The sequence below is a fragment of the Salmo salar genome, chromosome 02 (assembly GCF_965601325.2).
Source record: "Salmo salar chromosome 02, fSalSal1, whole genome shotgun sequence".
Lineage (NCBI taxonomy): Eukaryota > Metazoa > Chordata > Actinopteri > Salmoniformes > Salmonidae > Salmo > Salmo salar.
In genome coordinates this window covers 76,824,881-76,885,828 of record NC_138292.1, presented here as the reverse complement: position 1 = coordinate 76,885,828, position 60,948 = coordinate 76,824,881, and the positions used below count along the sequence as shown (strand labels likewise).

The window sequence follows — 60,948 nt, the reverse complement described above, 5'->3', positions numbered from 1 at the left end:
GAAGCGTAAGTTCCAAACAAAAGAAAAGAACGTTGCCTGTCCCTGATTCAGAGCTACTGTGGGGGTTGATATTGTTATAATCTGGGTGACCGGTGTACCATATGGATAGTTACTGAATATGATGGAAATAGTTCAATTGACTTTCTGGTGGTTTTTAATCCTCTGTGATGGTTAATGTGTGATTAGTGGTAGGCTACTCCCATGACTGAGACAACTGTCTACAGGAAATGTGTCATAAACAGTTCATTCATTCATAGACAGTTAGTTATTGTGTATAGACAGTTCATTCATTCATTCATAGACAGTTACTGTATAGTTAGTTATTGTGTATAGACAGTTCATTCATTCATTCATTCATAGACAGTTACTGTATAGTTAGTTATTGTGTATAGACAATTAATTCATAGACAGTTATTGACTATTTTATTTAACTAGGCAAGTCAGTTAAGAATAAATTCTTATTTACAATGACGGCCTACTGGGGAACAGTGGGTTAACTGCCTTGTTCAGGGACAGAACAACAGATTTGTTTTACCTTGTCAGCTCGGGGATTAGATCCAGGAACCTTTCGGTTACTAGTCCAACGCTCTAACCACTAGACTACCTGCCGCCCCAAAATTGACTATAGACAGTTATTGTGTATAGACAGTTATTGTGTAAAGACAGTTATTGTCTATACACAGCTTTTGTGTATAGACAGTTATTGTGTAAAGACAGTTATTGTGTATAGACAGTTATTGTGTGTAGACAGTTATTGTCTATAGACAGTTATTGTCTATAGACAGTTATTGTGTATAGACAGTTATTGTGTATAGACCGTTATTGTGTATAGACAGTTATTGTCTATAGACAGTTATTGTCTATAGACAGTTATTGTGTAAAGACAGTTATTGTGTATAGACAGTTAGTGCATCGACAGTTATTGTGTAAAGACAGTTATTGTCTATAGACAGTTATTGTGTATAGATCGTTATTGTGTATAGACCGTTATTGTGTATAGACAGTTATTGTCTATAGACAGTTATTGTCTATAGACAGTTATTGTCTATAGACAGTTATTGTGTATAGACAGTTGTGTTTTGACAGTTATTGGGTATAGACAGTTAGTGTATCGACAGTTATTGTCTATACACAGTTATTGTGTATAGACAGTTATTGTGTAAAGACAGTTATTGTGTATAGACAGTTAGTGCATCGACAGTTATTGTGTAAAGACAGTTATTGTGTATAGAGAGTTATTGTGTGTAGACAGTTATTGTCTATAGACCGTTATTGTGTATAGACAGTTCTTGTGTATAGACAGTTATTGTGTTTTGACAGTTATTGGGTATAGACAGTTAGTGTATCGACAGTTATTGTCTATAAACAGTTATTGTGTATAGACAGTTATTGTGTAGATAGTTATTGTCTATAGACAGTTATTGTGTATAGACAGTTATTGTCTATAAACAGTTATTGTGTATAGACAGTTATTGTCTATAAACAGTTATTGTGTATAGACAGTTATTGTCTATAGACAGTTATTGTGTAGACCGTTATTGTCTATAGACAGTTGTTGTGTATAGACAGTTATTGTCTATAACAGATTACCGACCATTTTGAATCCCACCGCACCTTCTCCGCTATGCAATCTGGTTTCAGAGCTAGTCATGGGTGCACCTCAGCCACGCTCAAGGTCCTAAACGATATCTTAACCGCCATCGATAAGAAACAATACTGTGCAGCCATATTCATTGACCTGGCCAAGGCTTTCGACTCTGTCAATCACCCCCAAAGCCAATTCCTCCTTCAGCCGCCTCTCCTTCCAGTTCTCTGCTGCCAATGACTGGAACGAACTACAAAAATCTCTAAAACTGGAAACACTTATATCCCTCACTAGCTTTAAGCACCAGCTGTCAGAGCAGCTCACAGATTACTGCACCTGTACATAGCCCATCTATAATTTAGCCCAAACAACTACCTCTTCCCCTACTGTATTTATTTATTTTGCTCCTTTGCACCCCATTATTTCTATTTCTACTTTGCACTTTCTTCCACTGCAAATCTACCATTCCAGTGTTTTACTTGCTATATTGTATTTACTTCGCCACCATGGCCTTTTTTGCCTTTACCTCCCTTATCTCACTTCATTTGCTCACTTTCTATATAGACTTATTTTTCTACTATATTATTGACTGTATGTTTGTTTTACTCCATGTGTAACTCTGTGTTGTTGTATGTGTCAAACTGCTTGCTTTATCTTGGCCAGGTCGCAATTGTAAATGAGAACTTGTTCTCAACTTGCCTACCTGGTTAAATAAAGGTGAAATAAAAAAATAAAAAAATAAACAATTTCTATAGACAGTTGTTGTCTATAGACAGTTATTGTGTGTAGACAGTTATTGTCTATAGACAGTTATTGTGTGTAGACAGTTATTGTGTGTAGACAGTTATTGTGTGTAGACAGTTATTGTGTATAGACAGTTATTGTGTATAGAGTTATTGTGTATAGACAGTTATTGTGTATAGACAGTTATTGTGTATAGACAGTTGTTGTGTATAGACAGTTATTGTGTATACACAGTTATTGTCTATAGAGAGTTATTGTGTATAGACAGTTATTGTGTATAGACAGTTGTTGTGTATAGACAGTTATTGTGTAGACAGTTGTCTATAGACAGTTATTGTGTATAGACAGTTATTGTGTGTAGACAGTTATTGTGTATAGACAGTTATTGTGTATAGACAGTTATTGTGTATAGACAGTTATTGTGTAGGCCCGTATATACCACAGTATTGTAATAGTTCACATTATAGTATTCATTGGCAGTCAGTTAAATGACTCTGCGTTTAGACAAGGCAGAATATATCCTGTTAAGTTCCAAACACAAAGTGAAAACAGTCTTCCAACTTCTGGGTCAGGTGTAGTGAAGTAGTGGTGAAGGAGATGTGAACTGGACCAGGACATGACTAGGGTAACATGATAGGTGGGACCAATCCCAAACAGACTCCTAGACTCTACGCACCTGTGGAGATCTGAGAGGATTTGATTGTAATAAGTAATATGGTGAAACATCCACGTAGCAAGGTGGAGGGCAAGATGGTGCTATTACCAGATTGTTTACAGTCAAATCCTCTTAGATCTTTACAAGGGAGTAGGGCTTAGGAGTCGATTTGGCACTGGGCCGTGAACTCATGGCTCTGAAGGTTATTCTCTCCATGATAAAGTTCCTGGCAAAGAGTAGCGAAGTTCCTGGATACGGGCCCTGGCAACAGGGTAAATGATACGTGGGATGCTTCGGACGACCCAACTCTGACGTCAACCCATTGAAATTAAAATTTAAGGTAAAGGTTAGGTTAAGTTTAGGGAATGGTTAGGGGTAAAGATCAGGGTTTGGGTTTAGGGTCAAGGAGGTTGTCGCAAGTATCCCATTTAGCATATACCGTGGCAACATCTCTGATCCAGCCACCACTCTGGTACAGGGGAATGTCATGGAGTACTAAACCAAATAAAATCACAACTTTAACGTCTCACAGAATGGACAAACAGGATATAAATGACATTTTGACGTGTGTGTCTGTAGTACTTGGGGGGGGGGGGGGGGGCATGTTGGAGATATAAAGCAAATCAGAAACATCATGGATGTTACATGAAATGGACCCAGCTTTTAGGGGAGACTGAACATAACCCTGAAAAATCATACTGACAACGGAAAGACAGAAACCAACTGTAGACCTTAAAAAACGTTGCTGGAAGTTATCTTTACAGAGAAAGTTTGAAGATGAACCAATGTAAGTTGTTGACTAACTGTGTCTGTACATGTTCAGGTTGACTTCCCCACGGAATCTCCGGGATGGATATCACTATGTTGACTAACTGTTTGACAATGTTCACGATGACTTCCCCTCGGAATCTCCGGGATGGATATAACTATGTTGACTAACTGGGATGGATATCACTATGTTGACTAACTGGGATGGATATCACTATGTTGACTAACTGGGATGGATATCACTATGTTGACTAACTGAGATGGATATCACTATGTTGACTAACTGGGATGGATATCACTATGTTGACTAACTGTGATTTTTTATCCTCAATCCATTTTAATGTGTTTTTTATCATCACTACATTTTAATGTGTGTTTTGTTATAGTCTATCTTCATAGGCAATTATATATGCATTTTACGTGTGTCATATACAATTCATTCATTCAGTCATAGATAGTTATTGTGTGTAGTTATAGTGCAATACTTTTGACCAGGACCCATAATGACTTTCCTTATATACAGTGAGGGGAAAAAGTATTTGATCCCCTGCTGATTTTGTACGTTTGCCCACTGACAAAGAAATGATCAGTCTATAATTTTAATGGTAGGTTTATTTGAACAGTGAGAAACAGAATAACAAAAAAATCCTGAAAAACGCATGTCAAAAATGTTATAAAATGATTAGCATTTTAATGAGGGAAATAAGTATTTGACCCCTCTGCAAAACATGACTTAGTACTTGGTGGCAAAGCCCTTGTTGGCAATCACAGAGGTCAGACGTTTCTTGTAGTTGGCCACCAGGTTTACACACATCTCAGGAGGGATTTTGTCCCACTCCTCTTTTCAGATCTTCTCCAAGTCACTAAGGTTTCGAGGCTGACGTTTGGCAACTCGAACATTCAGCTCCCTCCACAGATTTTCTATGGGATTAAGGTCTGGAGACTGGCTAGGCCAGTCCAGGACCTTAATGTGCTTCTTCTTGACCCACTCCTTTGTTGCCTTGGCCGTGTGTTTTGGGAAGGAGGTTCTCTGGCTGAAGGAAGGAGGTTCTCACCCAAGATTTGACGGTACATGGCCCCGTCCATTGTCCCTTTGATGCGGTGAAGTTGCCCTGTCCCCTTAGCAGAAAAACACCCCCAAAGCATAATGTTTCCACCTCCATGTTTGACGGTGGGGATGGTGTTCTTGGGGTCATAGGCAGCGTTGCTCCTCCTCCAAACACAGCAAGTTGAGTTGATGCCAAAGAGCTCCATTTTGGTCTCATCTGACCACAACACTTCTGTTTCTCACTAAATAAACCTACCATTAAAATTATAGACTGATCATTTCTTTGTCAGTGGGCAAATGTACAAAATCAGCAGGGGATCAAATACTTTTTTCCCCTCACTGTAGTGCACTACTTTTGACCAGGACCCATAATGAAATTCCCTATATAGTGCACTACTTTGACCAGGACCCATAATGATATTCCCTATATAGTGCACTACTTTTGACCAGGGTAATAGAATGAAAGTGTATTACCTAGTAATTATCTTGTTGTTCTTCTTCTCCTCCACTTACCTCCTTTTTCCTCCATCTCTCCCCTCTCTGTTCCTCCATCCCCCTCTTTCCCCTCCCCTTCATCTCCCCTCCCCTCACCTTCATCTCCCCTCCCCTTCCTCCCCTCTTCTACGTCTATCCCCTCCCCCCTCACCTTCCTCCCCTCTTCTACATCTCCCCTCACCTTTCTCCCCTCTTCTACGTCTCTCCCCTCATCTTCCTCCCCTCTTCTACATCTCCCCTCTCCCTCCTCCCCTCTTCTACATCTCTCCTCTTCTTCTACATCTCTCCTCTTCTTCCTCCTCTCTTCTACGTCTGCTTCTTCCCTCTCTCTCCTATCCCTCTCCCCCTCTCCACTCCCCTGTCTCACACCCTCCCCCTCTCCATTTCACCCCCCCTCTCCTCCCCTGCTGTCCTCGTCTCATCCCCTCTCTCCTCTCCCTCTCCACTCCGTCCCCTCCCCCCTCTCTGCTCCCCTCCTCTCTCCCCTCTCCACCAGAAATAATGCTACTTGGCTACTTCTGTCTGCGTCTCTGAGATCCATAGGGGTTGTCCTCAGCTCTGTACCCTGGTCATGGAGCCTGGAGGCTGGGTTAGGATTGTACCTCACTGTGGGAGGATGGAGGTTCCCCTATGTGGCTCTACGCATCGCCAAGAGAGACCTAATGTTAGAACGGAGGAATGGATGGTCTGGTTTGATTGGAGGTGGGTGTGGAAGCAGCTCTCATCAACTTCAACCTGCGCCGTGATTCGCTGCTTCACTGTGTGGGTGTGCCCAGAGCGAATGGGGTGGTGTTTGTGGTGGAGCTAGCAGAAGGTAAGAAGGGAGGAGAGGGTGAGGAAGGAGAGGAGAAGCAATCTAATTGTTCAATTTTGAGAGCAGCTTCTGTCCGTCGAGTCTACTTTGGATACTATTGACCAATGTCCTTCTCTTCCTCCTCCAGCTCGCCCTCCCTCTCTCAATCCTCGCTCCCTCCCTCCCTCAACCATGTGTGTATTACAGCATTTTTTCCACTATAATAACCTCAACAATGTGTGTATTACAACATTACCTCCACTATAATACACTCAACCATGTGTGTATTACTACATTACCTCCACTATAATATACTCAACCATGTGTGTATTACTACATTACCTCCACTATAATATACTCAACCATGTGTATATTACAGCATTACCTCCACTATAATACACTAAACAATGTGTGTATTACAACATTACCTCCACTATAATACACTCAACCATGTGTTTATTACTACATTACCTCCACTATAATATACTCAACCATGTGTGTATTACAACATTACCTCCACTATAATACACTCAACCATGTGTATATTACTACATTACCTCCACTATAATATACTCAACCATGTGTGTATTACTACATTGCCTCCCCTATAATATACTCAACCATGTGTATATTACAATATTACCTCCACTATAATACACTCAACCATGTGTATATTACTACATTACCTCCACTATAATATACTCAACCATGTGTGTATTACTACATTACCTCCACTATAATACACTCAACCATGTGTATATTACTACATTACCTCCACTATAATATACTCAACCATGTGTGTATTACTACATTGCCTCCCCTATAATATACTCAACCATGTGTATATTACAATATTACCTCCACTATAATACACTCAACCATGTGTATATTACTACATTACCTCCACTATAATATACTCAACCATGTGTGTATTACTACATTACCTCCACTATAATACACTCAACCATGTGTGTAGTACTACATTACCTCCACTATAATACACTGTGTATTACAACATTACGCAGAAATGCTTGTAAGAGATCTCAAATATAGTGTGTTAGGTGATCTAGTCAATGACAGCAGATCTAGGGGATCTAGTCTGTGGAGGTAGGAAATCTAGTCTGTGAAGGTAGGGGATCTAGTCTGTGGAGGTAGGAGATCTAGTCTATGGAGGTAGGGGATCTAGTCTGTGGAGGAAGGAGATCTAGTCTATGGAGATAGGGGATCTAGTCTGTGGAGGTAGGGGACCTAGTCTGTGAAGGTAGGGGATCTAGTCTGAAGGTAGGGGATCTAGTCTGTGGAAGTAGGAGATCTAGTCTGGAGGTAGGGGATCTAGTCTGTGGAGGTAGGGGATCTAGTTTGTGGAGGTAGGGGGATCTAGTTTGTGGAGGTAGGAGATCTAGTCTGTGGAGGTAGGGGATCTAGTCTGTGTTGGGTGATCTCTTGTGTGTTGGATGATCTGGGCTGGGCTGCAGGGCAACTTGATCTCTGTGTTGTTGGTTGTGGATCTCTCAGTGGATCTCTCAGTGGATCATTCAGTGGATCCTGTCCTCCTGACCTGGACTAGCGGCCTATCCTTTGTGATGTGGTAGCTTCCATTGGATCTGGTGTTGGTAATCTGCTTCTGAACAGCGGATCCAGTGTGTGGGATCTTGCCCTTTCCCTTTCCGGTGGATTTAGTCTTTGGGATCCGGCCCATCATTTGAGCGGATCCGGTGTTTGACGTTTTGTCAGGGGATCTTGTCTCGTGGTTCTGGTCAGTGGTTGAGATCTTGGGAGATCCGGTCATTGAGATCTGGGCTTCGACAGGGGATCCGGTTTCTGTCAGCTTGCTGTCGTCAGTGGATCTAATCTTGGTATCCTCTCCCTCATTGGATGATCCGTCGTGTGGGATCTGGTCTCCATCGTCATCCTCAGGGATAGGATCTAGCTTTACCTCCACATACACTCTCTGGGGTAACACCACTAGCCAGCACTTAGAACAGCTGCTCTCGAAGTACGGATACAGCGTCTCTGTGAAGCGGTGCGTGAAGGTGAACAGGAGTTTGTCCCTCATCGCGTCCCAGAATTCCACCTGACCCTCCTCCCAGTCCAGAAACATCTAAAGATAACATAAAACGTCATTGTCCATTAGGCACTAAATGGAAATTGGTTATTGTATGTCCCCTTCAGGCAAGGAGAAGATGGATTATCTGTAACAAATTATAAATGAAGAAAAAAGGAAAGCTGTTGTTGGCGCTCTTTCTTACAAGGTAAAACTACAGAAACAGAAGACTAAGTTAGACACACAGGGTCAACAGTTAATGAACCTCTCTAGGGTATGTGGGACGAAATCGTCCCACCTACTCAACAGCCAGTGGAATCCCGTGGCGCGTTATTCAAATACCTTAGAAATGCTATTACTTCAATTTCTCAAACATATGACTATTTTACACCATTTTAAAGACAAGACTCTCGTTAATCTAACCACACTGTCCGATTTCAAAAAGGCTTTACAATGAAAACAAAACATTAGATTATGTCAGCAGAGTACCCAGCCAGAAATAATCAGACACCCATTTTTCAAGCTAGCATATAATGTCACATAAACCCAAACCACAGCTAAATGCAGCACTAACCTTTGATGATCTTCATTAGATGACACTTCTAGGACATTATGTTATACAATACATGCATGTTTTGTTCAATCAAGTTCATATTTATATCAAAAACCAGCTTTTTACATTAGCATGTGACGTTCAGAACTAGCATACCCACCGCAAACTTCCGGTGAATTTACTAAATTACTCACGATAAACGTTCACAAAAAACATAATTATTTTAAGAATTATAAATACAGAACTCCTTTATGCAATCGCTATGTCCGATTTTAAAATAGCTTTTCGGCAAAAGCACATTTTGCAATATTCTGAGTAGATAGCCCAGCCATCATGGGCTAGCTAATTTGACACCCACCAAGTTTGGCCCTCACCAAACTCCGATTTACTATTAGAAAAATTGGATTACCTTTGCTGTTCTTCGTCAGAATGCACTCCCAGGACTTCTACTTCAATAACAAATGTTGGTTTGGTTCAAAATAATCCATAGTTATGTTCAAATATCCTCTGTTTTGTTCGTGCGTTCAAGACACTATCCGAAGGGTGACGCGCTTCGTGACAAAAAAATTCTAAATATTCCATTACCGTACTTTGAAGCATGTCAACCGCTGTTTAAAATCAATTTTTATGCGATTTTTCTTGTAAAAAAGCGATAATATTCCGACCGGGAAACCCTGTTTACGTTCAAAGACGAAAAAATAAAAACATGGTGTCGCCTCGTGCACGCGCCTCAGTCTCATTGTTCTCTGATCGACCATTATCCAAATGCGCTACTGTTTTTCAGCTAGGGCCTGCAAAGACATCATTCAGCGTTTTGCCGCCTTCTGAGAGCCTATGGGAGCCGTAGGAAGTGTCACGTTACAGCAGAGATCCTCAGTTTTCAATAAAGAGAGTGTAGAAGCCCAAGAAATGGTCAGAGTGGGCGCTTCCTGTAAGGAATCTTCTCAGGTTTTTGCCTGCCATATGAGTTCTGTTATACTCACAGACAGGGGCGGAAATCCCTGGGGGGACTGCGGGGACACGACCCCCCCATCCTGGGAAAAATATGATTTGTCCCCCCCAATATATCACTGAAACATAACTATGTAATTTAAATAATATTAAAAATACACAATGAAAGCAATTGTGCTGATTATAGACACTTAATAGCGCGTTTTTAAGTTTCAAAAGATTGCAACCCCCCCACCCTTTTCCTCACAATGGTTTGATCCACTGGCAAGGTAACAGAGGGGTCGTAGCCACTGTCTGAAAGGCACTCAATGAACGTAACTGACGTGAGGTTAATCCAGTCAATCGCGCACACACACTAGCTGAATATGCAGAGCTAGCGCGCAAATATTAACTATTAAGCTAGCTAGTACCTATTCCATTTATGTGGCCTCGTCAAAGATGGAATCTTTGCTATCGTCAATTTATTCCGAGATCAGCATGCAGATGATGTAAGTTAGTGCTTCAAAGTCCCTGTGATAAGGTTAGCGATAAACTGAAGTCCAAACTGAACAGAACTACACTCTCTTCTACCATTGTCTTAAATATATTTAATGGTCTCGTTGCAAAAGCTAAATTGTCGCAAGGGAACTTTTATTTATTTATTTTATTTAACCCGGGTAGCAAAGATTATAGCAAACACCACTGAAACTGAATTGGTGCTCGCTAGCTTTGCAAATTCAGCTATTGTTGGAAGCCAGCCAATATGAAAGAAACTATTAAAATTACAAAAGGTTGCAGCATATGTTGTGTGAACTCATACAGCTGTCAACTCTTGTCATTTTAATCCGTTTCAAATTTGCTAGCTACCTTTTAGATCGAAGCCCAAATAGAATGATAAAAGATAAGATGATAGAAGCCCATCTCCTACTGTAAATAACCTACACACTGTGTGTGTGTGTAGCCAGCCAGCCAGGTAGAAAAATGGCAGAAAAATAAAAGACGGACATCAGAGTATTTTTCAGTACACCAAAACGCAAAGTAAGAACCCTAGTAGCCTAATATCTCAAAGACTAGTTGATAAAATGTTCATAAGAAAGAAATGAAATTCTAATGGAAATGTTTCACAATGATGTCATTAGGCAGAGCAGGCAACAGATGGCACACAGACAGCAGAGTTGGGGACAGATATGCAGGGACAGACTGGCAGAGACAGGGAGTCTCAGGTAAGTTTGTTGAGTCTTTGTTTGGCAACATTATGAAAGGTTCTCCATTTTTTTTACTTGTAAAATAGGAACATAATTGGAAAATGCCATGGATACCCCCAGTCTCAACTTAAACTGGTGACTGAACTAAGATTTGTTAAAGGCAATGGTATTGCTGTTGTGAGTAGTTGTGTAGTTTTGGGTACCGGTAGTTAGGAGTACGGCAAACACCTTATTTCTTTGGTTCCTTAATATACATTTACCATATTACAATGTAGGCTATGTGTTACAGCACTACTTTTGGTGTCCCCCTCAGGAATTGCTCTTGAGAAAATGTCATGTAATTGTCCCCCCCAAAGTTGATATCAGATTTTCGCCCCTGCTCACAGACACCATTCAAACAGTTTTAGAAACTTTAGGGTGTTTTCTATCCAAAGCCAATAATTATATGCATATTCTAGTTTCTGGGCAGTAGTAATAACCAGATTAAATCGGGTACGTTTTTTATCCGGCCGTGCAAATACTGCCCCCTACCCTAGAGCGGTTAACTAAATCTATTTTATTCTATTCTAATACTTATGGGTGTGCCTCCCCCTCTCTCAAGTACACCCTCTTATCTAACTATTGCCCCACCTTGATCCTGTGAAAGGGGTGGGACCAGTCCAGAGGGAGGGTGGTACAGGGTGTGGTCATGGCACGGTACGTCCCATTCCGTAGGCTGAGGGTCCATAGCCCCTCCTCCGGACACGCCTCAAACTCCTCCCTCCTACGCACCGATTGGCTGGCCACACCAACTGTCCAGTTGCTGCTCTCTCCAACCTTGAAGCAGGATATATTTGTTATTATTATACTCATGTATACTTAAAATTATATTTTGAATTGTACCGACAAAGTAACATTCCTGAAATACAGATATATATAATATTCCTCCAATACCATCAATAAAGAACCTCCATCAGTGTGTGTGTTTATGGGCCCTGGTCAAAAGCACCAAGAACCTCCATCAGTGTGTGTGTTTATGGGCCCTGGTCAAAAGCACCAAGAACCTCCATCAGTGTGTGTGTTTATGGGCCCTGGTCAAAAGCACCAAGAACCTCCATCAGTGTGTGTGTTTATGGGCCCTGGTCAAAAGCACCAAGAACCTCCATCAGTGTGTGTGTTTATGGGCCCTGGTCAAAAGCACCAAGAAACTCCATCAGTGTGTGTGTTTATGGGCCCTGGTCAAAAGCACCAAGAACCTCCATCAGTGTGTGTGTTTATGGGCCCTTGTCAAAAGCACCAAGAACCTCCATCAGTGTGTGTGTTTATGGGCCCTGGTCAAAAGCACCAAGAACCTCCATCAGTGTGTGTTTATGGGCCCTTGTCAAAAGCACCAAGAACCTCCATCAGTGTGTGTTTATGGGCCCTTGTCAAAAGCACCAAGAACCTCCATCAGTGTGTGTGTATGGGCCCTGGTCAAAAGCACCAAGAACCTCCATCAGTGTGTGTGTTTATGGGCCCTGGTCAAAAGCACCAAATAGTGAACAGTGTGCCATTTGGAACCCATCCTCAGTCAGTGAGTACCCCACCTCCACTGTCCAGCAGTGGGTGCCGGCGCTGAATCCTTCCCAGCCCAGAGTGCAGTTGATCGGGTCAAATCTCTCCGGGTTAGCGGGCTGGATCTGGATCCTCTCCTTTCCCAGCTGGACAGAGGTTAGCCCAGGGGAGAGGACCAGAGATGGGCAGGACGTGGTCGGGTCCAGGGTTACTGGAGCTGGAAGGGAGGGGTTGTGGGACAGGGAAAGTGAGAGGGGGAGATAGGACACACACCACTCCGTCCCTCCCCCCAGACTCACTGTAAGGGGTTATGTGCAGCATGTCGTTCCAGACGGTGTAGCGGAGGTTGGTCAGGTGTTTAGACACGTCTATCAGAGGACCACACACCTCCTCTGGCTCCCCATGACTCTGCCACGTCCTACACACACACACACACACACACTCTCTATTCTGTTACAGGGCTCTGTGTGTGTTTGTGTATGATTTGTTCCCTAAAAGAAAACAAAAAGAGAAGCACAGAGCGAGCGAGAGAGAGAGAGAGAGATAGTCTGCATACCTCTTTACTGTCTCCTGGTAATTCTGGAAGACAAAGCAATGTCTTATCACATTTATGCCAATGCACAGTATGCCATCACACACACACACACACACACACACACACACACACACACACACACACACACACACCACCCCCCCTGCAGAAAGGCGATGTCATCCCTGTCTTCCTTCATCTCTTCCTCGATCTCTCGGATGGTTTTAGCCAGCAGCTCCATCTCTTTTCCCATTCTCTCTCTCTTCTCCTTCATCACTCTATTCCTCTCCTCCTCTTCCTCCCTCAGCCTTGCTAGCCTGGCCCCCTCCTCCTCTCTCAGGAACTGGTGCAGCTTCTCAAACTCCTCCTTTATCTGTCTCTCTGTCTGCTGGGCATGGCTCTGGGGGAGGGACGGAGGAACGTAGGGGGGAGGCAGGGTGCACAGATGTGATAACTTTGTGACAGCTGATTTGTGACAACTCATGTAAAAGGGGCTTTATAAATACAGCGATTGTTTAGTTGTGATTGATTCATTGACAGACCGACAATGCAAGTCGTACCTGGTTGTGTTGGGAGGCGTGTTCAAAGATCCGCGTAACCTTCTCAAACCTCCTGCTCTTCCCTAGCAGCTTCCCCAGTGAAGTGTTCAGCTCCCCCTGGTGGGCAGTAGGAAGAATGACAACCAGCGTATCACAATACAATAGATGTATACTTTTTTTTTTTTCATAGCGACTAGTGTTGAACATTTGCTAGTAATAGTTCAGTGCAATGCATCGGACGATTGTTGTTCGATGTGTCAATGTGTTTGTCCCCATCCAAATAAACCAAATAAAAAAAATACAAAGGCGATTGACTATGATAAACACTTTATCTACCTCCCCAATGCAAAATAGTTTCAAAAAATGTCAACATATATTTTGTGGAAAAGAGATGTTTGTATGTTTCTTAACGACGCAGCATACTCAGGGGAGAACGATTCCCTCATTGAAGCCACGGAAAGTCAAGGCCGACCGCGGTACTGCAGACGTTGTTAGCAGAAAACAGGATCCCTCATTATATGAATGAGGAAATGGCAAACTCTCACCAGAGATGTTCGATCTGGTTCAAGTCCGGGCTCTGGCCGGGCCATTCAAGGACATTCAGACTTGTCCCGAAGCCACTCCTGCGTTGCCTTGGCTGTGTGCTTAGTGTCGTTGTCCTGTTGGAAGGTGAACCTTCGCTGCAGTCAGGTCCTGAGTGCTATGGAGCAGGTTTTCATCAAGAATCTCTCTGTACTGTGCTCTGTCATTTTTTCCTCGATCCTGACGAGTCCCAGTCCCTGCCGCTGAAAAATATCCCCACAGCATGATGCTGCCACCTCCATGCTTCACCATAGGGATGGTGTCAGGTTTCCTCCAGATGTGACGCTTGACATTCAGGCCAAAGAGTTCAATCTTGGTTTCATCAGACCAGAGAATATTGTGTCTCATGGTCTGAGTATTTAGGTGCCTCAATTTTGAGTCTCATAGCAAAAGGTCTCAATACTTATGTAAATAAGGTATCTTTTTTTATACATTTGCAAACATTTCTAAAAACCTGTTTTCGCTTTGTCATTATGGGGCATTGTGTGTTGATTGCTGAGAATTTGTATTTATTTAATGCCTTTTTGAATAAGGCTGTAACATAACAAAATATGTAAAAAGTCAAGGGGTCTGAATACGTTCCGAATGCGCTGTATATGACAGACACGTCTTGCCATTTATGAATGTGTTATTCAATGTGTTTCTATGGGATATAGTAGTAAAGGACAAATTCAATTATATACCTACAGGGGTCCTAAAACTCTAAATCAAATAGCTAAATGATCCATGGTATGACCAGCTTAACACCATTGCATTTGTTAGTTTAGTAGAACCCCAGGGCCCCGGTGGGTGGAGATTTCACTTAAGGACCAATGGAATGTTCTAAAATGTACAAACTCCACCCATCCAGGGCACCGGGCCATGCAAAATGAACTCGCCACTGTCAAGCTCTGCTTACCGGCTATGGAGTGGCTGCCCAGAGGTGGGACTCTGGAGAATTTAAATAAATGTGCCGTCCATCAAATTGTGTGGTACTTCACTTGCATGATCATTGAGAAGCAAAATAACAGTTGTAGCCTGGGTTACGCAGATTGTTTTTCCCCAATGCAAAACTCAGGTGGGGAGTTACATGCAGCCAGGGGCGCAACTTTCACTAGGGACGGAGGGGGGGGGACATGTCCCCCTCACATTGAGAAATTGCATTTTTGTCTCCCTCCAGTTTTATCATTGGAATGTGATACAAAAAAACGTTGACGTGTGGTTTGGGACCATGCGGACACCTCCAAGCAGTCGGGTAGGCTGTTTGGAGAGTTTATATGACAAAAAAGCAAACCAAAAAAAGTTGTCAATTCCACTTCTAAAACAAAAGGTTTCGCTGCATACAGCGATCTCGGCAGCATTTTCCATACAAGCAAGACACAGACAGGCAGTCTAAATAGTAATTTAATGTTCTGTTTTCAGCATCATTACAAACACAGGGAACAGACAAGCAGTCAAAATAGTAGTGTTCTTTTTCAGCATCTCAGGCTAAGATATGGCAGCATAACTATAAAGATTACGTCATCACAAATGTAAACGTGTGGTTAAAACGCAGATTGTTTTTCCCCAATACAATGCCCTGCTTCTGCAATATCCTTACTTACAACAGCCAGAGAAGGTTGTAGCCTTCTGCTACTGTAATATCCTTAGTTACAACAGCCAGAGAAGGTTGTAGCCTTGTGCTACTGTAATATCCTTAGTTACAACAGCCAGAGAAGGTTGTAGCCTTGTGCTACTGTAATATCCTTAGTTACAACAGCCAGAGAAGGTTGTAGTCTTGTGCTACTGTAATATCCTTAGTTACAACAGCCAGAGAAGGTTGTAGCCTTGTGCTACTGTAATATCCTTAGTTACAACAGCCAGAGAAGGTTGTAGCCTTGTGCTACTGTAATATCCTTAGTTACAACAGCCAGAGAAGGTTGTAGCCTTGTGCTACTGTAATATCCTTAGTTACAACAGCCAGAGAAGGTTGTAGCCTTGTGCTACTGTAATATCCTTAGTTACAACAGCCAGAGGTTGTAGCCTTCATCCTTTATTACGATCCATGATCTTGACTGTCTTACCGATGACAGTCCATATTGGCTGTCTTACTGATGACAGTCTATACTGGATGCCCAACTGATGACAGTCTATATTGGCTGCCCAACTGATGACAGTCTATATTGGCTGCCCAACTGATGACAGTTGGAGCACGTCTCTTTGCTGATGCCGCGTTGCCCAGTGAAGGTTCTACTGCAGCCAAAGGCTCATTAGTATAACTGAGAAATTGCCCAAAAATCGTACAAATATATATTAACAGGCCCATGGGCCGCAGGCCATGTCACCTTTTTCATTTTTGTATTTTAATATATAAAAAAAATGTGTGTCAATTTTGACCACCCCACCCAGTAAAAAATGGTCCAGCCCATCTGGCATTTGCCAGATGGCCAATTCTCCCCTGGCTTCTATCCTGTACAGTGGGGGGAAAAAGTATTTGATCCCCTGCTGATTTTGTACGTTTGCCCACTGACAAAGAAAGGATCAGTCTATAATTTTAATGGAAGGTTTATTTGAACAGTGAGAGACAGAACAACAAAAATATCCAGACAAACGCATGTCAGAAATGTTATAAATTGATTTGCATTTTAATGAGGGAAATAAGTATTTGACCCCCTCTCAATCAGAAAGATTTCTGGCTCCCAGGTGTCTTTTATACAGGTAACGAGCTGAGATTAGGAGCACACTCTTAAAGGGAGTGCTCCTAACCGCAGCTTGTTACCTGTAAAAAAGACACCTGTCCACAGAAGCAATCAATCAATCAGATTCCAAACTCTCCACCATGGACAAGACCAAAGAGCTCTCCAAGGATGTCAGGGACAAGATTGTAGACCTACACAAGGCTGGAATGGGCTACAAGACCATCACAAAGCAGCTTGGTGACAAGGTGACAACATTTGGTGCGATTATTCGCAAATGGAAGAAACACAAAAGAACTGTCAATATCCCTCGGCCTGGGGCTCCATGCAAGATCTCACCTCGTGGAGTTGCAATGATCATGAGAACGGTGAGGAATCAGCCCAGAACTACACGGGAGGATCTTGTCAATGATATCAAGGCAGCTGGGACCATAGTCACCAAGAAAACAATTGGTAACACACTACGCCGTGAAGGACTGAAATCCTGCAGCGCCCGCAAGGTCCCCCCTGCTCAAGAATACATATACATGCCCGTCTGAAGTTTGCCAATGAACATCTGAATGACTCAGAGGACAACTGGTGAGTGTTGTGGTCAGTGGAGACCAAAATGGAGCTCTTTGACATCAACTCAACTCGCCATGTTTGGAGGAGGAGCAATGCTGCCTATGACCCCAAGAAGACCATCCCCACCATCAAACATGGAGGTGGAAACATTATGCTTTGGGGGTGTTTTTCTGCTAAGGGGACATGACAACTTCACCGCATCAAAGGGACGATGGACGGGTCCATGTACTGTCAAATCTTGGGTGAGAACCTCCTTCCCTCAGCCAGGGCATTGAAAATGGGTCGTGGATGGGTATTCCAGCATGACAATGACCCAAAACACATGGCCAAGGCAACAAAGGAGTGGCTCAAGAAGAAGCACATTAAGGTCCTGGAGTGGCCTAGCCAGTCTCCAGACCTTAATCCCATAGAAAATCTGTGGAGGGAGCTGAAGGTTCGAGTTGCCAAACGTCAGCCTCGAAACCTTAATGACTTGGAGAAGATCTGCAAAGAGGAGTGGGACAAAATCCCTCCTGAGATGTGTGCAAACCTGGTGGCCAACTACAAGAAACGTCTGACCTCTGTGATTGCCAACAAGGGTTTTGCCACCAAGTACTAAGTCATGTTTTGCAGAGGGGTCAAATACTTATTTCCCTCATTAAAATGCAAATCATTTTATAACATTTTTGACATGCATTTTTCTGTTTTATTTTGTTATTCTGTCTCTCACTGTTCAAATAAACCTACTATTAAAATTATAGACTGATAATTTCTTTGTAAGTGGGCAAACGTACAAAATCAGCAGGGGATCAAATACTTTCCCCCCCCACTGTATGTGTTATTTCATACTCTTTCAGGTTCCCTAACTGACTAAAAGTCTTTCTGCACTGGGAGCCTTCTCTTCCTGTGTGTGTATCGTCTCATGCTTTTTTAGGTTCCCTAACCGGGTAAATGTCTTTTCACACAGAGAGCAGTGGTAGGTCTTTTTTTCTGTGTGTGTTCTCTCGTGATATTTAAACCCCCCTAACTGGGTAAAAGTCTTTCCACACAGGGAGCATTCGTACGGCTTTTCTCCTGTGTGTGTCCTCTCGTGTGTTTTCAGGTTCCATAACCAGGTAAAACCCTTTCCACACTGAGAACATTGGAAAGGCTTCTCTCCAGAGTGTATTCTCTCATGCTCTTTCAGATGCGATGACTGGTTAAATTTCTTTTCACAATGGGAGCATTGGAAAGGTTTTTCTCCTGTGTGAGTCCTCTCGTGCTCTTTCAGCTTTGATAACCATTTAAAACTCTTTCCGCACTGGGAACAGTGGTTTGTCTTCTCTCCCTGTGTGTGTATTCTCTCATTCTTTTTCAGGTTCCCTAACTGGGTAAATGTTTTTCCATTCTGAGAGCAGTGGTAGGTATTTTTTTGTCTGTGTGTCCGCTCATGATATTGAAAGCCCCCTAACTGGGTAAAAGTCTTTCCACAAATGGCACATTGGTAAGGCTTTTCTCCAGTGTGTGTTCTCTCGTGCTCTTTCAGCTTTGATAACCAGGTAAAACTCTTTCCGCAGTGGGAGCAGTGGTGTGGTCTCACTGGTTTGGGTGTCTCTGGGTCTGGTTCCCCTGAGGGACTCTTCCCACTGTCAGAGGGAAAGTCTGGCCTCTCTCCTGCCAAAGACAAACAGAGTATTTAGTTAAACTGAAATGAAACCTCCACATGATTAAACTGTCTTCCTATGAGGTTTAATCCAGACTAGATCCCAAACGGTACATTTGGATCCTGGATGGTGATTGGTTGATCGCTGTTAGTTATTCACAATAATCAACAGGTAATGCCTGTTAAAGGGATATTTCGGAATTTTCACAATATCTACTTCCCCAGAGTCAGATGAACTCATGGATACCATTTGTATGTCTATGCATGCAGTTTGACGGAAGTTTCTAAGTAGCCGTAGCGCAATTGCTAACTAGCGTTAGCATAATCACTGGAAGTCTATAGTATCTGCTAGCATGCTAGCATAAACTAACTAACTTCCTTCATACTTGACAGAGAGACATAAAAATGGTATTCACAAGTTCATCTGCCTCTAGGGAGTAGATAAAGGGCCTCGTTGCTAAAATCCTGATGCATCGCTTTAATAGTTCTATTTGAATTATCCCTACGCATCCACTGTCCCACAGCCCAGCCTGGCAATTCATAAACTAATCTCCATTTTTACCCCATGCTTCTTGCCTAACATTTGGTATGAAACAGAGGGGAATTGTATAAACCTTGCCATCTGTAAGACCCAATCAAATCTCCGATGTGCAGAACGGAATCACGGATTACAGACATTAAAACAGAATTCAGCAACATTAGAAAATGTATTGATCATAGTAGGAAATCAACTAAATGTATTGAACTAACTAGAAAATGTATTGATTTGCACAAGATTATGATAAGACATGAACTTAATTGATCCGTACATCGATCAAAATGCCTAAGTGAATGGTATTTTCATTCATTATACTGCTCAATGTCCCACTACTAACACAGTCTACTGCACAATACCCCGGCCCAGGTTGGAAATATCAGTTTTTAATTAGTTGACTATCTTCTATTATATTCTGCAATATATTCTTGCAAAATTCTGTTTCTATCTCATTTAATTTTATAGTATTGTTGCACTGTCAAGAGATAAACCTGTAAGGAAGCATCTTATTGCCGGTGTAGGCCGTCATTGTAAATAAGAATTTGTTCTTAACTGACTTGCCTAGTTAAATAAAAAGGTTAAATAAAAAATAAATGGCACTGTTTACCCCACGTTCATCATGTTTATATAACAAATAAACAAAGGTGAACTTGATGCGACTGTGTTAGCTTTAGTTGGCTAGCTAGCAAGGGAAAAGAAGATTAGACTGCCAGCATAGAAATCATTTCTGTTTAGAATGGACAACCAGTGTGCTTGACTAGAAACTATGCTTACAGAAGCTTTTTCTCCTCTCAACCTCAGAAATAGAACTAAAGACTGGCTGATGCCTGCTCTATATCTGTTAGACAGTGGTATCAGAAATAGAACTAAAGACTGGCTGATGCCTGCTCTATATCTGTTAGACAGTGGTATCAGAAATAGAGCTAACGACTGGTTGATGCCTGCTCTATATCTGTTAGACAGTGGTATCAGAAATAGAGCTAACGACTGGTTGATGCCTGCTCTATATCTGTTAGACAGTGGTATCAGAAATAGAACTAAAGACTGGCTGATGCCTGCTCTATATCTGTTAGACAGTGGTATCAGAAATAGAGCTAACGACTGGTTGATGCCTGCTCTATATCTGTTAGACAGTGGTATCAGAAATAGAGCTAACGACTGGTTGATGCCTGCTCTATATCTGTTAGACAGTGGTATCAGAAATAGAGCTAACGACTGGTTGATGCCTGCTCTATATCTGTTAGACAGTGGTATCAGAAAGACCATGTATTAGTTGATATTTTAGTTTGTGTTATTGAATAGAAATGTTCTTATGCCTTATTGCTTAAATTCAATAACCTGTTGTTTAATTTTTAACATTTAATCCATATCAAAATAATCCTTCCTTTTCCTGATTCGGTCCTCTTCATAATTTGGCAATAAAATACAACCTCTTGTAATAATAGACATGATATAGTATCTTGGAGATTTCAAATCAGATCGGACCATTACCTGATAACTAAAAAACGAATAACACCATTGAGATTTTAAAAACAAATTCATTAAATAATGTTTAAAAACATATACAATAATTTTGCTCTCATGGGCAAACTGCAGAGTTTGTGTTAAAGTGTGTACACCGCGGATAAAGATGAACAATAATGACTGTCTACAATAAATCATTAAAATACTGAGAGAAATTTGGGAAATTATATTATTTTATACTATTACAGTTGCTCAGAGAAAGAGATTTTGTTTAACAAGTAATAACACATTCTCAAAAAGGAAGGGGTCAAAATTATAGGCATCTCAGTTTTCAATTCCTGAAATAGACACCTCTGTTCTCAATACCACTGGTCATCTGACCAAAGCACCAGTTCCAATCCAAGTGCCAAAGCTGGTTAGAAAACTCCAGGCGTTTACATGTATGGGATGACATGAAAATAGAGCCGTTTGGCCACGTACGCCAGTGGTGGGTTTGGCGTCGAAATTAGAGCAGAAAATATCCCCATAGCTACTGTAAAATATGGTGGTGGATATTTTATGTTATGGGGCTATTTTGCTTCCACTGGGGCCCTTGTTAAGGTCAACGGCATCATATCCTGGTACTTCACATATTACCAGGACATTTTAGCCAAAAACCTTGTTGCCTCTGCCAGGAGGCTGACACTTGGCTGCAAGTGGATCTTCCAGCAAGACAATAACCCCAAGCACACATCAAAATCTGTAAATAAATGTATAATTGGCCTCAAAATCTCAAATGTTGTTTCAATCCATCTCAATGACTTGAAATGTATTGAAAACCTGTGGTTTGGATTGATAAGGACAGCCCATAAGAGACAAAAAGATTTCACAGGTCTGGAAGGATTCTGTATGGAGGAATTAGTCAAAGATCTGGAAGGATTCTGTATGGAGGAATTAGTCAAAGATCTGGAAGGATTCTGTATGGAGGAATTAGTCAAAGATCTGGAAGGATTCTGTATGGAGGAATTAGTCAAAGATCTGGAAGGATTCTGTATGGAGGAATTAGTCAAAGATCCGGAAGGATTCTTTATGGAGGAATTAGTCAAAGATCTGGAAGGATTCTGTATGGAGGAATTAGTTAAAGATCTGGAAGGATTCTGTATGGAGGAATTAGTCAAAGATCCGGAAGGATTCTTTATGGAGGAATTAGTCAAAGATCTGGAAGGATTCTGTATGGAGGAATTAGTTAAAGATCTGGAAGGATTCTGTATGGAGGAATTAGTTAAAGATCTGGAAGGATTCTGTATGGAGGAATTAGTTAAAGATCTGGAAGGATTCTGTATGGAGGAATTAGTTAAAGATCTGGAAGGATTCTGTATGGAGGAATTAGTCAAAGATTTGGAAGGATTCTGTATGGAGGAATTAGTCAAAGATCTGGAAGGATTCTGTATGGAGGAATTAGTTAAAGATCTGGAAGGATTCTGTATGGAGGAATTAGTCAAAGATCCGGAAGGATTCTGTATGGAGGAATTAGTCAAAGATCTGGAAGGATTCTGTATGGAGGAATTAGTCAAAGATCTGGAAGGATTCTGTATGGAGGAATTAGTCAAAGATCTGGAAGGATTCTTTATGGAGGAATTAGTCAAAGATCCGGAAGGATTCTTTATGGAGGAATTAGTCAAAGATCTGGAAGGATTCTGTATGGAGGAATTAGTCAAAGATCTGGAAGGATTCTGTATGGAGGAATTAGTTAAAGATCTGGAAGGATTCTGTATGGAGGAATTAGTCAAAGATCCGGAAGGATTCTGTATGGAGGAATTAGTCAAAGATCTGGAAGGATTCTGTATGGAGGAATTAGTCAAAGATCCCTCAAAACAACACTTTTTAGAAACACATTTTAGAAAAAGGCTCAGTGCCGTTATTCTCACAATGTGAGGTATTGAAAGGTAATGAAAACAGAGATGTCCATAATTCTGACCCCTAACTTTTTACGAATAAAATGAAAATCAAATTGTATTTGTCACATGCACCGAATACAACAGTGAAATGCTTACCTACAAGCCCTTAACCAACAATGCAGTTTTAAGAAAATACCTACAACAAAAAAAGTATGAGATAAGAATAACAAATAATTAAAGAGCAGCAGCAGTAAATAACAATAGTGGAGCTATAAACAGGGGGCACTGGTACAGAGTCAATGTGCGGTGGCACCGGTACAGAGTCAATGTGCGGTGGCACCGGTACAGAGTCAATGTGCGGGGGCACCGGTACAGAGTCAATGTGCGGTGGCACCGGTACAGAGTCAATGTGCGGTGGCACCGGTACAGAGTCAATGTGCGGTGGCACCGGTACAGAGTCAATGTGCGGTGGCACCGGTACAGAGTCAATGTGCGGGGGCACCGGTACAGAGTCAATGTGCGGGGGCACCGGTACAGAGTCAATGTGCGGGGGCACCGGTGTCGAGGTAATATGTACATGTAGGTAGAGTTATTAAAGTGACTATGCATAGATAATAACAGAGAGTAGCAGCAGTGTAGAAGAGGGGGTGGGGGGGCTGGGCAGCCATTTGATTAGCTGTTCAGGAGTCTTATGGCTTGGGGGTAGAAGCTGTTTAGGAGCCTCTTGGACCTCGACTTGGCGCTCCGGTACATACTACCTTTGAGAATATCTTTCTCTGAGCAATTGTATAGAATTCCTCCATTTTGTGAGCGTACACTATAGGCTAGCTCAGTATTTGAATAATGTATTGTTTTCTTCATCAACCGTCAAGGACTTGATCATGACTCTCAGTTCCATTATATTACACAGAATTCCATTCTTTTACTTTTAGATGTGTGTGTATTATTGTTGTTGTGAATTGTTAGATACTACTGCACTGTTGGAGCTAGAAACACAAGCTTTTCACTACACCCGCAATAACATCTGCTAAATGTGTGACCAATAAAATTTGATTTGATAAGAGTCATTGGATGAAGGCGTCTTCTGTACGGGGGAGTTTTGTTAAGAGGCCAGATGCTCGGTCTGAACATTAACATGCATCGTTTGTGGTACGGTTTTGGAAGCATAAGGACCTTAATTTTCATATCAGCAAGAAATTATATAAAAAATGAAAAAAGGTTACAGTGAGGGTGAGGGTTCCCACACGGCCATCGCCATGTTACAGAGGGTGTTTACAGAAAACAGCCGGAAAACAGAGTGGCCTACCTGTGCTAATTAGCTATCTGTGTCTCCTAACACCTGTGTGTAAACAGAAGACAGAGTGGACTACCTGTGCTAATTAGCTATCTGTGTCTCCTAACACCTGTGTGTAAACAGAAGACAGAGGATTCCTCATTGTATCTGTGCCATTATAGTGTCTGTGACAGCCTTATGGGCAGCGCCATTGAGGCTATCTCCATTTTGAAGTAGTCCATTTTCTTCTTCACGATTGGCTGATCCCACCTGATGACCCGGTTGGACGTGACTCCAACTGGGTCACCAGGAGGTTTCAGCCAATGAAGTTGGAAGTCCCACCCAGTTGACTACATTGAAATGATGGAAGCCTTCAATGGCTCTGCCCATACTAATAGTCTTTTGGCCACTAAAGACCTCTATCATTCACTGTGGTTAAAACAGTGTACAGTAGTGGAGGCTGGTGGAAGGAGCTATAGGAGGACGGGCTCATTGTAATGGCTGGAATGGATCCGAAGGTGGTTTCTATATGTTTAATACCGTTCCATTTATTCCATTACAGCCATTACAATGAGCCTGTCCTCCTATAGATCCTCCCACCAGCCTCCTCTGGTGTACAGTAAGTGTATATTTATCATTTGGTTAATTATCTTGATGTGATATGAAAGTAGAGGGATTTATGTTTCTAGAACTGTACCGCAATTGAGAACCGATTCACGTTTAGATTGAGTTTTTGGCTGTCAGAGCCAATTCGCCTCTAAACAGAACATTAAAGGTTATTTTAGCTCATTATCATCACCCCACTAGTTACTTACCGGCGTTCATCAGATCTCCAGTTTTGTCTTCCTCATTTTCCAATGTGACAGTAACCTCCCCCTGCTCCTTCACTCCAAAAACGACATCCCCCTCTTTCACTCTGAACGCTTCTGTATCTCCTTTCACTGTGACGTCCTCCTCTTCCTCCTCTTCTTTCACGACAATATTAAGCCACAGACCCTCTTTCTCCGTCCAGCAGACCTGTTCTTTGGCAGTGGGGGAGTAGTTTAGTGAGCTCATGGTCGGGGATGTTAGCTAGCTAGTTAGTTAGCATAAACAACTAGCCTAGTGCTAACTTAACCAGCCAGCTAGATGACTAACAACGTAAATATGCAATTAAACGGGGTAACTAGTAGATACGACAGACGTGTGTTTCAAACACAGCAACTTCCCATTCACCGAAACCGTCTAAAGAGCTACAATGTTCCGGCTATGTTGGCTAGCAAGCTACGGGGCTGGCTGACAAGCTCCTTCTACTTCTTCGGGGTTTATCTGCGGGTGGCAGTCAAAGTGTAATGATGCATTACCGCCACCTACTGTACTGGAGTGTGGGCCAGAGACCGGGAGAACTGAAATCCTGTCGGCCTTTTAAAAAATTATATAAAGATTGGAGACTGTATATAATTATGTTCTACTTGGTACTCTCTTTAAACAGTGGTTTAGTGACAGTTTTTTTGTTGTTGCCAGTGCACAAAAAATAATAAATAAATGGTGTCATAATTTCTTACACACATTGACTTGAAGAAATGTTTGTATTTTTATACCCTCAAACACCAAATTTGGCCTACCTACTTTCAAAATATGCCATCATCGCTGTCAATCGTGAATGATATTCTCTATGATCTGTGATTAAAAAGAAAGGAAAAATCCCCCAAAAATGCTTCTATGTGACATCACAGCGTGGGATTAAAAGTAAGAAAAACTGTGATTTTCAAAACCTAAAACGAGGTTTGGAAAATGTTTCAACTTTTGATGATGTCATCAATAGAGATGTTTTACTTAATTTTTTCTTCTGCAAAACGTAGAAATGTGCTGTTTTCACATATGTAGACACTGGTATTGTGCTAGAAGGAGATTTGATTTGATTTGATTTTTTTAGGTAATGAAAATGAAGTTGTAAAGTGATCGAATTGCAAAAAAATAATAATTTACTGAAGATATAGAACTTTCAACATACAGAAAGTGTCACAGTGGGATGTGTTTTGCTTCACACATTTTGAAAGTTCTTGACAACTTGATTGATGACCTGCAAAACATTTTGGGACTGTTCCAACAGTCCCAAAATAGGCCCCCACACTGGCCCATTTTAAGGGCCCACACACTGGCCCATTTTAAAGGGCCCCCACACAGGCCCATTTTAAGGGCCCCCACACTGGCCCATTTTAAGGACCCCCACAATGGCCCATTTTAAGGGCCACCACACTGGCCCATTTTTTCCCTTGAGGCCTTTTTTGTGAATCCCCCATTATTACCCAGATAATAATATTGCTAAAAAAGAAACAAGTTACACTAGCCCACTGGGCTAAAAGTGAACAAGCCCATCTGTCATTTGCCTGAAATGCCAGATAGCCAGTGTGCTTGTGTGTGTGTGTGTGTGTGTGTGTGTGTGTGTGTGTGTGTGTGTGTGTGTGTGTGTGTGTGTGTGTGTGTGTGTGTGTGTGTGTGTGTGTGTGTGTGTGTGTGTGTGTGTGTGTGTGTGTGTGTGTGTGTGTGTGTGGCCTCATAGACTAGGTCATATTTCTCTACGTGTCAGTTAAGTGTCAAAGCACATGGAGACAGGAACCGAAATAACACTTCATGATCTTAGTGGCATAACTCTTTTGTTGCTGAGAATTTTCCTGCACCACATAAAATGCAGATGAGCTTCATGATTTACATCAATTCACTGAAAACCTGCAGTAACACACGGTTAAATTAACAGTATCACACTTCATGTAGCCTCATATTAGCCAGCTAATAGACTAACCACCGATCAAGCAACATTATGGACTGAACGTTCAAATCCTGTTGCTGCAGGATTCTTTTGCTGCGACAATGCTGGTCAAATTACGATGCTACATCTGTATGTATGTGGCATGGCAACGACAACAGAGTGGATTACGAAACATACAGTGCAAACCACACACACTATCTTATGTAACTGCACAGATATGCCACATAAAAGTATCTGCTAAATGGCAGAAACTCGATGAACAGATATTTAAATGCGAAGTTACATAAATTAGGGGTGTAGGTAGCTTGTAGACCTGTCTGTCTGTCTGTCTGTCTGTCTGTCTGTCTGTCTGTCTGTCTGTCTGTCTGTCTGTCTGTCTGTCTGTCTGTCTGTCTGTCTGTCTGTATGTATGTATGTATGTATATATGTGTGCTTGTCTGTCTGTCTACCAGTCTGTCTGTGTGCTTGTCTGTCTGCCGTCTGTCTGCGTGCCTGCCTGCCTGTCCGTCTGTCTGTCTCTTACCTTACAGTCAGGTACAGCCTCCGTTATGGGGTAGACTCTGTGCCCCTCGTGGGTCTCAGTCAGTCCACACTGACTGCACACTGGCTCCAGGTCATCCACACAGAACAAGGTAAACTTCTCTCCATGCTCCCGGCACAGCTCTGGATCTCCAGGGGGAAGGACGAAGCCCTCTGCCCCAGGGAGAAGGGCCTTGAGCGGGGTGGAACCCCCTGAGAGGGACCCTAATGCTCCAGCTTCTAGTCTGAGAGCCTCCATGGTTTATTTTTCTGAGCAAGAGTGCAAGTTGGAGAGAGGAACGAAAAGGGGAGGAGAGAAAGAGAGAGGGAGGGAGGGAGGGAGGGAGGGAGGGAGGGAGGGAGGGAGGGAGGGAGGGAAAGAGAGTGTGAGAGAGAGAGAGAGAGAGAGAGAGTGAAAGAGGGAGACAGTTGTGAGAGAGAGCGGGAGGGAGAGGGAGAAGAGGGAGGGAGAGACTGAAGGAGGGAGGGGATATTGGTATTTTGTGTTCATGTGTGTTTGTGTGTGTGTGTATGCATGTGTTTGTGTGTGTATGGGTGCGTATGTGTGTGTGAGTGGGTGCGTATGTGTGTGTTTGTATGTGTGTTTGAGTGTGTGTGTCTATCAGTACCTGTGTGTAACTCCATGAACTGAATGCTAGATGTATGTATGTAACTCCATGAACTGAATGCTAGATGTATGTGTGCCATAGAGGTTAACTTTAGTATCTGAACTCTTTCAAGTTCTTTGAGCTTTTTCTTTAGCCTACATGTGCAAGATGGGCGGGGTTTACCTATTTTGGGACTATTTTTATTGGTCCTTAGCTCCTGGCAATCACAGATGAAGTAGTGTTGAATCCAGCGTAGGTCAAATTACAAACCCCACCCCTCTCTCTCTCTCTCTCTCTCTCTCTCTCTCTCTCTCTCTCTCTATTCAATTCAAGGGGCTTTATTGGCATGGGAAACGTGTTAACTTTGCCAAAGCATGTGAGGTAGATCTCTCTCTCTCTCTCTCTCTCTCTCTCTCTCTCTCTCTCTCTCTCTCTCTCTTATATATATATATATATATATATATATTTCCCCTACTCTCTCTCACCAGACACACCAAGCCTAGGGCCCCAATCCTTACCACGTCTGTGGTTGGTATCTACGGTTCAAATCCTACTTTAAGCAGGGAACATGGAAGCTGAACCTCACATGCACACATAACTGGAGACTCAGACTGACACTAATACTTGATTTAATGCTTCATTAAATGCTTCTTCAGGTTACGAGCGAACATACCTGGGTTCAAATAGTATCCGCTTTCTTTCAAATACTTTATCTGGGCTTGATTGAGCTTGCCTGGCAGCAATGGAACTCATAGGCAAGTCTCAAAAGTCTAGAACCCTGCCCATCTGGCACTCCTGGCAGGCTAAAGCAACCGGTCAAAGTATTGGAAGGAAAAAGAAATACTATTTGAACCCAGGTATGGTCGCTTGTAACCTGAACATTCCCTTAAATCAAGCATGAGTGTCAGCCTGAGTCTCCAGTTATGTGTGCATGTGAGGTACGGCTTCCATGTGCACTGCTTAAATTAGGATTCAACCCACAGGTACCAACCAAGGACGTGACTTCATTGCAACAAAAAGTCTGTGTCTCAAATGGCAACCTATTCCCTACGTAGTGCACTACAGCGTATATGGATGTATCTGAATTATTGTTGATGATGAACAATGTTATGCATTCCAAATTAATGGCATTGTTGCGTTCTGGGTTTATTTAGTAAATTAGCTTTTATGATTATATGTCTCAAATGGAACACTATTCACTACGTAGTGCACTACAGCGTATATGGCTGTATCTAATGTAAGTCTCAAATGGCAGCCTATTCCCTACGTAGTGCACTACAGCGTATATGGATGTATCTACAGTAAGTGCATTATTATACCATATACTTGCCCCTGTATAAAGATACAATTATCACAAAATATAATAATGATGTCATGTACTAATGATGTAATGTACTGTACTGTAATAATGATGTCATGTACTAATGATGTACTGTAATAATGATGTCATGTACTAATGATGTAATGTACTGTAATGTAATAATGATGTCATGTACTAATGATGTAATGTAATAATGATGTCATGTACTAATGTTTTAATGTACTGTACTGTAATAATGATGTCATGTACTAATGATGTAATGTACTGTACTGTAATAATGATGTCATGTACTAATGATGTACTGTACTGTACTGTAATAATGATGTCATGTACTAATGATGTAATGTACTGTAATGTAATAATGATGTCATGTACTAATAATGTACAGTACTGTGCTGTAATAATGATGCCATGTACTAATGATGTAATGTACTGTAATGTAATAATGATGTCATGTACAAATGATGTAATGTACTGTACTGTAATAATGATGTCATGTACTAATGATGTAATGTAATGTAATAATGATGTCATGTACTAATGATGTAATGTACTGTAATAATGATGTCATGTACTAATGATTTAATATACTATAATAATGATGTTATGTACTAATGATTTAATGTACTGTAATAATGATGTCATGTACTAATGATGTAATGTACTGTAATGTTATAATGATGTCATGTACTAGTCATGTTATGTACTTTAATGTAATAATGATGTCATGTACTAATATTGTCATATCATATTTCACATAGATCGTTTTTTGATTCTAGTAACAGGGTCACAGGTCACACACACATCCTTTGCATAAAATATAACAAGAGAAGGAAGTTATCCATATTCATCTGACTGGCATGTTACATTTATATTTGAGTCGTTAGTAGATGCTCGTATCTAGAGTGACTCAGTTAATTCATTCAACTTAAAGGAAAAATCCACAAATTTTTTTTATTTTAGATTTTTTTTGTAACTAGTCCACTGTTGATACAGTCCCAAAATGTTTTGCATGTCAGCGTTTTCAAGATATAGGAAATTTTTTAAGAAGCCATGTGTCACTTGCCACATCGTCATGATGATACGTTTAGCATCATGATGGTACGTTTAGAGTCATGATGGTATGTTTAGAGTCATGATGATACGTTTAGCATCATGATGGTACGTTTAGAGTCATGATGATACGTTTAGCATCATGATGATACGTTTAGCATCATGATGGTACGTTTAGAGTCATGATGGTATGTTTAGAGTCATGATGGTACGTTTAGCATCATGATGGTACGTTTAGAGTCATGATGATACGTTTAGAGTCATGATGGTACGTTTAGAGTCATGATGATACGTTTAGAGTCATGATGATACGTTTAGAGTCATGATGATACGTTTAGAGTCATGATGGTACGTTTAGAGTCATGATGATACGTTTAGAGTCGTGATGGTACGTTTAGAGTCATGATGATACGTTTAGCATCATGATGGTACGTTTAGAGTCATGATGATGTGGCAAGTGACACTTAGCTTCCAGTTACGATAACCATATATCACATAATATAAACCATCAGGCGTAGCAAAGGATGTATTTTATTTCCATGCCGTCATCACGTAGCATTTTCCACTGTAACAGATACCTTAGCAGGTAACATCTAAACAGGGTAATTATCTAGTGTAAAGAAGAATGGATACATCTTCTCTGTAAATCTGTGGTATTACGTGTTGAGGATTTTGTTGTTGGCAGCATTAACAAAGGACACCTCTCCTCTGTCCCAGTCCAGCATCACAATCATCCTCTTCAGATTCCTCCTTGTTACAAATAATATTACCATTCAGACAATGTATAGCTCAAAATTGGGTTTGTATGTACGTAGGTTGTCTTTTATTTTTACAGGCTCTCTGGAAACTTTGGTGGCAAGGGCATCAACTCCTCCACAAACTCACAGTCCAACACTTCCCAGCAGTGGTGTCCTGAGTCAAACATTCCAGAGCCAAGGACCGCCCCATATTTATAAATACTCTCTGGGTTGTTGGGAAGATTCCGGCTCGGACCACTTCTGGTCAGATCCTCAGACAGGATGAGATCTGGGTGTAAAGTGTTTGGATCCAGAACCACAGGATCTCCAGAGAGACATAGAGGTTAGTCAATATGCAGGAAACACTGCCAATTTAAAAACATAGATTTTGAATTTGAATTCATAAAAAAAATGGTTTTGGAATATTTCCATTTGTCATAATTGTTTATAATATTATTAAGGATTATTAAGGTTTAAGACATGTTATGTGATTATATAAAATCAGCAAAAAAAAGAAACATCCTCTCACTGTCAACTGCGTTTATTTTCATCAAACTTAACATGTGTAAATATTTAAGTGAACATAACAAGATTCAAACACTGAGACATAAACTGAACAAGTTCCACAGACTTGTGACTAACAGAAATTGAATATTGTGTCCCTGAACAAAGGGGGGGGGGGGGGGTCAAAATCAAAAGTAACAGTCAGTATCTGGTGTGGCCACCAGCTGCATTAAGTACTGCAGTACATCTCCTCATGGACTGCACCAGATTTGCCAGTTCTTGCTGTGAGATGTTACCCCACTCTTCCACCAAGGCACCTGCAAGTTCTCGGACATTTCTGGGGGGAATGGCCCTAGCCCTCACCCTCCGATCCAACAGGTCCCAAACGTGCTCAATGGGATTGAGATCCGGGCTCTTCGCAGGCCATGGCAAACACTGACATTCCTGTCTTGCAGGAAATCACGCACAGAACGAGCAGTATGGCTGGTGGCATTGTCATGCTGGAGGGTCATGTCAGGATGAGCCTCCACGAAGGTTACCACATGAGGGAGGAGGATATCTTCTCTGTAACGCACAGCATTGAGATTGCCTGCAATGACAACAAGCTCAGCCAGATGATGCTGTGACACACCGCCCCAGACCACGATGGACCCTCCACCTCCAAATCGATCCCGCTCCAGAGTACAGGCCTCGGTGTAACGCTCATTCCTTCGACGATAAACGTGAATCCGACCATCACCCCTGGTGAGACAAAACCTCGATTCATCAGTGAAGATCACTTTTTGCCAGTCCTGTCTGGTCCAGCGACGGTGGGTTTGTGCCAATAGGCAACATTGTTGCCGTTGATATCTGGTGAGGACCTGCCCTACAACAGGCCTACAAGCCCTCAGTCCAGCCTTTCTCAGCCTATTGCGGACGGTCTGAGCACTGATGGAGGGATTGTGCGTTCCTGGTGTAACTCGGGCAGTTGTTGTTGCCATCCTGTACCTGTCCCGCAGGTGTGATGTTTGGATGTACCGATCCTGTGCAGGTGTTGTTACACGTGGTCTGCTACTGCGAGGACGATCAGCTGTCCATCCTGTCTCCCTGTAGCGCTGTCTTAGGTGTCTCACAGTACGGACATTGCAATTTATTGTCCTGGCCACATCTGCAGTCCTCATGCCTCTTTGCAGCATGCCTAAGACACGTTCACACCGGTGAGCAGGGACCCTGGGCATCTTTCCTTTGGTGTTTTTAAGAGTCAGTAGAAAGGCCTCTTTAGTGTCCTAAGTTTTCATAACTGTCCTTAATTGCCTACCGTTAGTAAGCTGTTAGTGTCTTAACGACCATTCCACAGGTCCATGTTCATTAATTGTTTATGATTCATTGAACAAGCATGGGAAACAGTGTTTAAACCCTGTACAATGATGATCTATGAAGATATTTGCATTTTTACAAATTATCTTTGAAAGACAGAGTCCTGAAAAAGGGATGTATCTTTTTTGCTGAGTTTAAATGTTTTCCTGATTGAAAAGCAGTGAAGATATTTGAAATACGACATTCAGTGTACTTCTAGAGGTGACTGGAATGGAAATGGAATTGAGTCCAATCCTGCTGACCAGAGGGTTTTGTTTCTGCTGTAGGTATCACCATGATCTGTGTTGAAATCACATCATAAACAGAGCTGTAGTCATGTGTTGTAGTAGCATGTTATACAGGAGCTGTAGTCATGTGTTGTAACTACATGTTAGACAGATATGGCTTATTAACCTATACCTTCTGAATAATGATGATCCAAGCTTCTTTGAAAATATATATAAGAATTTATCAACCCTACAAGCAACACTATTATTATGGTGGGAGATTTTAATACGGTCTTAAATACCTCTATGGACCGGAAAGGAAATCACACTACAAACTATCACCCACAGGCACTTATGGAAATCATGAATATCATGGATATATTGGAATTAGTGGATATATGGAGACTTAAATACCCTGACCTAGTGAGATATACATGGCGGAGGCTTAATCAAGCTAGACGTCTTGATTACTTTCTTATGCCATTCTCTCTGGCACCAAAAGTTAAAAAAGTGTAAAGGCACACTTTTAAGTGTGCCTTTAGAGGCCATGCAATTCAGTACTCATCTATAAAACAAAAGCAATTTAGATCAAAAGAGTCCATATTAACAAAAGAAATTGAAGGACTAACAGTACAGTTAGATAGCAATAAAAACGGTACCATAGAGGCACAGAATAAGTTACAGGAAAAACAAAAATAAATGGAGGAACTTATTCAAGAAAGATCCAGTGTAATATATAAAAATAAAGCGAACTGGATGGAATATGGGGAAAAATGCACCAAATTCTTTTTCAATCTTCAATATAGAAATGCTACCAAAAATATGGATTAAAACTTGTTAGAAATGATGGAGTCACACATGATTCACCAAATTATATTTTGAAATGGGAAGTAAAGTACTTTAAGAATATGTTTTCGTTTCAGGCTCCTCCATCTCCACTAACTGGAACTAATTGTATGTTTTTTTCCCTAATAATAATGTAAAATTAACATCTGTAGAGAAAGACTCATGTGAAGGCCAAATTACAGAGGAGGAACTGCTTGATGCAATTGGGCCTTTAAGGATGGGAAAACTCCAGGGCTGGATGGCATACCAGTGGAATATTTCAATTTTGGGGAATCTCTTATAAAATGGGTTAAAGTTATGTATAGTAACCCTAGGTGTAAAATAGTAAATAATGGCTACATCTCAGAAAGTTTTAAACTATCTAGAGGAGTAAAACAAGATTTCCACTATCGGCATATTTATGTATTATTGCCATTGAAATGTTAGCTGGTAAGATTAGATCAAACAATAATATTAAGGGATTAGAAATCCGTGGCTTTAAAACAAAGGTGTCATTGTACGCCAATGATTCATGTTTTCTTTTAAAACCACAATTAGAGTCTCTCCACGGCCTCATAGAGGATCTAGATACTTTTTCTATCCTCTCTGGATTAAAACCAAATTATGATATTACGTATTGGATCACTAAAAAAAGCAAATTTTACATTACCATGTAGTTTACCAATTAAATGGTCTGACGGAGATGTGGACATACTCGGTATACAAATCCCAAAAGAAAGAAAGGATCTCACTCCAATCATTTTTTTTTTTTTTAGAAAGTTAGCAAAAATAGATAAGATCTTGCTACCCTGGAAAGGAAAATACCTGTCTATTTGTGGAAAAATCACCCTGATAAACTCTTTAATCATATCACAGTTTACCTATTTGCTTATGGTTTTGCCTACACCTAGTGACCTGCTTTTTAAATTATATGAACAAAAAATATTCCATTTTATTTGGAACGGCAAGCCAGATAAAATTAAAAGGGCCTATTTATATAACGAATATGAATTCGGAGGGCAGAAATGATTAAATATTAAAGCATTAGACCCCTCACTAAAGGCATCAGTCATACCAAAGTTATACTTAAATCCAAACTGGTTTTCTAGTAAATTGGTACGAATGTCTCATCCTATGTTCAAGAAGGGCCTTTTTCCCTTTATTCAGATTACACCTGCCCACTTTCGGTTGTTTGAAAAGGAAATAATCTCCAAAATATCTTTATTTTTTAAACAAGCCTTAGAAAGTTGGTTGCAATTTCAGTTTAATCCACCTGAAAAGACAGAACAAATAATACAACAAATATTGTGGTTAAATTCAAATATAGTAATTGATTAAAAAAACTGTCTTTTTTGAAGAAATGTTTAAAAAATGTATAATTTTAGTGAATGATATTATAAATAGGACTGGTGGAGTGATGTCACACATGCAGCTACACAGACATATGGAAATGTCTGCTCTACCCAAAATTACAACCAATTAACCTGTTATGGCTAGGAGGCAGTATTTTCACGGCCGGATAAAAAACATACCCGATTTAATCTGATTATTACTCCTGCCCAGAAACTAGAATATGCATATAATTATTAGCTTTGGATAGAAAACACTCCAAAGTTTCTAAAACTGATTGAATGGTGTCTGTGAGTATAACAGAACTCATTTGGCAGGCCAAAACCTGAGAAGATTCCATGCAGGAAGTGCCCTGTCTGACAATTTCTTGGCCTTCTTGATTATCTCTATCCATTACAGGGGATCTCTGCTGTTACGTGACACTTCCTACGGCTCCCATGGGCTCTCAGAAGGCGGCAAAAAGCTGAATCGTGGCTTTGCAGGCTCTGGCTGAAAAAAAGTAGCGCGTTTGGATAGTGGCTGGTCACAGTACTGTCGACCCCATGCTTTATTTTCTTTCGTCTGTTTACCTAAACGCAGATTCCCGGTCGGAATATTATCGCTTTCTTGCGAGAAAAATGGCATAAAAATTGATTTTAAACAGCGGTTGACATGCTTCGAAGTACGGTAATGGAATATTTAGAAATCTTTTGTCACGAAATGCGCCATGCTCGTGACCCTTATTTACACTTCGGATAGTGTCTTGAACGCACGAACAAAACGCCGCTATTTGGATATAACTATGGATTATTTGGGACCAAACCAACATTTGTTATTGAAGTAGAAGTCCTGGGAGTGCATTCTGACGAAGAACAGCAAAGGTAATAACATTTTTCAAATAGTAAATCTGACTTAGGTGAGTGCTAAACTTGCTGGGTGTCTAAATAGCTAGCCCTGTGATGCCGGGCTATCTACTGAGAATATTGCAAAATGTGCTTTCACCGAAAAGCTATTTTAAAATCGGACATATCGAGTGCATAGAGGAGTTCTGTATCTATAATTCTTAAAATAATTGTTATGCTTTTTGTGAACGTTTATCGTTTGTGACATTATATGCCTGCTTGAAAAATGGGTGTGTGATTATTTCTGGCTGGGTACTCTGCTGACATAATCTAATGTTTTGCTTTCGTTGTGGACAGTGTGGTTAGATTAACGAGAGTCTTGTCTTTAAAATGGTGTAAAATAGTCATATGTTTGAAAAATTGAAGTTTTTGCATTTTTGAGGTATTTGAATATCGCGCCACGGGATTACACTGGCTGTTGAAAGCGTCCCACCTAGCCCATAGAGGTTAAGCCAGTACATGTCCAGGCCCGTCTGAAGTTTGCTAGAGAGCATTTTGATGATCCAGAAGAGGATTGGGAGAATGTCATATGGTCAGATGAAACCAAAATATAACTTTTTGGTAAAAACTCAACTCGTCGTGTTTGGAGGACAAAGAATGCTGAGTTGCATCCAAAGAACACCATATCTACTGTGAAGCATGGGGGTGGAAACATCATGCTTTGGGGCTGTTTTTCTGCAAAGGGACCAGGACGACTGATTCGTGTAAAGGAAAGAATGAATGGGGCCATGTATCGTCAGATTTTGAGTGAAAACCTCCTTCCATCAGCAAGGGCATTGAAGATGAAACGTGGCTGGGTCTTTCAGCATGACAATGATCCCAAACACACCGCCCGGGCAACGAAGGAGTGGCTTCGTAAGAAGCATTTCAAGGTCCTGGAGTGGCCTAGCCAGTCTCCAGATCTCAACCCCATAGAAAATCTTTGGAGGGAGTTGAAAGTCCGTGTTGCCCAGCGACAGCCCCAAAACATCACTGCTCTAGAGGAGATCTGCATGGAGGAATGAGCCAAAATACCAGCAACAGTGTGTGAAAACCTTGTGAAGACTTACAGAAAACGTTTGACCTGTGTCATTGCCAACAAAGGGTATATAACAAACTATTGAGATAAACTTTTGTTATTGACCAAATACTTATTTTCCACCATAATTTGCAAATAAATTCATTCAAATTCCTCCAATGTGATTTTCTGGAATTTTTTTTCTCATTTTGTCTGTCATAGTTGAAGTGTACCTATGATGAAAATTACAGGCTTCTCTCATCTTTTTAAGTGGAAGAACTTGCACAATTGGTGGCTGACTAAATACTTTTTTGCCCCACTGTATGCATGCGTGTATGGATATATATATTTACCCCCCAAAAATATGGGGGATTGGAAATGATGCAGACAATTACATTGATGGAAGCAATATTTTTTCCGCAATATTAAGCTGATCCACCCCTAGGATAAAAATTTTAAAAAAGACTGTGAGCTCTCCTTCTCTGTGGCTGACATGAGTAAAACCTTTAAACGTGTTAACCCTCACAATGCTGTCAGCTCAGACGGCATCTCTAGCCACATCCTCAGAGCATGCGCAGACCAGCTGACTGGTGTGTTTATGGGCATAATCAATCCCCATCCCAGTCTGCTGTTCCCACATGTTTCAAGATGGTCACCATTGTTCCTGTTCCCAAGAAAGCTAAGGTAACTGAACTAAATCGCTATCGCCCCGTAGCACTCACTTCTGTCATCCCCTCTTCAACCTCAGGAGGCTGAGGAAATATCGCTTGTGACCTAAAACCCTCACAATCTTTCACAGATGCACACCGCCTGCTTTCACCGCCTGCTATGGCAACTGCACCGCCCTCAACCGCAAGGCTCTCCAGAGAGTAGTGCGGTCTGCACAAAGCATCATCGGGGGGCAACTACCTGCCCTCCAGGACACCTACAGCACCCGATGTCACAGGAAGGCCAAAAATATCATCAAGGACAACAACCACCCGAGCCACTACCTGTTCACCCCGCTATCATCCAGAAGGCGAGGTCAGTACAGGTTCATCAAAACTGGGACCGAGAGACTGAAAAACAGCTTCTATCTCAAGGCCATCAAACTGTTAAAGAGCCATCACTAACACAGAGAGGCTGCTGCCAACATAAAGTCTCAAATCATTGGCCACTTGAATATGTTCTCTCATGTCACCCCGCTCCTCCGCACACTCCACTGGCTTCCAGTTGAAGCTCGCATCTGCTACAAGACCATGGTGCTTGCCTACGGAGCTGTGAGTGGAACGGCACCTCCGTAACTTCAGGCTCTGATCAGTCCCTACACCCAAAGAAGGGCACTGCGTTCATCCACCTCTGGCCTGCTCGCCTCCCTACCTCTGCGGAAGCACAGTTCCCGCTCAGCCCAGTCAAAACTGTTCGCTGCTCTGGCACCCCTATGGTGGAACAAGCTCCCTCACGACGCCAGGACAGCGGAGTCAATCACCACCTTCCGGAGACACCTGAAACCCCACCTCTTTAAGGAATACCTGGGATAGGATTAAGTAATCCTTCTAACCCCCCCCCCCCCCACCCTCCCCCCCAAAAAGATATAGATGTACTATTGTAAAGTGGTTGTTCCACTGAATATCATAAGGTGAATGCACCAATTTGTAAGTCGCTCTGGATAAGAGCGTCTGCTAAATGACATAAATGTAATGTAAATGTAATACAGGAGCTGTAGTCATGTGTTGTAGTAGCATGTTATACAGGAGCTGTAGTCATGTGTTGTAGTAGCATGTTATACAGGAGCTGTAGACATGTGTTGTAACTACATGTTATACAGGAGCTGTAGTCATGTGTTGTAACTACATGTTATACAGGAGCTGTAGTCACGTGTTGTAACTACAAGTTATACAGGAGCTGTAGTCATGTGTTGTAACTACATGTTATACAGGAGCTGTAGTCATGTGTTGTAGTAGCATGTTATATAGGAGCTGTAGACATGTGTTGTAACTACATGTTATACAGGAGCTGTAGTCATGTGTTGTAGTAGCATGTTATACAGGAGCTGTAGACATGTGTTGTAGTAGCATGTTATACAGGAGCTGTAGACATGTGTTGTAACTACATGTTATACAGGAGCTGTAGTCATGTGTTGTAACTACATGTTATACAGGAGCTGTAGTCATGTGTTGTAGTAGCATGTTATATAGGAGCTGTAGACATGTGTTGTAACTACATGTTATACAGGAGCTGTAGTCATGTGTTGTAGTAGCATGTTATACAGGAGCTGTAGACATGTGTTGTAGTAGCATGTTATACAGGAGCTGTAGACATGTGTTGTAACTACATGTTATACAGGAGCTGTAGTCATGTGTTGTAACTACATGTTAGACAGATATGGCTTATTAACCTATACCTTCTGAATAATGATGATCCAAGCTTCTTTGAAAATATATATAAGAATTTATCAACCCTACAAGCAACACTATTATTATGGTGGGAGATTTTAATACGGTCTTAAATACCTCTATGGACCGGAAAGGAAATCACACTACAAACTATCACCCACAGGCACTTATGGAAATCATGAATATCATGGATATATTGGAATTAGTGGATATATGGAGACTTAAATACCCTGACCTAGTGAGATATACATGGCGGAGGCTTAATCAAGCTAGACGTCTTGATTACTTTCTTATGCCATTCTCTCTGGCACCAAAAGTTAAAAAAGTGTAAAGGCACACTTTTAAGTGTGCCTTTAGAGGCCATGCAATTCAGTACTCATCTATAAAACAAAAGCAATTTAGATCAAAAGAGTCCATATTAACAAAAGAAATTGAAGGACTAACAGTACAGTTAGATAGCAATAAAAACGGTACCATAGAGGCACAGAATAAGTTACAGGAAAAACAAAAATAAATGGAGGAACTTATTCAAGAAAGATCCAGTGTAATATATAAAAATAAAGCGAACTGGATGGAATATGGGGAAAAATGCACCAAATTCTTTTTCAATCTTCAATATAGAAATGCTACCAAAAATATGGATTAAAACTTGTTAGAAATGATGGAGTCACACATGATTCACCAAATTATATTTTGAAATGGGAAGTAAAGTACTTTAAGAATATGTTTTCGTTTCAGGCTCCTCCATCTCCACTAACTGGAACTAATTGTATGTTTTTTTCGCTAATAATAATGTAAAATTAACATCTGTAGAGAAAGACTCATGTGAAGGCCAAATTACAGAGGAGGAACTGCTTGATGCAATTGGGCCTTTAAGGATGGGAAAACTCCAGGGCTGGATGGCATACCAGTGGAATATTTCAATTTTGGGGAATCTCTTATAAAATGGGTTAAAGTTATGTATAGTAACCCTAGGTGTAAAATAGTAAATAATGGCTACATCTCAGAAAGTTTTAAACTATCTAGAGGAGTAAAACAAGATTTCCACTATCGGCATATTTATGTATTATTGCCATTGAAATGTTAGCTGGTAAGATTAGATCAAACAATAATATTAAGGGATTAGAAATCCGTGGCTTTAAAACAAAGGTGTCATTGTACGCCAATGATTCATGTTTTCTTTTAAAACCACAATTAGAGTCTCTCCACGGCCTCATAGAGGATCTAGATACTTTTTCTATCCTCTCTGGATTAAAACCAAATTATGATATTACGTATTGGATCACTAAAAAAAGCAAATTTTACATTACCATGTAGTTTACCAATTAAATGGTCTGACGGAGATGTGGACATACTCGGTATACAAATCCCAAAAGAAAGAAAGGATCTCACTCCAATCATTTTTTTTTTTTTTAGAAAGTTAGCAAAAATAGATAAGATCTTGCTACCCTGGAAAGGAAAATACCTGTCTATTTGTGGAAAAATCACCCTGATAAACTCTTTAATCATATCACAGTTTACCTATTTGCTTATGGTTTTGCCTACACCTAGTGACCTGCTTTTTAAATTATATGAACAAAAAATATTCCATTTTATTTGGAACGGCAAGCCAGATAAAATTAAAAGGGCCTATTTATATAACGAATATGAATTCGGAGGGCAGAAATGATTAAATATTAAAGCATTAGACCCCTCACTAAAGGCATCAGTCATACCAAAGTTATACTTAAATCCAAACTGGTTTTCTAGTAAATTGGTACGAATGTCTCATCCTATGTTCAAGAAGGGCCTTTTTCCCTTTATTCAGATTACACCTGCCCACTTTCGGTTGTTTGAAAAGGAAATAATCTCCAAAATATCTTTATTTTTTAAACAAGCCTTAGAAAGTTGGTTGCAATTTCAGTTTAATCCACCTGAAAAGACAGAACAAATAATACAACAAATATTGTGGTTAAATTCAAATATAGTAATTGATTAAAAAAACTGTCTTTTTTGAAGAAATGTTTAAAAAATGTATAATTTTAGTGAATGATATTATAAATAGGACTGGTGGAGTGATGTCACACATGCAGCTACACAGACATATGGAAATGTCTGCTCTACCCAAAATTACAACCAATTAACCTGTTATGGCTAGGAGGCAGTATTTTCACGGCCGGATAAAAAACGTACCCGATTTAATCTGATTATTACTCCTGCCCAGAAACTAGAATATGCATATAATTATTAGCTTTGGATAGAAAACACTCCAAAGTTTCTAAAACTGATTGAATGGTGTCTGTGAGTATAACAGAACTCATTTGGCAGGCCAAAACCTGAGAAGATTCCATGCAGGAAGTGCCCTGTCTGACAATTTCTTGGCCTTCTTGATTATCTCTATCCATTACAGGGGATCTCTGCTGTTACGTGACACTTCCTACGGCTCCCATGGGCTCTCAGAAGGCGGCAAAAAGCTGAATCGTGGCTTTGCAGGCTCTGGCTGAAAAAAAGTAGCGCGTTTGGATAGTGGCTGGTCACAGTACTGTCGACCCCATGCTTTATTTTCTTTCGTCTGTTTACCTAAACGCAGATTCCCGGTCGGAATATTATCGCTTTCTTGCGAGAAAAATGGCATAAAAATTGATTTTAAACAGCGGTTGACATGCTTCGAAGTACGGTAATGGAATATTTAGAAATCTTTTGTCACGAAATGCGCCATGCTCGTGACCCTTATTTACACTTCGGATAGTGTCTTGAACGCACGAACAAAACGCCGCTATTTGGATATAACTATGGATTATTTGGGACCAAACCAACATTTGTTATTGAAGTAGAAGTCCTGGGAGTGCATTCTGACGAAGAACAGCAAAGGTAATAACATTTTTCAAATAGTAAATCTGACTTAGGTGAGTGCTAAACTTGCTGGGTGTCTAAATAGCTAGCCCTGTGATGCCAGGCTATCTACTGAGAATATTGCAAAATGTGCTTTCACCGAAAAGCTATTTTAAAATCGGACATATCGAGTGCATAGAGGAGTTCTGTATCTATAATTCTTAAAATAATTGTTATGCTTTTTGTGAACGTTTATCGTTTGTGACATTATATGCCTGCTTGAAAAATGGGTGTGTGATTATTTCTGGCTGGGTACTCTGCTGACATAATCTAATGTTTTGCTTTCGTTGTGGACAGTGTGGTTAGATTAACGAGAGTCTTGTCTTTAAAATGGTGTAAAATAGTCATATGTTTGAAAAATTGAAGTTTTTGCATTTTTGAGGTATTTGAATATCGCGCCACGGGATTACACTGGCTGTTGAAAGCGTCCCACCTAGCCCATAGAGGTTAAGCCAGTACATGTCCAGGCCCGTCTGAAGTTTGCTAGAGAGCATTTTGATGATCCAGAAGAGGATTGGGAGAATGTCATATGGTCAGATGAAACCAAAATATAACTTTTTGGTAAAAACTCAACTCGTCGTGTTTGGAGGACAAAGAATGCTGAGTTGCATCCAAAGAACACCATATCTACTGTGAAGCATGGGGGTGGAAACATCATGCTTTGGGGCTGTTTTTCTGCAAAGGGACCAGGACGACTGATTCGTGTAAAGGAAAGAATGAATGGGGCCATGTATCGTCAGATTTTGAGTGAAAACCTCCTTCCATCAGCAAGGGCATTGAAGATGAAACGTGGCTGGGTCTTTCAGCATGACAATGATCCCAAACACACCGCCCGGGCAACGAAGGAGTGGCTTCGTAAGAAGCATTTCAAGGTCCTGGAGTGGCCTAGCCAGTCTCCAGATCTCAACCCCATAGAAAATCTTTGGAGGGAGTTGAAAGTCCGTGTTGCCCAGCGACAGCCCCAAAACATCACTGCTCTAGAGGAGATCTGCATGGAGGAATGAGCCAAAATACCAGCAACAGTGTGTGAAAACCTTGTGAAGACTTACAGAAAACGTTTGACCTGTGTCATTGCCAACAAAGGGTATATAACAAACTATTGAGATAAACTTTTGTTATTGACCAAATACTTATTTTCCACCATAATTTGCAAATAAATTCATTCAAATTCCTCCAATGTGATTTTCTGGAATTTTTTTTCTCATTTTGTCTGTCATAGTTGAAGTGTACCTATGATGAAAATTACAGGCTTCTCTCATCTTTTTAAGTGGAAGAACTTGCACAATTGGTGGCTGACTAAATACTTTTTTGCCCCACTGTATGCATGCGTGTATGGATATATATATTTACCCCCCAAAAATATGGGGGATTGGAAATGATGCAGACAATTACATTGATGGAAGCAATATTTTTTCCGCAATATTAAGCTGATCCACCCCTAGGATAAAAATTTTAAAAAAGACTGTGAGCTCTCCTTCTCTGTGGCTGACATGAGTAAAACCTTTAAACGTGTTAACCCTCACAATGCTGTCAGCTCAGACGGCATCTCTAGCCACATCCTCAGAGCATGCGCAGACCAGCTGACTGGTGTGTTTATGGGCATAATCAATCCCCATCCCAGTCTGCTGTTCCCACATGTTTCAAGATGGTCACCATTGTTCCTGTTCCCAAGAAAGCTAAGGTAACTGAACTAAATCGCTATCGCCCCGTAGCACTCACTTCTGTCATCCCCTCTTCAACCTCAGGAGGCTGAGGAAATATCGCTTGTGACCTAAAACCCTCACAATCTTTCACAGATGCACACCGCCTGCTTTCACCGCCTGCTATGGCAACTGCACCGCCCTCAACCGCAAGGCTCTCCAGAGAGTAGTGCGGTCTGCACAAAGCATCATCGGGGGGCAACTACCTGCCCTCCAGGACACCTACAGCACCCGATGTCACAGGAAGGCCAAAAATATCATCAAGGACAACAACCACCCGAGCCACTACCTGTTCACCCCGCTATCATCCAGAAGGCGAGGTCAGTACAGGTTCATCAAAACTGGGACCGAGAGACTGAAAAACAGCTTCTATCTCAAGGCCATCAAACTGTTAAAGAGCCATCACTAACACAGAGAGGCTGCTGCCAACATAAAGTCTCAAATCATTGGCCACTTGAATATGTTCTCTCATGTCACCCCGCTCCTCCGCACACTCCACTGGCTTCCAGTTGAAGCTCGCATCTGCTACAAGACCATGGTGCTTGCCTACGGAGCTGTGAGTGGAACGGCACCTCCGTAACTTCAGGCTCTGATCAGTCCCTACACCCAAAGAAGGGCACTGCGTTCATCCACCTCTGGCCTGCTCGCCTCCCTACCTCTGCGGAAGCACAGTTCCCGCTCAGCCCAGTCAAAACTGTTCGCTGCTCTGGCACCCCTATGGTGGAACAAGCTCCCTCACGACGCCAGGACAGCGGAGTCAATCACCACCTTCCGGAGACACCTGAAACCCCATCTCTTTAAGGAATACCTGGGATAGGATTAAGTAATCCTTCTAACCCCCCCCCCCCCCCCACCCTCCCCCCCAAAAAGATATAGATGTACTATTGTAAAGTGGTTGTTCCACTGAATATCATAAGGTGAATGCACCAATTTGTAAGTCGCTCTGGATAAGAGCGTCTGCTAAATGACATAAATGTAATGTAAATGTAATACAGGAGCTGTAGTCATGTGTTGTAGTAGCATGTTATACAGGAGCTGTAGTCATGTGTTGTAGTAGCATGTTATACAGGAGCTGTAGACATGTGTTGTAACTACATGTTATACAGGAGCTGTAGTCATGTGTTGTAACTACATGTTATACAGGAGCTGTAGTCACGTGTTGTAACTACAAGTTATACAGGAGCTGTAGTCATGTGTTGTAACTACATGTTATACAGGAGCTGTAGTCATGTGTTGTAGTAGCATGTTATATAGGAGCTGTAGACATGTGTTGTAACTACATGTTATACAGGAGCTGTAGTCATGTGTTGTAGTAGCATGTTATACAGGAGCTGTAGACATGTGTTGTAGTAGCATGTTATACAGGAGCTGTAGACATGTGTTGTAACTACATGTTATACAGGAGCTGTAGTCATGTGTTGTAACTACATGTTATACAGGAGCTGTAGTCATGTGTTGTAGTAGCATGTTATATAGGAGCTGTAGACATGTGTTGTAACTACATGTTATACAGGAGCTGTAGTCATGTGTTGTAGTAGCATGTTATACAGGAGCTGTAGACATGTGTTGTAGTAGCATGTTATACAGGAGCTGTAGACATGTGTTGTAACTACATGTTATACAGGAGCTGTAGTCATGTGTTGTAACTACATGTTATACAGGAGCTGTAGTCATGTGTTGTAGTAGCATGTTATACAGGAGCTGTAGTCATGTGTTGTAACTACATGTTATACAGGAGCTGTAGTCATGTGTTGTAACTACATGTTATACAGGAGCTGCAGTCATGTGTTGTAACTACATGTTATACAGGAGCTGTAGTCATGTGTTGTAGTAGCATGTTATACAGGAGCTGTAGTCATGTGTTGTAGTAGCATGTTATACAGGAGCTGTAGTCATGTGTTGTAACTACAAGTTATACAGGAGCTGTAGTCATATGTTGTAACTACATGTTATACAGGAGCTGTAGTCATGTGTTGTAGTAGCATGTTATACAGGAGCTGTAGTCATGTGTTGTAGTAGCGTGTTATACAGGAGCTGTAGTCATGTGTTGTAGTAGCATGTTATACAGGAGCTGTAGTCATGTGTAGTAGTAGCATGTTATACAGGAGCTGTAGTCATGTGTTGTAGTAGCGTGTTATACAGGAGCTGTAGTCATGTGTTGCAGTAGCATGTTATACAGGAGCTGTAGTCATGTGTTTTAACTACATGTTATACAGGAGCTGTAGTCATGTGTTGTAGTAGCATGTTATACAGGAGCTGTAGTCATGTGTTGTAGTAGCATGTTATACAGGAGCTGTAGTCATGTGTTGTAACTACAAGTTATACAGGAGCTGTAGTCATGTGTTGTAACTACATGTTATACAGGAGCTGTAGTCATGTGTTGTAGTAGCAATTTATACAGGAGCTGTAGTCATGTGTTGTAGTAGCGTGTTATACAGGAGCTGTAGCCATGTGTTGTAGTAGCATGTTATACAGGAGCTGTAGTCATGTGTTGTAGTAGCATGTTATACAGGAGCTGTAGTCATGTGTTGTAGTAGTGTGTTATACAGGAGCTGTAGTCATGTGTTGCAGTAGCATGTTATACAGGAGCTGTAGTCATGTGTTTTAACTACATGTTATACAGGAGCTGTAGTCATGTGTTGTAACTACATGTTATACAGGAGCTGTAGTCATGTGTTGTAGTAGCATGTTATACAGGAGCTGTAGTCATGTGTTGTAACTACATGTTATACAGGAGCTGTAGTCATGTGTTGTAGTAGCATGTTATACAGGAGCTGTAGTCATGTGTTGTAACTACAAGTTATACAGGAGCTGTAGTCATGTGTTGTAACTACATGTTTTACAGGAGCTGTAGTCATGTGTTGTAGTAGCATGTTATACAGGAGCTGTAGTCATGTGTTGTAGTAGCGTGTTATACAGGAGCTGTAGCCATGTGTTGTAGTAGCATGTTATACAGGAGCTGTAGTCATGTGTTGTAGTAGCATGTTATACAGGAGCTGTAGTCATGTGTTGTAGTAGCGTGTTATACAGGAGCTGGAGTCATGTGTTGCAGTAGCATGTTATACAGGAGCTGTAGTCATGTGTTTTTAACTACATGTTATACAGGAGCTGTAGTCATGTGTTGTAGTAGCAGGTTATACAGGAGCTGTAGTCATGTGTTGTAACTACATTCTTATACAGGAGCTGTAGTCATGTGTTGTACCTACATGTTATACAGGAGCTGTAGTCATGTGTTGTAGTAGCATGTTATACAGGAGCTGTAGTCATGTGTTGTAACTACATGTTATACAGGAGCTGTAGTCATGTGTTGTAATTACATGTTATACAGGAGCTGTAGTCGTGTGTTGTAGTAGCATGTTATACAGGAGCTGGAGTCTGTGTTCTAGTAACATGTTATACAGGAGCTGTAGTCATGTGTTGTAACTACGTGTTATCTTCTATGGGCTAGGTGGGACGCTTGCGTCCCACCTACTCAACAGCCAGTGTAATCCCGTGGCGCGATATTCAAATACCTCAAAAATGCAAAAACTTCAATTTTTCAAACATATGACTATTTTACACCATTTTAAAGACAAGACTCTCGTTAATCTAACCACACTGTCCGATTTCAAAAAGGCTTTACAACGAAAGCAAAACATTAGATTATGTCAGCAGAGTACCCAGCCAGAAATAATCAGACACCCATTTTTCAAGCTAGCATATAATGTCACATAAACCCAAACCACAGCTAAATGCAGCACTAACCTTTGATGATCTTCATCAGATGACAACCCTAGGACATTATGTTATACAATACATGCATGTTTTGTTCAATCAAGTTCATATTTATATCAAAAACCAGCTTTTTACATTAGCATGTGACTAGCATGTGACTAGCATTCCCACCGAACACTGCCGGTGAATTTACTAAATTACGCACGATAAACGTTCACAAAAAACATAACAATTATTTTAAGAATTATAGATACAGAACTCCTCTATGCACTCGATATGTCCGATTTTAAAATAGCTTTTCGGTGAAAGCACATTTTGCAATATTCTCAATAGATAGCCCGGCATCACAGGGCTAGCTATTTAGACACCCAGCAAGTTTAGCACTCACCAAAGTCAGATTTACTATAAGAAAAATGTTATTACCTTTGCTGTTCTTCGTCAGAATGCACTCCCAGGACTTTTACTTCAATAACAAATGTTGGTTTGGTCCCATATAATCCATTGTTATATCCAAATAGCGGCGTTTTGTTCGTGCATTCAAGACACTATCCGAAAGGGTAAATAAGGGTGACGAGCATGGCGCATTTCGTGACAAAAAAATTCTAAATATTCCATTACCGTACTTCGAAGCATGTCAACCGCTGTTTAAAATAAATTTTTACGCCATTTTTCTCGTAAAAAAGCGATAACATTCAGACCGGGAAAGCCTGTATACGTACAAAGAGATAGAAAATAAATACATCTCGTGCCCTCGTGCACGAGCGTGAGTCTCAGAGTACTCTGACCGGCCACTATCCAAACGCGATAATGTCTTTCAGCCAGAGGCTGCCTCGATATCATTCAGCTTTTTCCCGGGTTCTGAGAGCCTATGGGAGCCGTAGGAAGTGTCACGTTACGGCAAAGATCCTCAGTCTTCAATAAAAAGAGCCAAGATGAACAACAACTTGTCAGAGAGGGCGCTTCCTGTTTGGAATCTTCTCAGGTTTTTGCCTGCCATATGAGTTCTGTTATACTCACAGACACCATTCAAACAGTTTTAGAAACTTTAGGGTGTTTTCTATCCAAAGCCAATAATTATATGCATATTCTAGTTACTGGGCAGGAGTAGTAACCAGATTAAATCGGGTACGTTTTTTATCCGGCCGTGTCAATACTGCCACCTAGCCCTAACAGGTTAAACAGGAGCTGTAGTCATGTGTTGTAGTAGCGTGTTATACAGGAGCTGTAGTCATGTGTTGTAACTACATGTTATACAGGAGCTGTGTGTGTGTGTGTGTGTGTGTGTGTGTGTGTGTGTGTGTGTGTGTGTGTGTGTGTGTGTGTGTGTGGCGTGCCAAGAGCAGGACAGAGAGAGTAGTGTGTACTTAACAGTGTGTTGCTGGAGGTTGTTGTTGTATGGAAGTTGCACAGGCTATGTCCCATATGACACTCTATTCCCTATATAGTTCACTACCTGAGCCCTATGGATCTTTGCCAAAAGTAGTGCACTATATAAGGAAGAGGGGTCTATTTGAGTGACAGCCTGAGTGTTTACAGTCAATATGGTAGAATACCAATGAGTTAAATGAGCTATGTGTGATAGAGAGACAGGGAGAGAAGGTGACATAGAGACAGGGAGAGAAGGTGACAGAGAGACAGGGAGAGAAGGTGACATAGAGAAAGGGAGAGAAGGTGACAGAGAGACGGAGAGAAGGTGAAAGAGAGACAGGGAGAGAAGGTGACAGAGAGACAGGGAGAGAAGTTGAAAGAGAGACAGGGAGAGAAGGTAACAGAGAGACGGGGAGAGAAGGTGACAGAGAGACGGGGAGAGAAGGTGACAGAGAGACGGGGAGAAAAGGTGACAGAGATACAGGGAGAGAAGGTGACAGAGAGACGGGGAGCGAAGGTGACAGAGAGACAGGGAGAGAAGGTGACAGAGAGACATCCTGAGAGTTTACAGTCAATATGGTAGGATAGTAATGAGTTAAATGAGCCATGTGTGACAGAGAGAGGGAGTGAAGGTGAGGAAGTTAAAGCGAGGGAAGAGAAAAGAAGAACTTCCAAAGAGGAGAGTTCAAGACTCCTCTTTGGAGGATATATTCAGAGGTCTGATAGAGGGACAGAAAGAGAGAAAGAGAGAAATGGGGGGTCGACATACCTGTTACCTGGACTCCAGACAATGCAAGTGTGGTTATCACTGTTTAATGCATTTGAAATTACAACACACTTTACCTCTCTCCCTCATGCTCTCCCCTCTCTCCCCTCTCGCTCTCCCCTCTCTCACCTCTCCTCCCTCTGTCCCCGACCCCTCTCTCCCCTTCTTACTAGCTTCCTCGCTCTCTCTCTCTCTCTCTCTCTCTCTCTCTCTCTCTCTCTCTCTCTCTCTCTTTCTCTCTCTCTCTCCCTCTCTCATTCAGCAGACTCTCTTAACCAGAGAGACTTACAGTCAGTGCTTTCAACTAAGCTAGATAAAACAACCACATATTGTTGCATGTGAATACTTTCCTCAATAAAGCAGCTATCAGCAGACCCGGGCTAGTAATGAGTTGGACACCCGTGGTTTACTGGTTTACTGGTTTATTGGTTTACTGGTTTCCTGGTTTATTGGTTTACTGGTTTACTGGTTTACTGGTTTATTGGTTTACTGGTTTACTGGTTTATTGGTTTACTGGTTTACTGGTTTATTGGTTTACTGGTTTCCTGATTTATTGGTTTACTGGTTTACTGGTTTATTGGTTTATTGGTTTACTGGTTTACTGGTTTATTGGTTTACTGGTTTCCTGGTTTATTGGTTTACTGGTTTACTGGTTTACTGGTTTATTGGTTTATTGGTTTACTGGTTTACTGGTTTATTGGTTTACTGGTTTACTGGTTTATTGGTTTACTGGTTTACTGGTTTACTGGTTTATTGGTTTACTGGTTTATTGGTTTACTGGTTTATTGGTTTGTTGGTTTACTGGTTTACTGGTTTATTGGTTTACTGGTTTAGTGGTTTATTGGTTCACTGGTTTACTGGTTTATTGGTTTACTGGCTTACTGGTTTATTGGTTTACTGGTTTACTGGCTCAACAAGCTCAACACACAGGGCATTTTCCAACATTGCAGCAGGGCAGATAACCATCTCAGGGAAAGAGAATGCTCTGTCTCTCTCTTCATCTCTCTCTTTCTCCTACTCTCACTGTCTATTTCTCACAAGGGAAAGCTGGTTGTTGGGGTGGGGAGGGGGGGGGGGGGGGGTTGATGTGATGATGCCACCATACCATCCGTGTGATGCAGCATGATAACGTGAACGTAATTGGTCAAGAATCTCAAGTTCTGAGTGTTCTGAATTTGGTCATTTATAGAGTGGTATCTTAGATGACAGTTGTGTTTGGAGACGTTAGCTCAGCAATGTGACCATGTTTCAGTTGGAAAAACCACAATCCGTTTATAAAAAAAAAAAAAAATCTTCTTCTTTCAACATAACATTTGTGTGTTGTATATATGACTGTCTAAATGAGTCTGAGGCGTGCTGATGGTTAGTTTGGCTGTCTGTAAATAAATGGGCAGGTTGTAGGTTGATTCTGGAGAGAGATTGGATAGCGTGCATCGCAGCACATCGGGCAGCTGTGATCCAGATTATTGCCAGGCAGTGGTCCCGTGTGGGCAGGATTTAAATCCAATCCCCAAGCCTAACCCTCATGTAAGTTGAGACATCCTCAGTTACACAAAGCTCATAAAACTCTGTTTTGAAAGTACTGACTTTATGACCAAAAATTCTATTTCCACTTTGTAGTCAATTTTGCAACTAGAACAAAAAAACTATCTGACTCATATCGATGCCACGTTTTCAACCAGAGAAGTTATTTTCTTCGGCTCAGTCGCTCTATAATGAGCATTGCTATAGTGGCACACCTGCAAAAAAAGGACTTTCTATCTACCTCTATTGTCCGCAAGCACAACAAACTTTCTACTGGGGTTTATTCACTAGGAACCAAACAGAACCAAACAGAATGAAACTGGAAAGGACCTACCTGAATTTGTCCAAAATAAATGTTTGTTTCCTTTGCAAAACGTTTTGCCACTGTGTGACTATTGAACACACCCCTGGTGTGTATCATGTTCTATAAGAAGGAACCTCTATCTACCTCTATGGTGTGTACCTGCAGGCTGAACGACTGGCGTGATGAAGGACTTCACACCCCTCTACAGACGCCACTACTGTTCCTGTCTCCTGGAGCGTGTGCAGAACCAGCTGTGAGACACAGACCCTTACTGCAATATCCTGGAAGAACACGCGTCACTTCCTGTCTATGGATCCAAATCTACTCCATGGTTGTATCCCCTTGTTCTTGACCTGTGCACCCCTCCTCTCCTCTCCCAGGATGTGATCCCCAACAGTGGGGTGCTACTGGAGAATGCTCTGCTACAGTATCTGGATAGCAGGTGGAGACGGCTCCACCTTCAGGTCACAAAGAGTTATGCAGTCCAGAGCCACGGCTCTAAAGAGGAGAAGAAACAGTCCAATGGGAAGGTTGGTGGGTTCAGTTTCAGTTATTAAATTGGTTCTAACGTGTGTGTGTGTGTGTGTGTGTGTGTGTGTGTGTGTGTGTGTGTGTGTGTGTGTGTGTTTTCAGCTGTATGGAGGTGGCTGGGAGCGCAGGAGGGATGTGGTTCTGTCTGGCTGTCACACCTGTACCTCCATCCTGGTGGACAACATGTGTCAGCACATCACAGGTACTTCATAACAGCTTTATAACACCCCTATAACAACTTTATAGTGAGATTGTAGGTAGTCGTTAGTCGGTACACAACACACTGTTAAACCAAGTTAAGATACCAACTTTATAACAGCTTTATAACAGCTTTATAACACATTTATTACACCTTTATAGCAACGTGAAACACCATTATAATACCTTTATAATAGCTTATAATACCTTTATAACTGCTTTTAATACCTGTATAATACCTTTATAATACCTTATAATACCTTTATAACTGCTTTTAATACCTGTATAATACCTGTATAATACCTTAATAATAGCTTATAATAGCTTATAATACCTTTATAACTGCTTGTAATACCCGTATAATACCTTTATAAAACCTTTATAACAGCTTATAATAGCTTTATAATAACTTTATAAGAAAGTCAAATCAAAGCTTTTAGATTTTTAAAGTGCTTTGTCTTGAAAACATAATTAACTGCTGACATGTAAAATGCACTTTGAGATTGATGCCCTTTGAGATTATTCTTGTATAACGAAAGCGCTTTACAAACCTTATGATTATTATGAATCGTATTATTTTTTTTTAAAAAGAACGTCACTGTGCTTGCTTAGCCATACCTCCTATTTTTTTATTCCGATTTTTCAGGGGATGCTGCAGCACCCTCAGGACCCCTACTTCCCACATCTATGAAGATTCCCCTGGTTCACTCCCAAATATTCCATGTTATATGTGCAATTCCTTATCACACCACACAGAAGAGTTCATCTCTTTTGAGTCTGTATTACAAAAATCGTCAAGCAGTTTTATTTTTATTTTTTATTTCACCTTTATTTAACCAGGTAGGCTAGTTGAGAACAAGTTCTCATTTACAACTACGACCTGGTCAAGATAAAGCACAGCAGTTCAACACATAAAACAACACAGAGTTACACATGGAATAAACAAACATACAGTCAATAATACAGTAGAAAAAAAGAAAACTCTATATACAGTGTGTGCAAATGAGGTAAGATAAGGGACGTAAGGCAATAAATAGGCCATGGTGGCGAAGTAATTACAATATAGCAATTAAAAACTGGAATGGTAGATGAGCAGAAGATGAAAGTGCAAGTAGAGATACTGGGGTGAAGAGTAAGATAAATAAATAAATACAGTATGGGGATGAGGTAGTTGGATGGGCTGTTTACAGATGGGCTATGTACAGGTGTAGTGATCTATGAGCTACTCTGACAGCTGGTGCTTAAAGCTAGTGAGGGAGATATGAGTCTCCAACTTCAGTGATTTTTCAGTTTGTTCCAGTCATTGGCAGCAGAGAGCTGGAAGGAAAGGCGACCAAAGTAGGAATTGGCTTTGGGGGTGACCAGTGAGATATACCTGCTGGAGCGCATGCTACGGGTGGGTGCTGCTATGGTGTCCAGTGAGCTGAGATAAGGCGGGGCTTTACCTAGCAGGGTCTTGTAGATGACCTGGAGCCAGTGGGTTTGGCGACGAGTATGAAGTGAGGGCCAGCCAACGAGAGTGTACAGGTCGCAGTGGTGGGTAATATATGGGACTTTGGTGACAAAACGGACGGCACTGTGATAGACTGCATCCAATTTGTTGAGTAGAGTGTTGGAGGCTATTTTATAAATGACATCGCCGAAGTCGAGGATCGGTAGGATGGTCAGTTTTACGAGGGTATGTTTGGCAGCATGAGTGAAGGAGGCTTTGTTGCGAAATAGGAAGCCGATTCTAGATTTCGTTTTGGATTGGAGATGTTTAATATGAGTCTGGAAGGAGAGTTTAAAGTCTAACCAAACACCTAGATATTTGTAGTTATCCACATATTCTAAGTTAGAACCGTCCAGAGTAGTGATGCTGGTCGGGCGGACAGGTGCAGGCAGCGATCGGTTGAAGAGCATGCATTTGGTTTGACTTGCATTTAAGAGCAGTTGGAGGCCACGGAAGGAGAGTTGTATGTCATTGAAGCTCGTCTGGAGGTTAGTTAACACAGTGTCCAAAGAAGGGCCAGATGTATACAGAATGGTGTATCTAGTTGAATGGTGTATCTAGTTGTATCACAGTTGAATCTGGTTGCCTTCAGGGGGTGTCTTCTTTCGAGATTTTGCATGAGCTGCACCAAGAGCAAGCCAAGGGAAGGGTGGATCACTCTCTCTCTCTCTCTCTCTCTCTCTCTCTCTCTCTATGAGATTAGTCTGCAGGTATTTTCAGCCTGTGTTTCTTATTGGATTAACACCAACACACTTCATAGTAATCATTTAACACCACAGTCAGCAGACACACACACACACACACACACACACACACACACACACACACACACACACACACACACACACACACACACACACACACACTCTCTCACACACACACACACACACACACACACACACACACACACACACACACACACACACACACACACACACACACACACACACACACACACACACACACACACACACACACACACACACACACACACACACATACACACACACACACACACAGAGAGAGAGTCTGGACACAGCACCACCACCCGTCACCCTCTCTTTCTCTCTCCTCTGTCTTTCTCTCTTCTCCCCTCTCCTTCTGATATAATGTGATTAGTGTAGTTGATCCGCTGGGGTTTAGCTGACTTACCTCTCTCTCTCTGTCTCTCTCTCTCTCTGTCTCTCTCTCTGTCTCTCTCTCTTTCTTCTATCTCTCTCTGTCTCCCACACAGGTGATATTCTCAGTGTCTGACTCACCCTACTCTTCTGACCCAGCTAATCTCCCACTCTAGGGGGAGGAGAGGGGAGGCGACAGGGAGAGAGACACAGGGACAGAGAGAGAGAGAGAGAGAGAGAGAGAGAGAGAGAGAGAGAAACAGAGCGAGAGAGGGAGGGAAAACACTGGGAAGAGAAGCAGACGAATAAAGAATGAAGGAATAACGGAAAGAAGGGAGCGAGGGAGAGTGAGGGAGAGAGAGAGGGAGGGAAACAACAGAGGAACAGACAAGATGAAGATGAAGAAAAATTGATAACAGGAACGGTTTTTTGGACAACCTGCCAGACGGAGAGACAGAGAGGACTACAGACTACAGTCTGAAGGTCAACTCGGAGATATCTGGTAGATATGTGTTCGATCTAGAGATAGTTTTAGTCCACCTATTATGCCATCGTTGACTTGAATGGGGAGGCCTGTTCTGTAGATTATAATTCCAGGGTAGATATATTATGGGTGCTTACCAAATGTAGCTTACAGGGCTAACTAGTTAGCAACACAACAATATTTTTATTTTTTGTTATTATTTTTCTTTATTTAACCAGGTAAGCTAGTAGAGAACATGTTCTCATTTACAACTGCGACCTGGCCAAGATAAAGCAAAGCAGTGCGACACAAACAACAACACAGAGTTACACATGGAATAAACAAGCGTACAGTCTATAACACAATAGAACAAATAGAAAGTCTATATACGGTGTGTGCAAATGGCGTGAGGAGGTAAGGCAATAAATAGGGCATAGTAGCGAAGTAATTACCATTTAGCAGATTAACACTGGAGTGATAGATGAGCAGATGATGATGTGCAAGTAGAGATACTGGTGTGCAAAAGAGCAGAAAAGTAAATTAAAACAATATGGGGATGAGGTAGGTAGATTGGGTGGGCTATTTACAGATGGACTATGTACAGCTGCTCAGATAACTGATGTTTAAAGTTAGTGAGGGAAATATAAGTCTCCAGCTTCAGCGATTTTTGCAATTCGTTCTAGTCACTGGCTGCAGAGAACTGGAAGAAAATGCAGCCAAAGCAGGTGTTGGCTTTGGGGATGACCAGTGAGATATACCTGCTGGAGCGCGTGCTACGGGTGGGTGTTGTTATCATGACCAGTGAGCTGAGATGAGGCGGATCTTTACCTAGCATAGACTTATAGATGACCTGGAGCCAGTGGGTCTGGCGACGAATATGTAGTGAGGGCCAGCCGACTAGAGCATACAGGTCGCAGTGGTGGGTGGTATAAGGAGCTTTGGTAACAAAACAGACGGCACTGTGATAGACTGCATCCAGTTTGCTGAGTAGGGTATTGGAAGCTATTTTGTAGATGACATTCCCGAAGTCGAGGATCGGTAGGATAGTCAGTTTTACTAGGGTAAGTTTGGTGGCGTGAGTGAAGGAGGCTTTGTTGCGAAATAGAAAGCCGATTCAAGATTTGATTTTGGATTGGAGATGTTTAATATGAGTCTGGAAGGAGAGTTTACAGTCTAACCAGACACCTAGGTATTTGTTGTTGTCCACGTATTCTAGGTCAGAACCGTCCAGAGCAGTGACGCTAATCGGCCGGGCGGGTGAGGGCAGTGAACGGTTGAAAAGCATGCATTTGGTTTTACTAGCATTTAAGAGCAGTTGGAGGCCATGGAAGGAGTGTTGTATCGCATTGAAGCTCGTTTGGAGGTTAGTTAACACAGTGTCCAAAGAAGGGCCAGATGTATACAGAATGGTGTAGTCTGCGTAGAGGTGGATCAGGGAATCACCCGCAGCAATAGCGACATCGTTGATATATACAGAGAAAATAGTCGGCCCGAGAATTGAACTCTGTGGTACTCCCATAGAGACTGCCAGAGGTCTGGACAACAGGCCCTCAGATTTGACACACTGAACTCTGTCTGCGAAGTAGTTGGTGAACCAGGCGAGGCAGTCATTTGAGAAACCAAGGCTACTGAGTCTGCCGATAAGAATACGATGATTGACAGAGTCGAAAGCCTTGGCCAGGTCGATGAAGACAGCTGCACAGTACTGTCTTTTATCGATGGCGGTTATGATATCGTTTAGTACCTTGAGCGTGGCTGAGGTGCACCCCTGACCAGCTCGGAAACCGGATTGCACAGCGGAGAAGGTACGGTTGGATTCGAAATGGTCAGTGATCTGCTTGTTAACTTGGCTTTCGAAGACTTTAAAAAGGCAGGGCAGGATAGATATAGGTCTATAACAGTTTGGGTCTAGAGTGTCACCCCCTTTGAAGAGGGGGATGACCGCAGCAGCTCTCCAATCTTTAGGGATCTCGGACGATATGAAAGAGAGGTTGAAGAAACTGGCAATAGGGGTTGCAACAATGGCGGAGGATAATTTTAGAAAGAGGATCCAGATTGTCTAGCCCAGCTGATTTGTACGGGTCCAGGTTTTGCAGCTCTTTCAGAACATCTGCTATCTGGATTTGGGTGAAGGAGAAGCTGGGGAGGCTCGGGCAAGTAGCTGCGGGGGGTGCGGAGCTGTTGGCCGGGGTTGGGGTAGCCAGGAGGAAAGCATGGCCAGCCGTAGAGAAATCCTTATTGAAATTTTTGATTATCATGGATTTATTGGTGGTGACCGTGTTACCTAGCCTCAGTGCAGTGGGCAGCTGGGAGGAGGTGCTCTTGTTCTCCATGGACTTTACAGTGTCCCAAAACTGTTTTACAAAGCTAGCATTTGCTTTCCTGACTGACTGCGTGTATTGGTTTCTGACTTCCCTGAACAGTTGCATATCACGGGGACTATTCGATGCTATTGCAGTCTGGCACAGGATGTTTTTGTGATGGTCAAGGGCAGTCAGGTCTGGAGTGAACCAAGGGCTATATCTGTTCTTAGTTCTACATTTTTTGAAAGGGGCATGCTTATTTAATTACTTTTAAAGAACGACCAGGCATCCTTGACTGACGGGATGAGGTCAATATCCTTCCAGGATACCCGGGCCAGGTCGATTAGAACGGCCTGCTCGCTGAAGTGCTTTAGGGAGCGTTTGACAGTGATGAGGGGTGGTCGTTTGACCGCGGACCCATAGCGGATGCAGGCAATGAGTCAGTGATCGCTGAGATCCTGATTGAAAACAGCAGAGGTGTATTTAGAGGGCAAGTTGGTCAGGATGATATCTATGAGGGTGCCCATGGTTACGGATTTAGGGTTGTACCTGATGGGTTCCTTGATGATTTGTGTGAGATTGAGGGCATCTAACTTAGATTGTAGGACTGCCGGGGTGTTAAGCATATCCCAGTTTCGGTCACCTAACAGATCGAACTCTGAAGATAGATGAGAGGCAATCAATTCACATATGGTGTCCAGGGCACAGCTGGGAGCTGAGGGGGGTCTATAACAGGCGGCAACAGTGAGAGACTTATTTCTGGAGAGATTCAATTTTAAAATTAAAAGCTCGAACTGTTTGGGCATAGACCTGGAAAGTATGACAGAACTTTGCAAGCTATCTCTGCAGTAGATTGCAACTCCTCCCCCTTTGGAAGTTCTATCTTGATGGAAAATGTTGTAGTTGGGTATGGAAATCTCAGAATTTTTGGTGGCCTTCCTAAGCCAGAATTCAGACACGGCAAGGACATCAGGGTTGGCGGAGTGTGCTAAAGCAGTGAGTAAAACAAACTTAGGGAGGAGGCTTCTGATGTTAACATGCATGAAACCAAGGCTTTTTTTATTACAGAAGTCAACAAATGAGAGTGCCTGGGGACATGCAGGGCCTGGGGTAACCTCTACATCACCCGAGGAACAGAGGAGTAGGATGAGGGTACGGCTAAAGGCTATCAAAATTGGTCATCTAGTGCGTTGGGGACAGAGAATAAAAGGAGCAGATTTCTGGGCGTGGTAGAATAGATTCAGGGCATAATGTGCAGACAGGGGTATGGTGGGGTGCGGGTACAGTGGAGGTAAGCCCAAGCACTGAGTGATGATAAGAGAGGTTGCATCTCTGGACACGCTGGTTATACTGGGTGAGGTCACCGCATGTGTGGGACGTGGGACAAAGGAGGTATCTTGGGCATTTAGAGTGGGACTATGGGCTCCGCAGTAAACTAAACCAATGATAACTATCCTAAACAACAGTATACAAGGCATATTGACATTTGAGAGAGACATAAAGTGAGGCATAAAGCAATCACAGGTGTTGATTGGGAGAGCTAGCTAAGACAACAACGGGTAAGACAACAACAGCTAATCAGCTAAGACAACAACAACAGGTAAAATGGCGATGAATGGGCAGAGAGGGTCGGTTAACTACACACAGGGCCTGAGTTCGGTGCTGGGACCGACAGATAAATAAAAAATAAACAAAGTGGAATACCGTGATAAATGAACAGTCCAGCAGGCATCAGCTATGTAGCCAAGTGATCATAGGGTACAGTGAACAGCAATAGATGGAACAGGGAAGCCGCGGGGTAGTAATTACTACGCTAGCACATGGGAGACACAGCGTTTAAAGTTAGCAGGCTGGGGTAAGTAGAAGGGTCTGCCCCAACATCCAGCAAAGGCCGGTTGAGGGCACCGTGGATGGAATTACGTCTTGACAAAGGGTCCGGGCCATATGGCGAAAGAGGTATTGTAGTTGTAGTAATTTAGTTTGCTATCCGGGAGATGCGCCTGGCTCGCGGCTAACTGGTGCTAGCTCCGGGGCAGGGGCATTAGCCACTATAGCCACTCGATAGCAGCTAGCTAGCAGCGATGATTCGATGCAAAGGTCCAGAGCTTATGGCAAGTATTCGGTGGAGTAGTGGATTCTAGCCGTGTTGGGGGTAGAGTCCGGGAGGCGTCAGGTGAGTAGCCGGGTGATCACAGAGTAGGCCGGGAGGTGGGCCTGACTCAGGGCTAGCTTCGGGGTTGGGTCACTCGGTGGCAGCTAGCTAGCTGTGATGATCAGGAATAATGGTCTAGGGTTTATGGCAGGAATCCGGTGTTGTAGTGGAGAAAAACAGTCCAAGGCTGGTAGGTATCCAGGCTAAAAAACGACTGGTGCCTGTGCAGAAGGTAAAGGCCACTAGCAATGGCTAACAATGACTAAATAGCTAGTAGCTAATTAGCTGGTTAGCTTCTGATGGCTAGCTCCTGATGGAGGTTCTGGCTATAACGTCTAAATATTGGATCCGTGCCACATTCAGTGAGGCGGGTTACCGGAAGGTATATTGAATTTAAAAATGGAAAAGAGATTGAAAAATATATTGAAATATATACAAAAAAGACGAAAATAGAAAAAGTAAACGAGAGGATGACAAACCACGTCTGCACTGCTACGCCATCTTGGGAGAAAAAAAAATTATATATACATATATTTATGCTTAGCTCATCTTAGCTGAGAGAGGCTGAGTCCTCAAATGGCATTCCCTATCATGTGCACTACTTTTAACCAGGACCCATGGCCACCTATTCCCTATCTAGTGCACTACTTTTGTCTGAGTCCTCACTTCTCATGCAACTTCAATGGGGTGTACTGACGTGATTTCTCTCCCTCTCTCCTGTCTCTCTCTTGTTCCTTCTCCTCTCTCCTCTCCTCCCCACAGTAGTAGACCATGGTAGATTTGTTCCTAGGTCGTTCACTAGTATGTAACAACAGAGACCGTGTTGAGTACGATACGGAACGGGAAGTCATCCTCCGTCTCCAGAACCGGATCCTGCTCCTGTTCTTTGGTTCCGCAGACTGCCAACGGTGCCAGGAGTTCGTCCCAACGCTTAAGGTAAACACACACACCGCTAGCAGGCTCCTAGGC

At 41.9% G+C, this 60,948-nt stretch overlaps 3 protein-coding genes across 3 annotated transcripts in view; 1 reads left to right on the top strand and 2 right to left on the bottom strand.

The window, feature by feature from the left end:
- Nucleotides 1–4,346: 4,346 nt before the first annotated feature.
- LOC106593014 (E3 ubiquitin-protein ligase TRIM35) lies at nucleotides 4,347–27,547 on the bottom strand. Its single transcript, XM_082967221.1, has 8 exons — nucleotides 27,267–27,547; nucleotides 13,446–13,541; nucleotides 13,052–13,285; nucleotides 12,910–12,935; nucleotides 12,653–12,771; nucleotides 12,386–12,570; nucleotides 11,451–11,636; nucleotides 4,347–8,189 (listed from the first exon to the last, which is right to left on the bottom strand). Exons 1-8 carry the CDS (start codon nucleotides 27,519–27,521, stop codon nucleotides 7,620–7,622), a joined length of 1,671 nt encoding a protein of 556 aa, XP_082823347.1. The 5' UTR covers nucleotides 27,522–27,547; the 3' UTR covers nucleotides 4,347–7,619.
- On the bottom strand, nucleotides 15,372–25,372 carry LOC123731409 (uncharacterized). The gene is made up of 2 exons (XM_045709927.2): nucleotides 24,810–25,372; nucleotides 15,372–18,856 (listed from the first exon to the last, which is right to left on the bottom strand). Exons 1-2 carry the CDS (start codon nucleotides 25,048–25,050, stop codon nucleotides 18,066–18,068), a joined length of 1,032 nt encoding a protein of 343 aa, XP_045565883.1. The 5' UTR covers nucleotides 25,051–25,372; the 3' UTR covers nucleotides 15,372–18,065.
- A 26,515-nt stretch (nucleotides 27,548–54,062) lies between the features above and the next one.
- Nucleotides 54,063–60,948, top strand: part of LOC106592756 (nucleoredoxin-like protein 1) — an 11,777-nt gene continuing 4,891 nt past the window's right edge. Inside the window, exons 1-2 of the mRNA XM_045709918.2 lie at nucleotides 54,063–55,563; nucleotides 60,742–60,915. Coding sequence (XP_045565874.1) covers nucleotides 60,751–60,915 — 165 coding nt within the window. The 5' untranslated portion in view covers nucleotides 54,063–55,563; nucleotides 60,742–60,750. The remainder of the gene's footprint in view (nucleotides 55,564–60,741; nucleotides 60,916–60,948) is intronic.

What these genes read in the sequence shown, in the direction of transcription:
- LOC123731409 (XM_045709927.2), bottom strand. Translation starts at nt 25,050, where the DNA reads ATGAGCTCACTAAACTACTCCCCCACTGCCAAAGAACAGGTCTGCTGG. An exon ending in TGGAGATCTGATGAACGCCG is followed by an intron (nt 18,857 to 24,809) that starts GTAAGTAACTAG and finishes TGTCTTTGGCAG; the next exon opens with GAGAGAGGCCAGACTTTCCC.
- LOC106593014 (XM_082967221.1), bottom strand. Translation starts at nt 27,521, where the DNA reads ATGGAGGCTCTCAGACTAGAAGCTGGAGCATTAGGGTCCCTCTCAGGG. An exon ending in AGGCTGTACCTGACTGTAAG is followed by an intron (nt 13,542 to 27,266) that starts GTAAGAGACAGA and finishes ACTGCCCACCAG; the next exon opens with GGGGAGCTGAACACTTCACT. An exon ending in CCCACTGCTGGACAGTGGAG is followed by an intron (nt 11,637 to 12,385) that starts GTGGGGTACTCA and finishes TCCTGCTTCAAG; the next exon opens with GTTGGAGAGAGCAGCAACTG.